Source organism: Gossypium raimondii, chromosome 2 (genome assembly GCF_025698545.1).
Source record: "Gossypium raimondii isolate GPD5lz chromosome 2, ASM2569854v1, whole genome shotgun sequence".
In the NCBI taxonomy this organism is placed as follows: Eukaryota; Viridiplantae; Streptophyta; class Magnoliopsida; order Malvales; family Malvaceae; genus Gossypium; species Gossypium raimondii.
The window spans coordinates 6,768,542-6,840,630 of NC_068566.1; the positions used below are offsets into that span (position 1 = coordinate 6,768,542).

Sequence of the window (72,089 nt, forward strand, 5' to 3'; positions counted from 1 at the left end):
GTATATATATATGTATAAGGTTTGAATTATTATATAAGTACATTTATATATAAACTCTTGGATTTGATTTGTGGTATATGTATGTTATAATTGTATATATATAGATTCGAATGAGTCTGCAGATATATGTGTTGTGTATTGAATTTAGATATGTCATATATATATGTATAAGTTTATGTTTTGAAATTGAGTATGAATTTATATATTTATATGGTATATTCGAATATGTATAAATGTACATGTATAATTTCTTGAATAGAAATTAGGTTTGGAATTATATATGTATACATGAAGTCAAATGTGAACGATATATGCAAATGTACAAGTTTTGTATTGAATAAATGGTATGAAATTATTAGCTTAGATTATTTTAATATGTTTGAATGTTAAAGACACATAGTATATTATAAGTTAAATCTTATGATATTAGTAGTAGAATCAAAAGTATGAGGTTATATATACAAATATGTTTTGGTTGAATTATTGAATTATCAAGTTAGATTTGGTGATGGAGATTTATATATCCATGTGTTTTAAAAATATAAGTAATGAATTTTGAGTGAATCTCTATACATGGATTTTATATACTATATATATAGTTTGAAAATAAGATGTTTGGACTTTACGTCTAGCGTGCTTGATGCTTGAATTATTTCAGACTTTACGTCTAGCAGGCTTGATGCCGGTGAATTATTTCAGACTTTACGTCTAGCAGGCTTGATGCCAGTGAATTACTTCAGACTTTATGTCTAGCAGGCTTAGTGCCGGTGAAATGTATCAGACCTTATGTCTAGCAGGCTTTGTGTCGGTGGAATGTATCGGGCTTTGTGCCTAGCAGGCTTTATGCCGGTGTTTTATACAAGTCTCTATGTTATAAAAATCTTATGTGAGTAATAGTAAAAGCTAAATTATTCAGGTATGTGTTAGCCATTTGCTTAATTAGTGTTAAGGTAAGTTGATTGTTATAATTTGATAATAGTTTCAAATGAAATATATAGTATGAGTTTACCATTTGAATATAAGCATGTTTTGACATAATGATTTATTGAATATTTGGCTTTGCTAAATATTTATGTGTATTTGGCCATATGGTTTGTTTATATGAAAATACAATGTGATTTTTTTTATTTATTATTATTTAAAGTGTTAGATGGTATGAAATATTAGGATATTTGGTTTATTTTATCTTAATGATGGAATAAGTATTATTATGCATTTATATATAAATGAATTTTTTGTATAACTTACTAAGCTTTAATAGCTTAATGTGTGTTTGTATTTGTTTACTCTTTTTATAGATTTTGGAGTCGCGTTACGAGCTCGGGGATCATCAAGATAGTCTATCACACTATCGATTGTCTTTGGTATTTTATAAATTTTGAATTGAACCTATGGCATGTATAGTCTAGTTTATATGTTTAATTTTGGGATGTGTGAATTTGAGCCATGCGAAAATGGCTTATTCATTTTGGTTAAGTTTGGTTTTATGGTTGTGATCTATTTGATATATATATATGATGTTTAAGCTTATGCAAAAATTTGGTTATTTATATGTTAGTGTGATGTGTTTAGCATATTTGTAAATAGTTTTATAAATTAGTATAGTTAAGCCTAATTTGAAAATAATATTTGTATTATATGTAGTATAGTTAGTAAATTGAAATGACATAAATGTTTGGATAATTGCTTGATTTATGATATTAAATTTTGATCGGTAATGCCTCGTAACTCTAATTCGTCGATGGACACGGGTCGGGGTGTTACATCCCCACTGCAAACTATTTGTGCAAGTAGATGGGACTTGGCTATACGGAAAATATACACAGATCCTACTTCTTGCAGTTGCTCAAGATGACAACAAGAACGTGCTCCCGATAGTATTTGTCATCGTAGATAAGAAGAACATGGAATCGTGAGAATTCTTTCTTACCAACCTGCGGAGGTATGTTATCAGCAACGATAATATTTGCATCATCTACAATAGAGGGAAATGATTAATTGCCGCCATTAGGCATTCCGGTGTGCCATGGAAATCTATTTACTGTATCTGGCACATCGCGACCAACTTCCATCGAGATTATAAGAATGCAAACTGGTAGAGACAAGTTGTGAAAATGGGTAATCTTTTTCATATAAGTTTTAATGTTTTAGGGCAATACTGTAACTTTTCTTTTCTTAATACATATACAGCGCACGAGTTAGAGCCATACATTTTCCGCCAAAGAATGACTTGACTTGAGAGTGACATGGAGGGTCAAACGAACAAATCTTTTCGACAGTGGTTGGGTACTATGGAGCCATGGCAATGGGCTCAAAGTTTTGACGAGGGCTTTCATTATGGTCAAATAACCACAAACTTAGTGGAGGGGATCAACGTTGTGTTGTTGAAAACACGACATATTATGATTTCATTTGTCTTCTCGACTACATTCTACAGGTTGGCTACCTTGATGCCAAGAATGGGTCAGTAACAAGTCAACCAGACGGAGGCGAGACACGTGTTTGTCGAAGATGTCAGGGATGCAATGGTTGCAAATCGTCGGATGGCGAGGTCGATGAATGTAGAAGTATATTCACAACATCTTGAAACATTTCGAGTTACGGAGACCATCAATCGTCGACCCGGTATACCACCTAGGTCCTTTGGAGTTGATATCTGAAGTAGACGGTGCGATTGCAGGAGGTTCTAAACACTTCATTATCCATGTGCACATGTCGTGGTAGTGTGTGCTAAAGTCTCGCTCAATGTTGAACAATTTGTCGATGATATGTACACATTAGAGCGCACGTTGCATGTCTGGGAGAATGAGTTCCCCGTCCTACCTGACCTGTCTACGTAGGAGGTGCCTCCGATGACTTTTGAGCTCGTCCTAGATAAAGGGTTCGTAGGAATCTGAAAGGTCATCCGCAATCATGCAAAATCCGTAATGAAATGGACATTAGGGAGAAATCCGATGGTAAGCGTTGTGGATTATGCAGATTAGCTGGTCATAATCGGAGTAAATGCCCGCAGCGAAACTACCATGTTGGATAATAGTCGCGATCGAGTAGGAATTGAGCTTATGTAATCCAATGTACCTAATTTATATTACAAATTTTGTTCCAATTTTTAATAATGTAATGTATTTAATTTATATAACAAAATTTATATTACAAAGTTTGTTCCAATTTTTAGTGTTGTAATGTATTTAATTTATATGATAAAATTTATATTACAAAGTTTGTTACAAGTTTTAGTGTTTTAATGTTGTAATGTTGCAATTAATCTAATTTATGACCATAAAGTTTGTTTCAAGTTTTAGTGTTATAATTAATCTAATTAAATAAATATAAAGATTGTCTTTTTCTTGATTTATATTTTTTAGAATAAAAAAAGCACAAACTTTGTAATATTAAAAATGCAAGAAACCCCTAAAATTGATGGTTTGATGGTGTGGTCTTAGGGGTATATTTCTGCGGGGGTTGATATTCACGTTGTGGGTGATCACGACGACCAACATCCTCTTCAGTCGCAGGTGGAGGTGTGCAAAACATGGAAGAAAAATCATATGCCCCGAACGCCATCGATGAACTTGAGCCGGGAGGAGTGTCGTACTGCGATAGATACAACCTAGGATGAGTGGAGTAATGCAGTAGATACAGGCCGAGAGGAGTGCTATACTACGGTGGGTACGACCCAAAGATATCAAACCCAAAATGATATTTGTGTCCTGACGAGCCCGAGAAATAGTCATTGACCGACAACTCCGAATATAAAAACTATCAGCCGAATGTGTATGCGATCGCTCAGGCTCGGGCTTGGGCTTTGGCTCTGGCTCGGCCTCTATATGAGACACTGGCTCGTATACCCCAGGTCGATGCATATACGAAGGGACTACAGTCGACTGCCGACCAAGTAAATATGGTTTTCCCGTACTAGAGTACCATTGTATGTACTCTAACGATGGTTGCAAATCAAAAGAAATATCCATCTGAGGTCTTCGCACCATTCGATTATCCCACATTGCAATATATTTCCGATGCACAACCACCAATTATTTCCATGTTTTCCTCTCTTGTTGATCAAGTGAATCTTCCCCAACTGTATTGGCGAATCCGGGATATACTGGATGCAACTAAATTGCCGGAGTACTCGATCTCTGTTATACCACTGAACTATCTAGAAATTGATAATTGGTGCGTTAATGCACCACAGGTGAGAACGAATGTGGGCTGACAAGGGAATAACAGTCGCAATTTCTAGTTTCCAATACGGTATCCAGATAAACTGTACGATTAATAACATGGTTAAAATTTAACACGGTTCGAGTAAGATATACAAAGTAATTACATGTCACGAATATTGGAATAACTTAACCCTTCCCCGGCTGTTGACAATCATCAGACGATATATCGAGACAGTGTACGACCTCCCGATATCCAGATAAAAACTCCATCTATGAAAACAAATTACATGTTAGAATAGTATCGTTAGAATAGTATCATTAAAAAAATGTCAATTAATAACAAGTTAAATTTTATCACCTGTTCACTAGTGGAAATATGTATGGTTGGTGCCTAACAGATGCCAAGAATGACATCTGATAAAGAGCCCATGATTGCAGCAATAGAAGGCATCCGCCTATGTCTACGGAATCAGGCTTTGTCGTCCGAAAAAGCTCACAATACAACATAGCCAGAACTGTGGAAACCCAACTATACGAGCGAACATTCTGCAAATCAGATAATAGGGGTAAATACATCAAATGAACCCTGTTGTTGTTTGCATCCAGCATCAGTAAACCCCCTATAATATGCATAATGTACGCTTGAGCTGCGCACATTACCTCATGCTCAGTGGCATTAATTGATAAATGTTCAAAATTAGCTTTCAGCCATGAAAATTTCAAACTCGTAAAATTGGACTCAGCATCAGCGTGAGAGACTTTTAGTAGGCTATAACAAAGGGCAACCGGCTCAGCTATCGCACTTATGCCCGTTACGGCACTTCCGTTGATTGGGAGCTCAAGTTGCAATGCAACATCCTCTAGAGTGACAGTGCACTCCCTACACGGCAAATGAAAAGTGTGGGTCTCCGAGCGCCAACGGTTGACTAATGTGGATATTAAATCGTACCACAAATCAAACGTTCGGACCAGTGCTATTGACCCGAATTCAGCTAACTCCAAGTATGGCATCAGTCGTTCATTCGAGGAATATCCTAAACCATTCACCCGACCCCTTAATGCGCGGTACGGGCCCTGACAGTATTAAATTACAAAAAATAGTTGTAATAACATAATTTATTTCTGTAAATTATATAGATCTTTTTTTAAGGGAACCCATGATTAACAAATAACAATATATTACCATATTATTAACTGTGTTTGATATGTGACCATCGTTCTTAATCAATGAATCCATTGCGATACCTGCAATTTTCAAAATAAATTTCGGTTATTAATTTCAAAGTTTGATGGATTTTAAATATTTATCAAAATATCTAAATTTTATAGATTGCTTTTAATTACAAAAAATACCAAACAATTTTGTCCACATCATATTTTTGCTATACTACATTAACAAAATAAATATATCTTATAAATTCCAACTCAAACTCCAACTCAATGGTCCCATTCACAAATTCCATCTCAATGGTTTAATATTTTACCTACATAAAAAAATATTAAAATAATAAAAATAACATGACAATAAAAAATATAACAAAAACATAACGTAAATGATACATAATAAATACAAATATCTTTATTATTATTTTAAAATGATAATAAGTAAAATGTATTGGTTTAAAATATAATATATATAATAACATGTCAACTTAATTATTGTCAAAAATATAAAAATTTTTTGCATAGAACTTCAAAAGAAATTTCATTTATAATATTTATAGAAAACATAAAATAAAATTTAAAAGCATAAACTCTTATTCTCAAATATAAAATCTTAAAAATTAGAACATATAAACTAATTCCTAATTTATCTCATAAATTCTAAATTCCATATCAATGGTCTCATCTTTTACCTACATAAAATATAAAAATATTAAAATAATCAAAATAACATGCCAAATAAATTTCATAAAAATAAATCTAATCAACCTAAAACACACATAATAAATAAATTACATAAAAAATAAAACATTCTTTGTACATAACATAAATAGGTTTTTTACTTCAATAAATATTAGAAATAAATTATGAATGAATAAAAATATAAAATAAATACAAACATACCTTAATAGCTTTTTTTAATCAAATAATACCTTACAAAAATAAAATTAAAAATTAAATCCGAATTAAATCAACAATAATAACAACAAAAACAAATTAAATTAACATTAATCCATTAATTTATAACAAAACAAATTACCTTTTCTTAAACACCTACGGTATGTTTGGTTGGGGGAATCGGTATGCATTCCCCCTTTTTCCCGGGCCCACCACCAAACGGGCGTTTGGTTGGGTGTAATGTTATTACACCCCGATTCCCTTCCGCCCCTATTACCCATATTGGCTGTAATAGCCATTCTGATGTTTAAGCACCGATTAGGATTCCCCCAATTCCGAATTTTCTTGTTCGTTTTCTGCCTTCATCCTCTCCAACGTTTCCCTTCCATATTGCAAGGTAATTTTTTCCCTTCCATCGATTTTTGCTTCTTCTTCTCGTACGCGTCTTTTCTTCTCACGTTTCTTTTCTTTTCTCCATTTTATCAACAACGAAAAATGCTCGCACTCTTTCCCTGTTTTTCTTTTCTTTTCTGTAAAATCGATTTTGATTTTGTTTTGCTTTTGCTTTTGCTTTTGCTCAAATCTGGAATATTTGTTTTTGTTCTTCTAATTTTGATTCGTTTCTAGCGTTTTCCATTCGGCTTTTTTTTGTATTGCACGTTCGATTGAACAGATGAAAATTTTTTCAATGTGGTTCTATTATTTGTTTATTCTATTGCATGTTTGTCTGATTCTATTGTTTTCCGAATGGCTTGTGATTTCAACTATTGTTCTGGGTCGAGAATTATACCTATATGTGCATTGATCTGCAACGTTGGATTGTATAAAACCTTGCTGGCATTCAAGGATCCAGTCTTGCAAACCAGGCCTGCTAATTTAAAATTTGTTTGCACAAAAGATGAAGCCTTTTACTTTTTTTGTTCTTTATTTTTTGGGTTTTAATGTATTTGGTCTTTGCCTTGTTGTGCTTTGCTATGAGAGTGAGTGAGTGTTTGTTGGTCAATCTGCAGAATGTGATTTTAATATAGGGGAAATACAGTGAACGTGTTCATCTTTGTCTTTCGAGTCTGAAACTAAAACAACACTCTCACGCTTTGAAGATAACATGATTAGTGTGTTTTTCCTCCATGAAATTTCCAATTTTTTTATGGCAAGAGATAAAACAGAGAAAAGAAGCCAATTTTTTGTAGAGGGAGATAGTGAGATATCTTGGGAATTTGAGTTGTTTTACATCTTTTGAGAGCCATGCTTGTCTCTTGAGAGTTGAAAAGTTTTTCTCTTTCTTGAGTTCTGAATCTCCCTTCTCTTTTTCTTCTCTTCTTCTTGTGATGTGAAAATTTTATTTCTTTGGTCCATTTCTTCCTGTTAGCTTGTAATTGTTTTTCCAACTTTTTGGTTCTTTATCACGCAAAGCAATGCTACGATGATACATAAAACTTTATGCTGAGAAATGTTAACTATGTTTTATAGTTTGATTTCCACCAGGATAAACAGGCGAGCATTCCAGTCCTGTTGACCAGCGACATTGCATGTAAGAAGGTCCTGCCTTTTCTCGTCCAAACTATAAAACACGGTAAGTTGTAATTCATATTATTATCTCATTTTATTTTTATTTTTTTTAAATTGAGATACCACACAAGAAGGTTGGATCCAATAGTATAAAATGAAATAAAAAAAAGTGTAACTTTGTACGCCCTGTATTGGATTCTGACTTTTTGTGTATGATTCATATATGCATGCACCAGGAATCTAAATTAACCAAAAAAGTTGCAAATAATATATTAAAACTATTAAATAAATAAGGTCTTGTGTTATAATGTTCATGTTTTGGTTTCTATTAAGTTCATGTTTTAGTTTCTGTTAAGTTCATGTTTTGGTTTATGTGTTATAATGTTCATGTTTCTGTTAAGTTCATGTTTTGGTTTTTGTTAAGTTCATGTTTTGGTTTCTGTTAAGTTCATGTTTAGGTTTATGTGTTATAATGTTCATGTTTTGGTTTATGTTTTGGTTTCTGTTCAGTTGATGTTTTTCTGTATTAAGTTGATGTTTTCCATTTCTGTTTATGGATTATCTCTATTGTTGGTTCATGTTTTGGTTTCTGTTAAGTTGATGTTTTTCTGTATTAAGTTGATGTTTTCCCATACCCTTGTTCGGATGTATGGCAAACATGGACAATTCACACACACAAAAAAAGATATGACTTAGAGCAACATAGGTATAAGAAATTGTGAGGGATTGTTAATCATACACATTCGTATTGAACAAGTTAATCTGCTTATCCCTTGTTTGTGAAAAAATTCAATAGGGTGTCCTGATTTGTGAATGAATATGAAAATTTAGTTATGAGTTGTGGTTTAGGGTGCCTACTGAATCTGCTCACCTTGTTCTTCTTTTTATATCATGAATCTGCTCACCTTGTGCCTAATATATGCTACTTGCCCTGTGTTTTATTTATTCACCATGAGCTATATTGTTCTCTTTATAATGTTAAATATGTATTTGCAAAATAGTAGTAAATTGTCTGATAAGCATTATTGGGGAATCAAACTTTTAGCAGATGATTAATTGGCGTTGACCAAGTTTTAAGAGTTGATTTCTACTGAGAACATGCGCAACTAGTGTTTCGACTAGCTTGTTTGTTTCATTTCTTGTCCGATTATTTGTTTAGTTGACTAAGGTGGTTGTAATAGTTAGTGCAAATCAGTTTTGAGTGACTATTGTAATAGTTAGTGCAAAACAATTTATTTTTATTATTTTTAATTTTAACTATTATTTTTCAATTATTATTCAAGTTTTAATTTTATTGTTATGGATTGGTTTTATGCAATTGGTTTTCAATTTACTAAATAATGCATTTGTTTATTTTTGTAATTCAAGTAAAGTTTGGATATTTTTATTTTTAATATTCTAATTTATTAAATAATGCATCTGTTAAAATAAAAATAATTAAATGCATAAAACTAATTAAATTATATATTTAAAAATTAATTAAATTAAATTAAATTATTATATTTTTAATATTTTTATTTTTAATATTCCAATTTATTAAATAATGCATCTGTTAAAATAAAAATAATTAAATGCATAAAACTAATTAAATTATATATTTACAAATTAATTAAATTAAATTAAATTAAAATTTTTATTTTTAGTATTTTTATTTTAATATTCCAATTTATTAAATAATGCATCTGTTAAAATAAAAATAATTAAATGCATAAAAATAATTAAATTATATATTTACAAATTAATTAAATTAAATTAAAATTTTTTATTTTAATATTTTTATTTTAATATTCCAATTTATTAAATAATGCATTTCTTAAAATAAAAATAATTAAATGCATAAAATAATTAAATTATGTATTAACAAATTAATTAAATTAAATTAAATTTTTATTTTTATATTTTTATTTTAATATTCCAATTTATTAAAATAAAAACAATTAAATTATATATTTAATTATTAAATGCCGTTTAATAATTATAAAGTCTTTAATTTTTTAATTAACAGAAGCTTGTACATAATTAACTGTAATGAATATTAAATGCTAGTGACAACAAAATTTCAAATAAATCTTAAAATTACATTAATTTTAATTTGATGTAGAATATGATTTAAAAGGTTATTTTGGTGCAATTGTATAAATATAATTTTAATTTTAATTCAATATATAGATGAAGTTTTAATTTTAGCTCAATTATACATATACCTACAAAGCATCAACATAATAACATGATCAAAGATTTTGAAGACGAAGAATTTATGCAAATTGCTTCCTCGCTATTTTCAAAATTTGTTCACCTCACAAGGATAGTCTACTTCTAGATAAGGTTTCGGTTAATAAACTAAGGCATGCCATCTGTGATTGTATTATCGAGGCCTAAAGTGCTTTTAGTTCATGACAACTAATTTGATAAAGAAATGATTTTCAAGTTGCAAAGATAATTTTAATTTCTATTTTTTGCTTCGTAAAGATTCTAAATTTGTATTGTTCATTTTTCTTTGATAGTGTGTTATTGCTTCCTATTGAAGCAGCTTGTTTGATTGCTTCCTCCACCCACAGTTGAGCATCTTGTATTCACACAATCACTGTGAGTTCTTTGGCAATTAATTATTTAATTTTATTTTACTGTTATTGAAATTATGATTGGAGAAATGTGACATTTTTACTACGATTTGAAAATATGGAACACTTAATATCTTGCAATAATGGTTTGTCTGCCTTTAATTACACAAAGTGTGAGGTGTAAAAGAATTAGTATTGCATTGACAATATGGTTGCAAATCTGTAGAATTGCGAGTTGGTTCTTACTTACATTGGGTGCCAGCCATAGCCTACATACTTATAGACCAAGGATTAGGTCCTATATTTTAGATTTTTATGCAAAACGGGATTATGTAAAAAGACTTATATATGTTAGTGACGAGACTTGTATTGAACAAGTTAGGATGAATAGATTTTCCTTTTTTAACTATGTGAGATGTTACAAACATTAGAGGGATTGAAGTCGTCAAGGAACATGCTTGTTGATGAGCAAGTGGCAATGTTTTTACATATCATTTCTCATCACCTTAAAAATCGAGTTATCAAGCATCACTTTAATAGGTCTGGGGAAACTGTTAGCAGATCATTTTATAGTATTTTAAATGATGTCATATGCTTACAAGATGTGTTATTTAAAAAGGCGGAGCCAATTACAGCTAATTCTTCAGACACAAGGTGGAAATGGTTTAAGGTATTGGATTGAGTTTTATATATAGCTTGTACATAATTTAGTTGATTTAGATTTAAATTTAGTATCCTAACTCAAGGTTTTATAACATGTGATATAGAATTGCTTAGGTGCTCTTGATGGAACCCACATCAAGATTAGGGTTCCAACAGTTGATAAACCTAGATATCGAACGCGAAAAGGTGATAGCAACAAATATGCTAGGTGTTTGTACACCTAATATGCAATTTGTTTATGTTCTTCCTGCTTGGGAAGTTTCTGTTGCTGATGGACGGGTTCTTCAAGATGCCATTAGTAGGAGACATGGACTAAAAGTTCCTCATAGTAAAGTGGATAGTTAGAGGACTTTGAATTATTCATTAAGATCAAACTTTTTTTGGGGAATTAATCATTTAAAATTTTTTTTATAGGTTGTTATTATCTAGTTGATGCTGGATACACAAATTGTGATGGATTTCTTGCACCTTTTAAAGGACAACAATATCATTTGAATGAGTGGCGTCAGAGTTATCAGCCAAGTACTTCGCAAGAATTTTTTAATATGAAACATGCCTCAGCACGTAATGTTATTGAAAGATGCTTTGAGTTATTAAAACTTAGATGGGGAATACTTAGGAATCCATCATTCTATCCTGTAAGAGTGCACAATAGAATCATTATTGCATGTTGTTTGCTCCATAATTTTATTCAAACCCATATGAGTATTGATCCTATTGAAGCTGAGGTGGGAGAAGGATTACCTAGTAATATGGTAGATGACGATGAATCGAGTATCATAAGTATTCATCCATCGGATGCATGGGCTACTTGAAGGATGGAACTAGCCAACCAAATGTTCGATGAATGGCAAGCATCTAGAAATTAGTTAGGTTTAGGGACAAAATGAGTTTGAGTTAATTTGTTTATGTGATTTTGTGTATCTAGTTTGTGAAACTTTGGTGGTGTTTGAATTGTTTTTTGTATTGTACTAAACTTGTTGAATTATAATTTAATTTCTTTTCATTCATCATGTGTTATAATTTTATACAGTGTTGAGCTTTTGATTCATGATATTGAACTTAATTTTAATTTTATAAAGTGTTCACCTTTTGATTCATGATATTAAACTTAATTTTAATTTGTTTTTTTCTTAAGATAATTATGTCAGGTGTTTCAGAATCAAATGTTTCTTCCCAAACTTCTCGAGGAACCAAAAAGAAATGGGTTCCAGAAGAAGATGCAGCTTTGGTTTCCTGTATGGTGGACTTGCACAATGTTGGAACCTTTAATGTTGATACGGGGTTCAAAGCCGGTTATTTAAACGAGTTGGAAAAAATGTTAGAAAAGGCTTTACCCAATGCAATGTTGAAGGCTAGACCTAATATTGAATCGAGGATTAGGTTACTAAAAAGGGATTGGTCAATTGTGTATGACATGCTTAATGACCAAAACAATAGCGGTTTTGGTTGGGATGAGCATAGGCAGCTCGTTGTTGCTGAAGATGTGGTTTGGAACTCTTATTTAAATGTAAGAATTATTTCAAGTCTTTATTATCTTATTTTTACCAAACTTATAACTAATATGATTTCTTCATTTTTATAGAGTCATAAAGAAGCTGGTCAATTCAGACATCGTAGTTTCTCTTACTACGATCAACTTACTGCCATATACGCAAGAGATCGAGCGACTGGGAAAGATGCTCAGACAGCCGCTGAGGTTATTGAAGAAATAAATGTTCAGGATGTACCTACTACAGATATTAATGAAGAAAGAAACGAATTCTATGACTGCGAAGCTGATGTCTCTTTGGATGACATAGATGTTTCTGCTACGGAACCGCAACTAGATATAAACCAAGGGGGTTCCACATCTTCAAAGAAGAAAAAAAAGAATTCTGATGCAAGTGATCATTTTTCTTCTTCATTTCATGATGCTGCGACTTTATTGCCAGAAAACATGCGGGCCATTGGCGAACAAATCAGTAGGAGTATTGCCTCCGATGTGGTAGTTCAATAAAAGTCAGAAGAATTCCAGATCATCCAAGAAAAAGCACAAAATTTATATCCAACCTTGTTGAAATAGAAGGTTTAACTGTGGCTGAGCGCTATCGAGCATTGAGCAAAATTCCAGATCATCCAACTCAAATGCTCGTTTTCTTTAGTTTACCTTCTGATGTGCGGTTGGAATGGGTCAGAAGATTTCTTGCTGACCATTAAAAATCATGGTTCTGTTGATGATATTTTCGTAACTTTTTTTGTTTATAATATTTGGGATGGTATGTCATTACAATGTTCTAACTTTTTGATGTTGTAAAACTATATAACTTATGGATTATGACATAGAATTTCATGAATTTCATGTAACCTTTTGTTAATATATGAATATTATGTTTATGCAAAATATAATTCTCAAGTTATTTATTACTTCTAATTTTTTATTGTAGAATAATTAAATTATTTGTTTCACTAATGATATTTTAGCACATTAAATATATATTGCGTTTAAAAATAATAAAGTAGATTATGAATTATATTTTATAGTATTATATATTATGATTTTAGTAAATTCATATAAGAATATTTAATATTAAAATTTTATTAAATTATATATTTTATTGAATTATAGTTAATAATTATTATTTTAGATTATATTTTATAGTATTATATTTATGATTATAGTAAATTCATATAAGAATATTTAATATTAAGAATGTTATTAAATTATATATTTTAATAAATTATATTTAATAATAATTATTTTAAATTATATTTTATAGCATTATATATTATGATTTTAGTAAATTCATATAAGAATATTTAATATTAAGAATTTTATTAAATTATATATTTTATTAAATTATATTTAAAATAATTAATTTAAATTATATTTTATAGTATTATATATTATGATTTTAGTAAATTCTAAGAATATTTAATATTAAGAATTTTATTAAATTATATATTTTGACTAAATTATATTTTTAATAATTATTATTTTAAATTATATTTTATAGTGTTATATATTATGATTTTAGTAAATTCATTTAAGAATATTTAATATTAAGAATTTTATTAAATTATATATATTTTTAAATTATATTTAAAATAATTATTTTAGATTATATTTTATAGTATTATATATTATGATTTTAGTAAATTATAAGAATATTTAATATTAAGAATTTTATTAAATTATATATTTTACTAAATTATATTTTTAATAATAATTATTTTAAATTATATTTTATAGTATTATATATTATGATTTTAGTAAATTCATTTAATAATATTTAATATTAATAATTTTATTAAATTATATAATTTTATTAAATTATATAATTTTATTAAATTATATTTAATAATAATTATTTTAAATTATATTTTATAGTATTATATATTATGATTTTATTAAATTCATATAAGAATATTTAATATTAAAATTTTATTAAATTATATATTTTATTAAATTATATTTAATAATAATTATGTTAAAATATGATTAAATTATTTATTATTTATATTAATAATCTTATTAAAATTTAATAACAATAACAATAATCATCTACCTAAAAAATTTTTTATGCTAAGGGTATTATAGTCATTTTAGTTTTTTTCCTTATGCTATTACAACATCATTCCATTCAACCAAATACAAGAATACTATTACGCCTCTATTCCATTACAGCTCTATTCCATTATAGCGAACCAAACGTGCCCCTAATCTTCCCTAAACAACAAAACAAACTCTCCTTTCCTTTTCTATTTATTTTTTTCCTTCTCTTTCTCCTTCCCTCTCTCTATTCTCCTTCTCTTTTTTTTTCTTTGTTTTTCCCTTCCCTTCCCTTCCCTTCCTGCCCTCTCCTTCTCTTTCTTCTTCTTCTCTTCTTTTCTTCTTCTTCTTATTCTTCTCTTTCTTCTCCTTCACTCACCGGCCAAAAATGAACCTTGGGGACCATTATAAGGTCCCCAAACACACAATAACAACAAATATCCTGCATGAGCCGTCCCATCGCTCAAGGCCACACCTGTGGTCTTGCCTCGCCAGAGGCATCACCAATCTTTGCTTGTCTGTCTCCTCCATCACTAGGTGCCGCCTTTTCCCTAGGCATGACCCAGTGTGCTATCCCATAGTGGCAGCGGGTCAATTTTTGGGTCTAGTTTTTACCGTATACGTCGCATTTGACCCGTATTTTACCTTGGGTGCTGCCTATCTACATGCCTCCACCATTATTATTTTTTTCATGTTGATTTGTGTCAGAAAATCAGGGTGGTGCCACCTATGCAGCACCCTCCACCCATTTAAATGTACCATTTTGGTACATAATTCTTGCAACAACCCATTTAGGTATTTTTTTTAAATATTATTTGGGTAAAAAACCCAGAATTTAAGCTATAAACACAAGTAGTTTACTCTTCAAAGGCACTCACAAATAAGTTCTTCAATAGACAATAAATTATTTTTTATGCTCTCGTACAAAACCTATACAAGTCTCACAATATATTGAAGTTTTTCGAGATTTGCTAACATACTAGTGATAAATTACAATCCAACCCTTAATAATAGTAGCTACAAAACAACAGAAGCAATATACTAATAAATACAAAAGTAAAGTGAACTATTAGAAATTCATTTTTCAAAGAAGTCTTCAATGCAACCCCAATTAGTTTTCCACTATCCAAGAGATTTAATTATTTGATTTGAGCCTATCCAATATCTAAGGATAACTTGTTTAAATTGATTGGTCTTTAAAGTTGAGTTTTCATATATCCACAATATCAACACAATTTAAAATTCAAATATTTTATTACAATAAATGTCAACTCCAAATTTGAAAAATTAATCAATTGTTCACCGAGACAATGGAAGTTGATACTTTCGATTGACACTTAACAGGCCACTTCAAAAACTTGCCTCAACAATTAGTATATGTTTTAAGCTAAACAATTTAATAATCAATAGTTTTAGAGAAAATATTTGATACATTATCAGTAGAGTTTTTAGACTCCACAAGCAGGGTCAAGGGTTAACAAGTGTCCTATAAGAGTATAATAAAAAATTTAAAAAATAAATGTTTAAAAAAGAGAGACACATGTCAATTCTTTAAGGTTGCTTGTGGAATAAAAAAGTACATTGCCAATGTACCAAATAATAGGGGTGAGGAAAAAACTGCCCAAATCGAAAATCGACCCAAACCAAGGTATTTGGATGATTTATGGAATGCAAGTTCAAAAATCATGGTTACTTAAAACCGAACTGAATTTTATTTTTATTTAATATATAATTAATTTTAATTTTAATGATGTAAAATAAATATTTTATTATCTAAAATATTGAAAATGATTTAAAAGTTGTTGAAATTTTATTAATTTTAGAAATATTTATGAAAAAAGCCTTAAAATTTTGTCAAATAATATTCAAAAGCCATAAAACAAAGCTCATTTTATAAAAATAAGTCTAAAAATATGGAAAAATAGAGAACCGAACCAAATATGATGAACGGTTCAAAAATCTAAAAATTTGATTGAACGAATGAATATCACCCCTACCAAATACTAACTCATAATTTTAATATTATAACATTAAAAGTTAATTCAATTATTAGTATATTAAAATAAAGAGATAATTTATTTAAAGGGTTAATATTTGGTATACTAGTAATATATTTTTATTTCACGAATAGCTTAAAAATTGTCATGTGTCTTTTTTTAAATATTTTATTATACTTTTCAACCTCTTAACTCGCTTGTGAGTCTAACAATTCTATCGATACTATACCAAATAATTTTCCTTATTTAAAATCAATTTTATATTTAACATATAAAAATTCTAGATAAAATAAATTTAAACAAAAGTCATGGAATAACTTTAAAAATTTAAAAAATAATAAGTAAAAGAGTAATTTACCTAACTGGAAACAAGTACTCCAAATGAAGTACTTGTAAAAAAGTTGTAATGTGAACATGAGTGTAAAGAATATTGTAATATATATATGGTGGTTTTTTACCCTTACGATGTACACGTTGATTATGTAAATTAATTTCAGATTTTAAAAATAATATATTATTATTTATAATATATATGGTGTGTATTATGAGGAAGACTCAACTATTGTAAAAAAAAATAGACATAGTTTACATTATTTTCTTAGAAACATTTTTTAAGAAATTTCGAAAAAAAAGGTAATAAGAAGAATGAGAATTATATACTCTTTCTTTAATTTAAAAAAATTAAACTTGTAACTAATAAAGATTATATATTATTAATAACGAGGTTGTTTGAGTAGATATTAATTTGGCATTTATGGAGATAATTTTAATGCTTTTAAATTTTCCAAGTTATTTCATAAAAGAAATATTTATAATTTTCACATTCTTAATTTTTTAAAACAAAGTTTGACCATTTTTGACCTTTTTAAATTAAGTAATATGAAATATTATAAATAATAATTTGCAATTAAAAATTCAAACCAATAATTGTGAATGTGTCAGAAGCTTTGTGCCACATGGTCAACAACCTAACTATTCATGAATATATAGTAGTCGCGAAAAGTTTTAATTTCATAATCCACATATATCCATGAACTAAATACCGAGGATAAATATTATAAAAAATAATTAGATTATGTAATAACTAAATAATTGCCGATCGAGGATAAACAGTAATGCAAAATGGGTAAACAATATTGAAAGCTGCAGAAGGTTTTTGTTGATTGCAGTGAGTCGAGCATTTCTTTTACAGAGCAGGGCAACCTATGTTCCCTGGACCCAAGATCAAGTGCCAGTGTAAGTATCATACACCATAATTGGAGCTACTGAGCTAATAAAGCTTACAATCTTTATTGAGTTGCCTTAGCTGTTTTGCAACATCAGTTATCATCGGTCGATTCTCGGGATTTTCTTGTGTACAACAAAGTGCAATCTTCGCCAAACTTACCAACTCATCACCATTGATACCTTTGCTCGAACTACTTTGATCCACAATTTCGGTTAGCTGGTTGGCTCTTTCATTTGTTTTGAATTCCAAAACTTCAGGTGCTATATACCCAACTACCCTAGAGGTTGTATCTTCTACGACATGGGATTTTCCCTTCGGAATGGCTACGGAGAGAGAGAAATCAGCAAAGCTTAGCAACATAATTGGTATCTACCACTAAAAAGCCTCGATTAATAACAGGTTTGGACAAAGCACGTTACAATTTAGTATAGTTAATCAAGTTGACAACTTAAGTTTCCTAGTCTAAAATTCACATATCTTTCAATCTTCCACTTTCCGTCTCTGCTCAGCTGCTACATTAAGTAAAACAATCCAAAAGTATCTTCTCCTATTTTTTACATCCGAACCTTTCAGTCACATTTAAGCACAGTCCAATCTTATTAATGTAATGCAATGAAAATTACAAATGGAATGTCATAAGTATAGTCAATTAGTTAGGTCTAAAAACATGAAGAGTTATCAAGCTCCAATTACTCAATGAGGGAAGGAGGCAAGTCTATATATAAACCTTTTTAGAATCTAATGCCTAAACAATGTGGGATTGCCTTTTTCTTTTGCATTACCAATAGTATGGAGATATGTTTTAGAGGGTCCATTTGGTAAGGTGAGCAGACGTTACAATTTAGTAAAACGAGTGGTCGTAAAGAGATGGCGGAGAGAAATATCAGAGCAAACTCTGAGTAATAAGTGTGATGGTGGTGGACGCGATAAGGGGCTGAGAATGATGAAAGCTACAATGGTTGTTGTGATTATATAAAAAAAAAAATTGCAGAGAGAATTTTAGAGAGCTAAGTTGGCAAAGTCCCAAAATGAGACATTCAAACCTCTATTTATAGGCATTGGAAAGGAAATTACCTCAAATAACGATTATAAAACAAGTGACATTTTTTATGGAACGTAGGAAAGATGTGGAGTAATTCATAAGAACGTGTTATGAATTATTGGATAATGAGAATGAATGATATCACATTCATGTTACTTGTAGTGGGTAATGGTAATGGGAGAGAAATTATGAAAATAGTGGATATAATAGTAGTTTAGTGAAAGATACACTCATGTAATTTATTTTAGCAAGAAGAGTGCTACTTACAAACTTATGTGCAAGTGCACAGTTTTATGGAACGTGGGAAAAATATGGATTAATTCAAAAGAACGTGTTATGAATTAATGGGTCATGAGAATGAATAAAATCACATTCATATTATTTGTAGTGGGTAATGGGGGAGAATTATGAAAATAATGGATGAATGATAGTTTAGTGGAAGTTACACTCGAGTAACTCATTTTAGTAAGGAGAGTGTTACTTGCAAACTTAAATGCAAATGCACAATTTGGTCCACGAAAAGAGGGAAAGACAAAGAAATGTTAAGAAACAAAATTCTTAACATTAATATTCGTATTTGAGCCTCCAAGCTATGCTCTCCAAGGCATCCCAACAGTGGAACAAACTTAAGAATTTTGCCAACCTTCTTATGTTTCGCTCCACAACCTTCTTAACATAGAGTGATTTTGCAAGGAACAATATTTCTTGACACTACTATAGGCAGGAGCATTAAAAACCAAAAATAAGTATCTACAGTATATAACTGGCTTAGCAATATCCATTACAATCTTTACTCTAGACATCCATGTTAATGGCTTAAGTTGCCCCTCACAAACATCAAACATTAATCTTTGGAGTTTTTTTCACCACCAAATTCATAAACAAGCATTGGACTTTGAGTCTCTAAGCAACATCCAATGAGTTTAGAACATTCTTGTGCACACTCATTTGTGAGCTAATTACTATATTTATGATAACCGTTTCAAGACATTTGTTATAGCTTTAGTGTCTTCTCACAAATATCTTGTGACCACACAAAAAACTTTTGTATAACATGAAATGAGTCTAACTCGAAATTTCCTGATTTAAACTTTTGTATAATATGAAATGAACGTACCTCAAAATTTTATGATGGTTTGGTTAAAAAAAAATAGATTTGGATTATCAAATCCAAATATTTTGTTTAGATGTCTAATAAATAAAATAAAATTTAAGCAAATTCAAATTTAATTTCATAAATGATAAATTTTGAATTTTAAACTTCAAAATTTCAAATTTCAATATTCATAAAAACAAGGGATTTTTTTTCTCTATTGATTCACTCCGCCTTCAAAACCGTATCAATGAGGGTATTGTCTTTGTCGTAGTACTGGTATGTACTGGTCCTAGTGTCTTTCAATGTATCATTTTAAAATTTTGACAAATATCAAGATAGTCTAGTTTTTAATAAATTATATATTATATATACATGCAAATAAGTCTCAATAACGTTATTATAAATATATTTATACGTAAATATAAATTTTAAATATTTATATGTAAATATAAATTTTAAAATTATTAATTAGATTTAATAAAATGTTTAATTTAAAATGTAATCCTAACAAAATTAAAATGTTTTAGATAATTTTTTTTAAAAGTTAGGTTTAAAATAACAAAATGTTTTATCAACCAATAATGTTTTTAAAACTGAACTGGTGGTCGAACCGGTTAGACCATTGGCTCTGAGGCGATTCAAAGAAAATAATTTATTAAAATTTTAAAAAATAAAAATATTTAAAAAATTATAAAACTAGTTAAACTGCCAATTCAATTGATTTTTTAGTCCGATTCAATCAGTCCATACCGATTCTCGAGTTAACCGATTTTATACCTCTCACCAGATCGGTACCTTGTCTGGTACCCAATCTACCAATTTGGTTCATACAACACTACCAACCAGTACAAACCGATATTGGTTGAAACAAGTTGAAACACATCAAAACGGTTGAAATGCAACAAAATCTTAATTATCATTTTTTGAAGGTATTTAAATTCAAATATAAAAGAATGTTTTTAAAATAATGTTTTTGAAGCAATTTAAGTAAAAAAAGATATATGTATGTATAATATTTCTAAAAAAAATGTTTTTAAAACTTAAAATTAGTTGAAACCTAAATTTAAATTTGAATTATACAAATTTGACTTGAATCGTAAATATTTTAATTCCCAACAAAAATTAAAAATTAAAAATTTGTAATAATAATTTTCAATTCTGAAACTCGACATCGTAACAGACATAAGGTGAGTTTGGATGGGTGGTGCGTTTACTTGCGGTTAGTGTAAAAATAACGGTGGCGGTGAGATTAGATACTGTAGCGTGAGACAAAAATAAGCTAAATAAACCGCACCGCACCGCATGCAATCGCACATCCAAACCCACCCATAATAACCTTTTGGTTGCTTCGCTCAACTCGTGGGCAAAGAAAGGAGGAATAGGATCACATTTACCATCAGATGAGGCAATGAGCTTTATTCACTGTTTGGTTCACATGGTTTTAGTCCAATTTAACCTCTTTTATCACACTGGACTTAATTATTTTCAGCTGAAGCTTTATTCTCCGCTCAACTTTCACCATTACTACTTCTTTTGTTTCTACCTTTTATACCTATCACCATTTCTCTTCTTTCTTTTTTTTCTATCTTCAGTGACTTTCATATTTAAAATATAATAAAAAATTTACTCACCCCATTATCAAAGAAATCCATCCTAACTCACCCTTCAGTTTTTTTATGGAAAAAATTTCCACACTATTTGGCTTCATTTTCTTGTTAATTTTGAATTTATTAAATGATTTTTATGCGTTTATAAATGAATATTTTATATTTAAAATTTATTCATATTTGATATTTGCAAATATTTTTATATACATATATTAAATATATTTTTGCTTATAATAAAAAAAGTATTTACCTCTTCCGTGCTAAGAAAGTTGTATTAAAATATTATGAAACAAACTAATTTTGAAGTTAAAAGCTTATAATCATATTAATAGTTACGCAATTGTCGTATGTTAATCTCTAATTTTATCATATGCAATTATCATGTGTGGATTTAATTCAAATTATTTAAATTCTTCATTTATGGATATTATATAATAATTTATTTTATTATGTAATTGTTCGCATATGTAAATTAATACGTAGAAGGTTACAAGATGAGCTGCCTTTTTTGGCAATATTATTATTAGTGGTGGTGGTGGCAAGCATTAATTCCTCGTGAAAATCCTGATTCCCTGCCAATGAGACTCCAAATTTGAAGTAATGATTGGTTCTTTCATCATCAGACTCTTCATATCTTTGAATGCCATCAATGTCAACTTTGACATTGAAAGTCCGACGTCATGGATCACATTGACTTTGAACCATCTCGGTGAACTATGAGATTGCCGGAGTAGACTTGAAGCATGTATCCCAAACGGAACAAAGGCAACATCAAGCAAATGTTTTCTTTGATTTTTATAGTATTTTCCGTTTTTGTTTCCGATTAGACCATATTAAAATGGTTGATTGATTCAATGTTAATTACACATCATCTTTCAATAAACCGTATTAAAGAGACAAGTTAAAATTATAAGAATTTTGTATTAATAAAATTAAATTAAATTGTTATTTTTCGGAGACAAATACATAAGTGAATTTTCATTAAGAAAATCTTGCTAATAATCCTACAAGTTAAAAAATTATATATGTATTTTTATATCAAATATTTTGCCCGTGAATCTGCAAGGGCTTCAAAATTTCTTTTATATAATTTTAATTATATTAAATAATAATGATTTATTTAGATTTTTGCTGAAAATTTGATATTTGTTTATTAAAATAATTATATTTTTAATATAAAATTAAATGATGTAAATGGTTTCTTTACTAATAAAAAAGTTAATTAAAACAGTTTTTAAGAAAAAAATCATTTTTTTATTAAATCGACTTAAATTCATAAGAAGTGGAAACTTAACGTAGAGATGAAAAAGGAAGATAGAAGTTAATTTGTTTATGAACATTGGTGGTTGTGTTTACAGTGGTTTGGGTATGAAAGGGAATTAAAGGAGTGTTAGATCCAATTCAGCAAAGTCTTGCCTTCTAACAATAATATTAATTTGGCAAATATGTGTGAAACAAAAGGACAAGTTTAGACAAATGATAAAAATGTGTAATCAATTATCGTAGAATGTTTTCAAGTGTCAAACAGTGTCTCACATCATTCTTCCATCTTTAGATATACTACATACTTACCTGTAGAATATTTTCCAAGAGAGAAAATTGATAAAAATGTAATCAATTATATTTAGATATACTACATATACTTATTCTTCATTTCGAAAACAATTTATTAATTTAATTTTAATTCTAAAAAAAACAAATTTGGCCTTTTAACATATATACATCTTGTCAATTTGTTGATATTCCAAAATATCATCTAAAAATTTAAAAAAAGGAATAAAATTTCTTTAAAAAAAAAAGATCAACCTAATGTTTCATGATAGCTTGAGCAAGATGCTTGTAATACTTGCCCAGCCCCTAAACTAATTATAAAAACAAAATTAAATGTCCAAACAAACAGGTCATGCGGCCCAATTACAAAATAAACTAAATACCCAAAATAAAAACAAGCCTAGCTAAACCCAAATACGTCAGACCCAACTAATTAGTTACGGGCCCAAATCCAATTTATCCCAAGCCCCAAATCTGCCAAAACCCTAGCAGTACCCAATTTCCAGCGCCGCATGACCACACGACTTTCAGCGCCACCTTCTGCGTTTCCCCCAGCCACGCACCCCTCCGTACGTGCCACGTTCGCACCTCCGTACACGCCACGTCCCTCGCCGTACGCCGTACCTGCAAATAGAGACAAACCGCGCAGCAGAAAAGAAAACAATTGTATTTTCAATGTTTGATTTTTTTTCCCTCGGCCTATAGAACAAGAGGCAAGAATTTTGTAAGTTTTTTACGGACATACATCAAAAAATCAATAGAAAAGATAATACAACAGCAAAAAAATCAAGGGTTTTTGGGAAGGTGATCTTTTTCTGTCTATTTCAGTCTTTTTTTATTACTGTTTTCTTTATTATTTTTTTAATCATGTACAAGGGGGTCTTACCTGGTAGCGCTTCCAGATCCGCATCAGGAGGAGCTAAAAAGCCCCTAGGGGTGCAGCTCCGACCGCCATTGACGGAGAAACCACGGCGAAGATCGGCGGAGTCTCGGACGGCGCTGAAGGCTAGGGTCGAAACCCTAGCAGAGGAAACAAGAGGATTTAAAAAAAAATAGACGACAAATGTTTTTTTTTTGTTAGAATTTTCAGTTTAAATAATAGTACTACATGACGCCGTTTTGGGCTAGGGTTCCTAGCATCCAAACGACGCCGTTTAGGCAACGACCCGAGGACCCGACCCAGTTGCGGCTAGATCCCCGCGTTTTGGTAGGGGAGGGATATTTGCGTGCCAAATCCTTCCCATTTTGCGATGTGTTTCAATTTGATCCTTTTAATTTATTTAATTTTTGGGCAGCACAATTTGTTGTTGTTTCCAATTTGGCCCAAGTTGAGCACTGCGTTTTGGAGGGACGGGATTATTCCCACTTGGTCCCCAAGTTATTCGCAGTTGCATTCGCCCTTCCTCTCGCTTTGTTTTATTTTCGCTTATCCCTTTTAATTCCGCTTTTATTTTAATTTAATCCATAATTTTAATTTATTCATTTTCTAAGAATTTTATTTCGATTTTGCTGTCTTTAGTAAATACATTTACTTACAAACCTAGTATTATTTTGATATTAAAGTTTTAATATAGTTTAAGTTTCATCATTAGAATTATTTAGTAACATAACATACTATTATTTTAAACTAGTACTAAATAAATCTAGCATATAAATACTATTATAAAACTTTCTTTTCATTTCGCACGAATGGTTTATTAAAATCAACATATGTTTTTGTTCCTTTTCATGAAATATTTACTTAAAAATTCATTTATATATTGTTATATTAATTTCTAACCTTTTGATACCTTTCAATGTTCATTTTGTTTTTTCAAAACTTGTCATATTTTATTATGTTATTTCGCTTAGCTCTTCTTTCAAAATAGATGATTAATTCGATTGATTATTGAATGTTGATATTTGCGTTCGCATGATGTGTGATGGATATAATTGCCCGTATATGTATTGTGTTATTTATTAGAGTTTGTTGTTTATGGATGATTGTTTGGCATATATTTTAGCTCATTAATTATAGTTTCGTATTGTATATTAATATCCCTTCATTTTAATCTAAAATATTTAGTTCCATTAAAGTATTAAAACCTTTTTACGAAAGTTTTCAAAAATAACGCAATACTCGACATTTGGGATTTTCGAAAGGATTGAGCCCTAACGTATTGGGTTCCAATTCTTCAATCGAAACGAAAACTTATTCTTGGAAATTTGATACGACGTGTCCTAATGTATTGGATACGGCATGTCATCGTCTCGAAATGAAGATTTAAAAAATAAGGGTTGTGTTCAATGCTAGGAATGTTGAGGAATTATGCCCTAACGTATTGGGTTGCAATTCTTCATCTGACTTCAAGCAATGGATTAGCCCCTTTTTAAACCTCAAGAATTTTGAAAAATCAAAGACAAGCTCGTTCTCGAGGACTAAAAATGTCGTGTCCTAATGTATTGGGTATGACATTTTATTACTTTGAGACGAGATGGTCTCTAATGTTTACCTCGATTTATCCTAGCATCTTTCGTAAAATTTGTAAATAAAAAGGAAGGATCGTATTTAAAAGTTTTTTTTCCAAAATTTCGATGTTAAGACTTTAAACAATCAATTTGGTATCAATTTTGGGCGTCACGAGGGTGCTAATCCTTCCTCGTGCGTAATCGACTCCCGAACCTGTTTTCTCCAAATTCACAGACCTAAAATTATTTTCAAGGTGATCCGATCACACCACAATAAAAGTTCTGTGGCGACTCCCATTTTCTTTTTTTAAAGTCGATCCCCGTTTTTATTTTTGAAAAAAATGGTTTCGACAGCTTGGCGACTCTACTGGGGAAGATTAGAGAGTCAGGCTATAAAATTGATTGTTTTCTGTCTTATTATCGAGATTTGATTTAAAAAATTTATGATCTTTTCTTTGCACTTGCTTGCATGATTATTGTAAATTGAGTTGTATATTTTGGCATCATATTGCATAAGACATTTTAGTCTTGTCCTCTTAAGTGGGAGTGAGAAACTAGTCCTTCGTGAGGTTTTCACCTCCGTGCAGGATAGTGGATCGCTTCCGGGATACATCTGTACCTATGTCTTTGTGATATTTTCATCTCCGTGCAGCCATAGGGAAATGTGTTCCCCTGAACCGAACTCAGTCCATATAAGCCTATAATGGGTGAGGATCGAGGAATCTGTTGGTTCGGGTACCTCGACTTTAGAACCAAGCTGCATGTAGAGAGACCTAGGAGCCCATCCTTGATTATACTGCGGAAACCCTAGTAAGTTAGAAAGCTTGGCATGGAGAACGGATTTCTTGATAAAGTAGAGGTCAATGCTGCTGTCCGTGTATGGTCAGAGAAAACACAATCAGAGAAAAGAGATAGTCTAGCCGGGGGGTATACGTCGGAGTTATGGGACTACACCCGTATCAGTGTGACGCAAAATAGCCTTTAGGAATTAAATGTAATATGGGACCATTGGAATGACGAAACCAGGTAATTGTTTAACTCAAGTTATGGAGATATACTGTATTTACTCGACATTAAAGTAGACGTGCATTTGTTCAGGGCCATCGCTCAGTTTTGGAACCTCGCGTATGATTGCTTTACCTTTGGTGGGGTTGATTTGGTACCCACTATAGAAGAATATACAGCTTTGCTACATTGTCCAAAGATCCAGGTTGATAAAATCTACTCTAGGGCTGTTAATGTTCCGACCTTTATAAAGAAGTTGATGAACATCACTAGAATGAGTGAGCAATGGGTCACGGCACGAATCAAGCAGAAGGGGGAAAGCAAATGTATCCCTTGGAAAAGCCTGCAAGAGTTGATTTTGGGGCACCCTGATACGAGGAAAAGGGTCGATACCTTTGCTCTGGCTTTTATGGGCTAGTAATTTTCCCTAAGGCACTACGGCACGTAGATGAGGAAACCTCCGATCTCTTTGACCGACTTGATAAGAGAGTTACTCCTGTTCCGGCAATTTTTGCAGAAACCTTCAGGTCTTTAAATGCGTGTCGAAGGGCAGGGGAAGACAGATTCATTGGGTGTGTGCAACTTCTACTGGCATGGTTCCATAGTCATTTTTGGAAAATTGATAAAGTTTTGTATCGTGTTTTTTCTGAAAATTATTCGCCGTTAAAGGAGATAGCAGCTACACCAAGGAGAGATGACATCTCGGAAGAGAAATGGCTGCCCATTCTTCAGAATCTTCGTGAGGAGGACGTCGAGCTGAGAGCCCCATGGTTGCTTCCGGATGAAATCTTGTACCGATGTGGTAACTTTGATTGGGTCCCGTTACTTGGAATTTAGGGAGCGGTTGGTTATGCTCCATTGTTGGTGCTAAGACAGTACAGGTCAATGCAGTTTACACCTGCAACCCAATGCTTAGCTGAGTTCAAATTCTCATATAGAGACAATGGATATAAAAAGAAGATTCAAGAGATAACCAATGCATGGGACCAGACTCGACGGATGAAGAGATTAGCCGTAGGCCTGACGACGACTCCTGAATATAATGATTGGTGGGTCAGAAGAATCAATGATAACATCCCAAGGCCAAGTCAGGGAGATAGTCAGTCAATAGAAGAACATTTGCGGGTTGTTCCCTCCGAGCTAGAAATTATGAAACACGATTTTGAGAAGAGGAATACGGAGCTTGAAAAAAGGATCGAGCAGTTGGAAGAAGAAAAGATGCACTTAGGATTAGACGTGGATGTTCAAAAGTTAGAGACAGAAAAGTTAAGAAAGGGAAAGAATAAGGCTGAGGAAGACTTGGATAGTTTGAAGACAGACTACAAGAAGTTGAGGCTATCAATAAGAACCGCTGGGCTAGGAAAAACCCCAGAGCAATAGAACCAAGAGATTTGGGAAGAAAAGATCAAGGCTGATGGATGGGAAAAGAAATTCCGAGAGGTTCGGACGCGAAATGGAGCTCTAGAAAGGAGTTTGTCAGAGAGACAAAAGGAAAAATGCGAATTAAAGGATAGAGTGGTTGAGTTGGAAAGATCTCTCCATCAGTATCGAAGTCAAAATTTCGTGATGGAATTAAGGGCGAGCTTGGGAAAAATCGAAGAAATGAAAGGAAGAATAGAAGAATTGGAATCGACATTGCGAAGTTGTGAGATCTGGACTGAGTACTTGGAAACCAATGAAAGTCGTCAGAATGAGCAACTTTACCATCTTCAGAATCATGTTGAAAATAGAGATCGTATCATGGGTGAAGCCGTGGTTCAGATTCGGGAGGTAGCTGATCACCTGCAGACTTTGGTGGTACAGGCCGATGCACTGAGCATCAAGTATGAGCTAGAATCAACTCGAGGACAGGAATTAGCTTCATTACTTAGGAAAATTAAAGCTCTGAGCATTAGGGCAAAAGCATATGTGTAACATGTTTTATGTAAAGAATTTTATTTTCTAGTGAAAGTTTTCTAAATGAAATTGAATCAGAATCAACGCCTCTTTGTATTCATGCATCGCATCATATGCATTAAGGTCCATTGAAAGACCCTAATTGATTAATCATTACAGTTAATCTAGAAACCAACAAAAACTCGTCAACCAAACACCGCTACAGTACCTGTGCAAAATAAAAAAATTATGGATCAACGATTGGAAAAGTTGGAGCGACTTCAAAAGGGAATGCAAGATCAGTTACAGATACAAATGAAAGAACAATTAGAAAAAATTCAACATGACATGATAGAAAAGATGCTGGAGACTCAAAAAGATATGATGACTGAGTTGACGCAATTATTAAAAGGATTAAATAAGGGGAAAGACCCAATGATCAATGATGAAGAAGAAGACAAGACTGAACCCATCTATCCTCCAGCCTTTACGCCCCCGCATGCGCAGGTTTTGACTGAGGTGCCATCGCGTAGATCCTCTGTTTCAATAAGACCTCAGCATTTTCAAGCCGATATCCCAATACCAATGAACTCCCAAGTTGGGTCAGGTTCCAACCCTGGTGAAAACCCAGTTAATCTTGCTGTCCCAGACTTCGATGAAGTAGCCGAGAAGGATAAAGAAAAAGAAGAATTACCAAAACAGTTTGAGGAGAAATGGAAGTGGATTGAGGAGAAGTTCAAGACGATAGAAAACACTGAAAGCTATCATGGAATAGATGCAAAAGATCTGAGTCTGGTCCCAGACTTGGTGCTTCCTTACAAATTTAAGATGCCGGAATTCGAGAAATATAGTGGGACCAGTTGCCCAGAGGCCCATATTACAATGTTTTGTAGGAGAATGACCAGGTACATTAACAATGATCAGTTGTTAATACATTGTTTTCAGGATAGCCTCATTGGGGAGGCGTCTAAATGGTATAATCAGTTAAGCCGGGCCAAAAGCAACACTTGGAGAGATTTGGCACAGGCTTTTATGAGACAGTACAATCATGTATCTGAAATAATGCCTGATAGAATTACTTTGCAGAACTTGAAAAAGAAATCAAACAAAAGTTTTGGACAGTATGCACAGAGGTGGCGAGAGATTGCAGTTCAAGTCCAGCCACCACTTTTGGAAAAAGAAATGACGATGCTTTTCATCAACACATTGAAGGCGCCATTTATCACGTACATGCTAGAAAGTGCCTCGAAGAGTTTCGCGGATATAATTATGAATGGTGAAATGATTGAACACGCCATTAAAAGTGGAAAAATAGATGGTGGGGAGAATAGTCGAAGGTCAGCTTCAAAGAAAATAGAAGGGGAAGTAAACAATGTGAACGCATATAGTAAATCAATTACAGTGAACCAACCAGAGAAGATGGTTGCTAACCAGCAAGGCTCATCGAAACCGGAATCGGGAACGAGGTAAAATACTGAGAAGCCTCAGTTCACTCCTATTCCAATGACAAATAAAGAGCTGTATCAGAAGTTATTTAATGCACATGTTGTTGCCCCTCGTTACCTGAGTCCTCTACAACCCCCGTATCTAAAATGGTATAACACGAATGCTCAGTGTGACTACCATGCGGGGATTTCAGGACACTCAATAGAAAATTGTACCGCTTTCAAGAAGGTTGTAGAAAGACTTATAAAATTGGGCGTGGTTAAATTTGATGATTCACCCAACACCGAGGGTCTATTGCCCAATCATGATGATAAATGAGTGAATATGTTAAGCGAGAGTACGGGGGAAGGAGTTAAGACTGACGTCGCTGAAGTAAGAACTCCATTGAAATGGGTATGGAAAGAGATGGCAAGAACTCCATTGAAATGGGTATGGAAAGAGATGGCAAAAAGAGGGTTAGTTATTTCAGATTTGGAGGAAGGGTATGGGATGGGAAATTATTTTGAATTCCACCGTAAAACAGGGCACGAAATTCAGGAATATGAAGGATTCAAGGTTTTGGTTCAAAGCATGATGGATAACAAGGAGATGAGGTTCTATGAGGATGCAGAAGAAAGGAGGAGCATATGCTCGACAGAGTCGAGAACAGGGACCCCGAAAATAAATCATCCTATAGTTATTATCTCACGCCCTAAGATTAATGAGGCTAGGGCTCAAGTAACACCAAAGATTGTAATCACGAAACCGTCATGTTTCATATATAAGGATGACAAAATGGTCCCATGGAATCACATTGCATGTCTCAGGAATGGAAGTTGAGGGCAATATGGTAAAAGAATACCAGGAAAGGGGTTCCTATACACGTAATGGAAAACGTTATGACACTCGAGCAGAACTGCCAAGAGAAGGGACTCCAATGGTGGAGTAGAGGAAATGGAAGGCAGTTGAATCTGAGCCATTGGTAAATGAACCAATAAAAGATGAGGAAGCAAAAGAGTTTTTGAAGTTTTTGAAACACAGTGAATACAGTGTTGTGGAGCAACTGCACAAACAACTGGCCCGCATTTCTGTATTAGCTTTGCTCTTAAGTTCAGAAGTACATCGAAATGCACTGATGAAAGTATTAAACGAAACATACGTGGCCGAGGACATCTCAGTCAATAAATTGGATCGTTTGGTCAACAATATAAGTGCTGACAATTTCATATTCTTCAATGATGACGAAATACAGTCTGGAGGTAGGGGTTCCACTAAGGCTCTACACATCACTGCCCGATGTCAGGGGGACACAATACCGGGGGTTTTGATTGATAATGAATCCGCATTGAACGTATTGCCTTTGTCCACTCTTAATCGATTACCTGTGGACAGTTCACATATGAAACCCTGCCAGAATATAGTAAGGGCATTTGATAGAACAGAAAGAAGAGTTGTAGGAAGAATTGAAACACCTTTAAGAATTGGCCCAATTACTTATGAGGTAGACTTTTTAGTAATGGATATTAAGCCTTCCTACAATTGTTTATTGGGGAGACCATTGATACACTCGGCTGGGGCAGTGCCTTCATCGTTACATCAGAAGGTGAAGTTAATATCAGAGGGTTGATTGGTGACAATAAATGCGGAGGAAGATATTATCGCAATGGTAACGGGTGATGCGCCTTATGTAGAGACCAATGATGATGCAGTGGAATGTTCTTTCCGGTCCTTAGAATTTGTGAACGCAATGTTTATGCTGAAGAAAATAGGATCCCGGTACCAAAGATATCCAAGACTACTGAAATGGGTTTGCAGTTGTTGGTAGGAAGAGGAGCTTCGCCAGGAAAAGGGTTGGGAAAGTACTTGCAAGGAAGGGTTAAAGCACCCACGCTGAAAGGGAAGTTCGATTGTTTTGGATTAGGTTACAAGCCAGATTTGAAACAAAGGAGAAAAAAAGTGGAGAAAAGGCAAGAGAGAAGAAGGGCACGACTAAGCGGAGAGGAAGTCAAGTGGGAGCCTTTGACCTTCCTTCACATATCTGAATCCTTTGTGTCAAGGGGATTTATTTATCCTGAGCAAGGGGTGTCCAGAAGTGAAGGCATTGAAGGAATGTTGGAGAAAGTTCATATCAATGCTATAGAGACAGCTGAAAGAAGGTCCTTGCTGGAGATCGGCCCATACGAACCTGGAAGTGAGCTAAACAATTGAACTACGGAAGAAATACTTGTAGTCTTTAGAGCACATGCAGAGTAATGTTCAAAACATTATTATTGTTTTTAGCCTAAGAATGACAAGAAATCCTTTGTGAAGTAGGCTTAAGTCTGAATATCTTTATCCTAATAAAATACATTTTTGCATTCATTTCGAGCAATTATTCTTTTATTCTTTCCAAGCAAGTAAATATCTTCCATTTGATTAATTGTTTTCCAAATATTTTTTTTATTTATAACCTAATCATACAAATAATTATTCATAAATTTATACTTTGCGTATGCTTTGGTGTATCCCTATAGGTCCTCAGATATCAATGACATGAGTGATGTTGTTTCAAACACGGAGTCTCTTTTTGAGCAAGACATGTGTTTGGAAGGATCTCATGACTTTGAAAATGATGAAGACTGTGGTGTATCTCCGGACTTGTTGAGAATGGTGGAGCAAGAGGATAAGCAGATCTTACCTCATAAGGAATCATTAGAAATTGTGAGCCTGGGGGAAGGGAAAGAGGTGAAAATCGAAACTGATATCACCGCGAAGATGAAATATGACCTCGTTGAGTTACTCCGAGAGTTCAAAGATGTTTTCGCATGGTCCTACTAGGGTATGCCGGGGCTAAATCTAGCATTGTGGTACATCGTTTACCTATAAAAGAGGATTGTAAACCAGTTCAGTAGAAGCTCAGAAGAATGAGCCTGATGTTGTGCTGAAAATAAAAGAGGAGGTCAAAAAGCAGTTTGATGCTGGGTTCTTACAGGAGGTTAAGTACTCAGAATGGGTAGCAAACATCATCTCTGTTCCTAAAAAGGATGTAAATGTATGGATGTGTGTGGATTACAGGGAATAAGGCGAGTTTAAAAGATAATTTTCCGCTGCCGCACATTGACACTTTGGTAGATAACACGGCTGGCTACTCATTATTTTCTTTCATGGATGGCTTTTCTAGATACAATCAAATAAAGATGCACCCGGAGGACATGAGGAAAACCACTTTCACTACCCTATAGGAAACATTTTGTTACAAAGTAATGCCCTTTGGATTGAAGAATGTAGGAGCAACGTATCAAAGGGCAATGGTCACCCTGTTTCATGACATGATGCACAAAGAAATTGAGATTTATGTTGATGATATGATTGAAAAATCTAGAACTGAAGAGGACCATCTCCGAGTCTTGAGGAAGTTGTTCTTAAGATTGAGAAAATTCCAGCTGAAACTCAACCCAGCAAAATGCATATTTGGAGCCAGATCAGGAAAGTTGTTAGGCTTCATAGTCAGTAAGAAATGGATTGAGATTGACCCGGATAAAGTCAAAGCAATACGAGATTTTCCTCCTCCAGGTACTCAGAAGGAGGTCCGAGGTTTCCTAGGAAGGTTGAACTACATTGCCCGGTTTATTTCGCAATTGACTGAGAAATACGATCCAGTGTTTCGCCTTCTGAAGACACATAATCCGAGAGAATGGGATGAGGAATGTCATAAAACTTTTGACAAAATAAAACAATACTTGGCTAATGCTCCAATACTATCACCGCTTAGTCCAGATAGACCATTGATATTATATCTAACGGTGTTTAACAATTCCACAGGATGCGTCTTGGGCCAACATGACGAAACAGGGAAGAAAGAGAGAGCAATATACTATCTCAGCAAGAAATTCACTGATTGTGAAATGAAGTACTCGTCCATTGAAAAGTTGTGTTGTGCTTTAATTTGGACAACTCGAAGATTAAGGCAATACATGTTGTATCGTACGACTTGGCTGATTTCAAAGTTAGATCCTTTAAAGTACATGATGGAATCAACTGATTTAAATGGGAGAATGGCTAGATGGCAAATTCTGCTTTCTGAATTTGACATAGTATATGTAAGTCAGAAGGCTAAAAAAGGAGGTGCAATAGCTGATTTTCTGAAGACTATGATCCTTTGAACTTTGATTTTCCAAATGAGGACTTATTGTATGTGGCAAACACTGAAGAAAACCCTCAAATAGACCACATCTGGAAGTTAAATTTCGATGGAGCTTCAAATGCTATAGGTAACGGAATTGGGGAAGTCTTGGTATCCCCAAATAGAGATCATTATCCTATCGCTAGCAAGTTGGACTTCGATTGCACAAATAACATGGCAGAATATGAAGCATGTATTATGGGTATTCGTGCGGCCATTGAACGTAAAATCAAAGTGCTTAAAGTGTATGGAGATTCCGCGTTGGTGATATACCAACTCAAAGGAGAGTGAGAAACCAAAGACCCTAAATTAATCAATTATAAAGAACTAGTTCTTGAATTGATTGACGAGTTTGATGACATCACCTTCAGTTATCTCCCACGAGAGGAAAACCAAATGGCTGATGCATTGGCTACTCTGGCTTCGATGATTCAGGTGAACAGACTTGAAGTAATGAAGCCTATTCAGATGAGTATCTATGAAACCCCAGCTCATTGCTACAATATTGAGGGGGAGGGAAAATACGATCACCATTGGTATCGGAGTATCCTACAGTATTTAAAGAATCGGGAGTACCCTAGCCAGGCAACAGAGAACGACAAAAGAACTTTGAGAAGAATAGCCATCGAATATGTCTTAGATGGAAAAGTGCTATACAAAAAAAGAAAAGATCAGGTACTGTTAACATGTGTGGATGCCATGGAAGCTAAGAAAATTCTGGAGGAAGTCTATAAGGGTATCTGGGGGACACATGCCAATGGCTTCACCATGGCCAGACAGATCATGAGATTTGGGTACTATTGGTCGACTATGGAAGGGGATTGCATTAATTACGCCAAGAAATGCCATAAATGTCAGATTTATGGAGGCAAGATGCATGCACCCCCTTCGCCACTTCATGTTATGACCTCACCATGGCCATTTTCCATGTGGGGTATGGATGTCATTGGGCCGATATCGCCGAAGGCTTCTAATGGGCATCGTTTCATCTTCGTAGTCATTGATTACTTTACCAAGTGGGTAGAATCTGCTTCTTACGCAAATGTCACGAAGTCAGCAGTTAGTAAATTCTTGAAAAAAGAGATTATTTGTCGATATGAAATGCTTGAGAGAATCATATCCGACAACGCGTTGAATTTGAACAATAACACAATAGCTGAGGTTTGCAGCCAATTTAAGATCAAACATCATAACTCATCACCATATCGTCCAAAAATGAATGGCGCAGTGGAGGTGGCCAATAAGAATATTAAAAGAATTGTAGGGAAAATGACTGAGACTTACAAAGATTGGCATGAGAAGTTATCATTTGCTCTCCTTGCCTATCGAACATCTGTTAGAACTTCTACTGGGGCAACACCTTTTTCTTTAGTTTACGGAATGGAGGCAGTATTACCCATCGAAGTTGAAATCCCCTCTCTACGGGTACTATCCGAACTCCAGTTGGACGAGGCCGAATGGGTCTAATCTCGTTATGATCAGCTGAACCTAATAGAGGAGAAAATGTTAAAAGCTATTCATCATGGGCAAATGTACCAGAAACGAATGATGCGAGCCTATAATAAAAAGGTTCGCCCCAGAGAATTTAGCGGAGGAGACTTGGTGCTAAAAAAAATTCTTCCTATGCAAAAGGACTTTAGAGGAAAATGGATGCCAAATTGGGAGGGTCCTTATGTCGTAAAGAAGGCCTTCACTGGTGGAGCTTTGATTCTAAGTGAGATAGATGGAAAAGACTTACCCAATCCCGTAAATTCAGACTCAGTCAAGAAATACTTCACTTGAAGAAAATGAACCAAAGTGAAAACCCGCAAAGGGCGCTTTGATCCAAAAAAAAGAGATGATAAAAATGGAGAGGCTAAGGGGAAAACCCGCAAAGGGCACCTTAGGCCAAAGGGGATTTGAGTTGAATACCCGAAAAGGGCGACTCAAATGTTTGGTCAGAATGGGGCATGAAGTGTTTAAGAGCAGCTTGTATCATGATCAGATCGGGGCGTGTGGCAATCTTGCTATGCCTGAATCAACAGGAAGGGATAGGCGACATCTTAGGGCATCGACAAAGCACTGAAGATCTCCTAAACACATGTCAAACTCAGAATGGCCTTTAGAAATTTTGTACAGAGAAGTTCAAGCTGCGATATCTGAGGAACTTAATTCTCCTATTATTGAATTTGTTAATTCTTGGAATATTTTTTTCTCTTTTCCAAGATATACATTCCCAATCAATTCCTTTACTATTTGTGATAACTTATGTGATAGCCCGAAATAGGGCCTAATCGGAATAGTGGTTTCGTAACCACAAATCCGAAGTGAAATAGTTTAATTTTATAAATTTTTATTAGTTACTGATTGATTGAAATATGGTGTGAAAATATGGATAGAAAATTTTAATGCTTTAGTGCTTAATTGAATTTTTAGGACTAAATTGAGAAAAATGCAAAGTGTGTCTAATTAGTGATTAAATGACTTAATTGAATTATTGCATGAAATTGGAAGTGTTTATGTGGCAATTAGACCATGAATTAGTGTTATGGACACAAAAGGGTATTTCTAGAAAATATCTAAGTAATGGGTCAAGGGCATTTTTGTCCAAATTGAATAAAAGACAAAATAAAGATGAAAACAAGTGTTCATCTTCTTAAAATCAGACGTTTGCTGCCAAAAAAATTCATGTCACCATAGCTAGGGTTCTTGAACTTCCTAAGCTCAATTGTAAGTGATTTCTTGCCCCGTTTTTGATTATTTTCGTATTTTTATGCTTATTGAAGCTTGAATTTCATGTTTCTACCATTTAATTTAAATGAAATTAAAGTTTAAAAATTGACCCATTCATGATATAATTGTAAATTGATTAGTGATGTTAGATAATGAATGTTTGAAGTGTTAATTACAAGTTTTACTAGATGAATTTTGATGAAAATGTTGAAAAGGGCTAAATTGTGAAAGATGGTAAAGTGTGCATAAAGTTGTGATTTTGTGAAATTGAGGGCTGTTATGAGCATGAAATATGATTTAGTGAAGTTTGAAATTTAAAATTTAGTGAATTTTATTTTTACGAGCTTAGGGACAAAAGTGGAATTTTTGAAAAGTTTCGGGGAAAAATGTAAATTTGCCAAAATGTTGTGTATGAATTGTATTTGAATGAAATGTTGATAAAATGTATTAAATTGTGTTAATATAGATCAAGAAAGAAGAAATAGTGGAAGTGATCGGGGAAAAGAGAAAGTTATCGACTAAATTACAAAAATAGTCGTTTTGCATCCGAGGTAAGTTATGTGTAAATAATAGTTATATTTTTATAAATTGTGAATCAATATTGAATGTGAAAGGAAAATTATTCATGAATTATTCAAGTGAAAAAGTGTTTAAAATAAAGTGTTAAGTGTAAATTCCGGTTGAACTTAGGAATAGAAGTGGATACAAGTGACATGTCACTAGAGACCGATGTTACAAGTTGTTACAATGAGTCCCGGTGCTGGGTGGTCTAGCATGTGTTGCGCACACCGACAGCTTGTGTGAGCAGGCCCGTGGACATTTCCAGTGTTATTGATCAGTGGTAGCTTCGGCTACATTTCAGTGGTAGCTTCGGCTACATTCGGTGGTAGCTTCGGCTACATATCAGTGGTAGCTTCGGCTACATATCAGTGTGGTACTTATGTGCTAAATCTCTACGTATCCGTGTATATTCCAAGTGTTCAACGGGATTAATAATGAATTAAAGTGAATATGAAATGAAGTGTGTATGCAGGTACAATTGAAAGAATGAGTATATGTGATAAAAGTGTGAAAATGTATATGCAAGTGATTTGGTAAGATTGTGCATTTGTAAGTGATTGAAATTGCTAAGAAATGTTTTGATTAGTTATATGTTAAAAGTGTTAATTGTTAAATGAGTACCTATTATTTACATGTAACTTACTAAGCTATTAGTAGCTTACACCTTTCTTCTTTTCCTTTGTTTTATAGTGATTTGAACTTGATCAAGTGGGGATCGTCGAGCTCGTATCACACTATCATAATCGCCTCGGTATTATGTGCTTTTCAAAACGTTTAAACTATGGCATGTATAGAGTCTTAATCATTTTGAGCATGTTCAAATGATATGGCTAATATTAGCTATTGAAGTAGCTAGTAAAAATTATGTTTTGGGTGTTATGTATGTTAAATAGTAACTAATTCAAAGAAGCAGTTTCTTTGACAGCAGCGGTGACGTGAATGTTAAAATTCACCATAAATAGTAGAAATGTAATTAGAGAGTGAATTATATATGGAATTAAAGATTATCAAGTCTATTTTTATATGAAAGAAATGGTGTAGGCAAAGGAATTCTGTATTTTGAGATGTTTGAATTTTAGTGAGATAGGTTCAGAATGGTTTTTGAAGTCCCCTGCTCTGACTTTGAAAAATCATTATAAATTGTACAGAAAGAATTATGGGTCATAATTTATATGTGTAGATTTCTTAGTGAGTCTATTTTCAAAAGAAACAAACGATAACCTTATATGAATTCTTTAAAATGAGATAATTTATTTTTAGTGCCAAGAGGTCAGATCTGTCGAGCTGTGAAACAGGGGATACTTTAATGAATAAACTGTACTAATTGGCCAAGTAAAAAATTCTAAAAATTTTATGATCAGTAGTAATATGAGTCTAGTTTCAGGGAAAATTTACGGATTTAAATTTTGATTCTCTTAGCTCGAGTTATAATTAAATTAGTGACAGTTGCACAGGTAGACAGTTTTGCTGTGAACAGTGAATTTAATTTTAAAAGCAAATTTTTATGCTCCGAATTGGTAAGTTAAATTGGATGACATCTCGTACTCGATTCCGGCAACGGTCTCGGGTAAGGGGTGTTACAACTTATTCAGAACCAAATTTATTCTTATTTATTGTTATTACCTTTTCTGCAAACATGTTGCATTAGAATAATGATTAATGGACTAATAAAACTTTCACAAAAGAAGTTTTGCATATTACTCTGAAAAGTTTCTAAATAATATAGGAGCCTGAAACAGGACTATTGTTTAGAACACACCCAAATTTAAAGATTGGAAATTTGAGAAAGAGGAGTCTAAATTTGGACTTTCTCTTTGGATTTTGTTGTCAAATGCATGACGAAGCTTAAGTAAACAAGCAAGCAATGATCACCAGGCAAGATGAAGAGGTTACTTCGAAAAAGTCTTCATCGACACATAAGTCCCTGGTGTGACACCTTGAAAATGGTGTAAGGAACCAGAACGTCTCAGATCCTATATCCTTGAATTGTGGGGATTGAGGAAAAAGCCACATATTTCTACCATTGGATTATAGTGGGAGAGTGGTGGTACAAGTTTTTTAGGGCCTCAACCGATTAAACTACAGGGTTCACCGTAGGGGCAATCTGACTAAGCGATGCTTTGAAGAAGCCAGTCAGGCGAGAAGGCGTTGTAGCACGTCGATGTCAAAGCCTTAATAAACTTCGAGTAATAACAACCTAAGCGGGATCATTTCCAAAAAATAAAATTCGGCATTCATGCAAACACCATTCACATGTCTAGTTAGGAGCATTTGATACATTTTGATCATGCCATCCTAATCATTAGGCATAATTAAGTTCATAAACGAATTATATAGGTCATGTTCCCCAGAGAACAAATCGATGAAATCCCAAGTCCTATGTCCTTGGGCAGTAGTGGAATAGGTTGGAAATTGCAGATCTTGTTTCCCTAAGCAGTAGCGGAGCAGATCTTAGACGGCAAATCTTATCTTCAAGATAGAGCAGATTGAAGCTAGAAATCTTATCTCCCTGAGATTACAGTGGAGCAGATTGAAGCTAGTAATCCTATCTCCCTGAGATTACAGTGGAACGGATTAAAATAAAGGATCTCATCTCTCTGAAGTTACAGTAGAGTAGATCACGTCAGATTGAAGCCAAAAATCTTATCTTCCTGAGATTACAGCGGAGCAGATTAAAGCTAGTAATCCTATCTCCCTGAGATTACAGTGGAGCGGACTAAAATAAAGGATCTTATCTCTCTGAAGTTACAGCAGAGTAGATCGCATCAGATTGAAGCCAGAAATCTTATCTCCCTGAGATTACAGCGAAGCAGATGGAAGCTAATAATCTTATCTCCCTGAGATTACAGTAGAGCGGATTAAAATAAAGAATCTTATCTCTCTGAAGTTACAGCAGAGTAGATCGCATCAGGTCTTATCTCCCTGAGATTACAGTGGAATAGACCGAAGAATTACACATCTTATTTCCCAGGCGATGTAGTGGAATAGATTGAAGCTTAGACAGCGAATCTTGCTTCCTCAACATCACGGTTAAACAAATTTAATAGGATGGAATGGAGCCACTTGAAGAAGAAGAGCACCAAGGTCCAAGCACGACCGGGCAAAATTGGTCCTCTTTAGTCTTTGCTCTATTCTCGTTACACGACAATAAGCAAAGAGGGGCAGCTTAATACCTATTTTTACCCAGCCCCTAAACTAATTATAAAAACAAAATTAAATGTCCAAACAAACAGTCCATGCGGCCCAATTACAAAATAAACTAAATACCCAAAATAAAAACAAGCCTAGCTAAACCCAAATACGTCAGACCCAACTAATTAATTACGGGCCCAAATCCAATTTATTCCAGGCCCCAAATCTGCCAAAACACTAGCAAGACCGGCCTCAGTAACAAGCATGACCACACGACTTCCAAATACCACCCTCTGCGTTTCCCCACCACGCACACCTCCGACGTGTGCACGTTCAAGACCTCCAGACACGCCACGTCCCTCGCCGTACGCCGTACCTGCAAATAGAGACAAACCGTGCAGTAGAAAAGAAAACAATTGTATTTTCAATGTTTGATTTTTTTCCCTCGGCCTATAAAACAAGAGGCGAGAATTTTGTAAGTTTTTTACGGACATACATCAAAAAATCAATAGAAAAGATAATACAACAACAAAAAAATCAAGGGTTTTTGGGAAGGTGATCTTTTTCTGTCTATTTCAGTCTTTTTTTATTACTGTTTTCTTTATTATTTTTTTAATCATGTACAAGGGGGTATTACCTGGTAGCGCTTCCAGATCCGCGTGAGGAGGAACTAAAAAGCCCCTAGGGGTGCAGCTCCGACTGCCATTGACGGAGAAACTACGGCGAAGATCGGCGGAGCCTCGGACGGCGCTGAAGGCTAGGGTCGAAACCCTGGCAGAGGAAACAAGAGGATTTAAAAAAAAATAGACGGCTAATGTTTTTTTTGTTAGAATTTTCAGTTTAAATAATAGTACCACATGACGCCGTTTTAGGCTAGGGTTCCTAGCATCCAAACGACGCTGTTTAGGCAACGACCCGAGGACCCGACCCAGTTGCGGCTGGATCCCCGCGTTTTGGTAGGGGAGGGATATTTGCGTGCCAAATCCTTCCCATTTTGCGATGTGTTTCAATTTGATCCTTTTAATTTATTTAATTTTTGGGCAGCACAATTTGTTGTTGTTTCCAATTTGGCCCAAGTTGAGCACTGCGTTTTGGAGGGACGGGGATTATTCCCCACTTGGTCCCCCAAGTTATTCGCAGGTTGCATTCGGCCCCTTCCCTCTGCTTTGTTTTATTTTCGTTTATCCCTTTTAATTCCGTTTTTATTTTAATTTAATCCATAATTTTAATTTATTCATTTTCTAAGAATTTTATTTCGATTTTGCTGTCTTTAGTAAATACATTTACTTACAAACCTAGTATTATTTTGATATTAAAGTTTTAATATAGTTTAAGTTTCATCATTAGAATTATTTAGTAACATAACATACTATTATTTTCAACTAGTACTAAATAAATCTAGCATATAAATACTATTATAAAACTTTCTTTTCATTTCGCATTTAATGGTTTATTAAAATCAACATATGTTTTTGTTCCTTTTCATGAAATATTTACTTAAAAATTCATTTATATATTGTTATATTAATTTCTAACCTTTTGATACCTTTCAATGTTCATTTTGTTTTTTCGAAAACTTGTCATATTTTATTATGTTATTTCGCTTAGCTCTTCTTTCAAAATAGATGATTAATTGATTGATTATTGAATGTTGATATTTGCGTTCGCATGTTGTGTGATGGATATAATTGCCCGTATATGTATTGTGTTATTTATTATAGTTTGTTGTTTATGGATGATTGTTTGGCATATATTTTAGCTCATTAATTATAGTTTCGTATTGTATATTAATATCCTTTCGTTTTAATCTAAAATATTTAGTTCCATTAAAGTATTAAAACCTTTTTACGAAAGTTTTCAAAAATAACGCAATACTCGACATTTGGGATTTTCAAAAGGATTGAGCCCTAACTTATTGGGTTCCAATTCTTCAATCGAAACAAAAACTCATTCTCGGGAATTTGATACGACGTGTCCTAATGTATTGGATACGACATGTCATCGTCTCGAAATGAAGATTTAAAAAATAAGGGTTGTGTTCAATGCTAGGAATGTTGAGGAATTATGCCCTAACGTATTGAGTTTGAATTCTTCATCTGACTTCAACCAATGGATTAGCCCCTTTTTAAACCTCAAGAATTTTGAAAAATCAAAGACAAGCTCGTTCTCTAGGACTAAAAATGTCATGTCCTAATGTATTGGGTATGACATTTTATTACTTTGAGACGAGATGGTCTCTAATGTTTACCTTGATTTATCCTAGCATCTTTCGTAAAATTTGTAAAAAAAAAGGAAGGATCGTATTTAAAAGTTTTTTTTCCAAAATTTCGATGTTAAGACATTAAACAATCAATTTGGTACCAATTTTGGACGTCACAAGGGTGCTAATCCTTCCTCGTGCGTAATCGACTCCCGAACCTGTTTTCTCCAAATTCGCAGACCTAAAATTATTTTCAAGGTGATCCGATCACACCATAATAAAAGATCGGTGGCGACTCCCATTTTCCTTTTTTAAAGTCGATCCCTATTTTTATTTTTGAAAAAAATGGTTTCGACAATGCTTACATAAAAACATGAAGCCATTCCTTAAGATCTAGGCAAAAAAATTAGACTAATGCCGAAAGAGTTCGAAGACATATGACTTCCTGCTCTTTGGGCACTTCTCGGAAGATAGTAGCCATATTTTGCGAGGATGCTTCATGGCTGTCTTTGCCTGGATATTAAGGAATGGCTTCATATAATTTATGTAGACCAAATCATTTTGCTATTGATACTGTCGATTAGGACATCCTTTTTGGAGTAATATGCTGGAATCTATGGTTGCGGAGGAATAATCTTGTCTTAAATGACAATTTTGTAGAAATAGTGTTTACTTGGCAGAAGTTTTAGGATGCGCTCTGAGATTATTTATACTTTGCAAATGTCTATGGCCTTTTGCAGTTCCAACATTGTTAGGGAATGGCGAACAGTATCCTAGTGTCACGGGCCACAGTTCAAAGCCCGTGACCATCGTACCAAATGCATCCAATTGGGGTCTATTACTCAGATGGGGATCATTTGACCCGCGAGAACTGTCCCGATTCAAAGAGATATTGGAGAAGCCTGTCAGATTGAAGCCTGGTTGGCCCGATAACGAAGAGATGACAACTTAGGCTAATATGGTAACTAATCTTAGAAGATAGAGGGAATCATATCTTGTAAAGATTAGATTAGATTAGATTTGATATGACATATCTTGTAAATCCGTAAAATAAAGGGATATGGTTAATCTTGTCCGTTGATTAATTGTATCTTGACTGTCGGTTTTAGGGGAGCTCAACTATAAATAGAGAGCCTCCCCCTCAGTTTTACTCACTCCATTCATTGTTTCATTATTCTTTGTGAATAAGAGAGTAGAGAGCATTTACTCAAACACTTTGCGAGCGTTTTTCTGTTGTTCTATGTTGTTCTTCTTTCGGCATAAATCGCTCCCGCTCTTCAATTTGGTGCCTTGGAGGAGTTCTTATGGAATCCTCACTTGAGTTAAGGTTGAATTAGGCGAGTTTGGATGAACGGATCGCCTAAGGCCGCACGGATCACAAGAGAAAACTCTAGCCCCGTGACACTAGAGGCCTCCACCAAATGATACTTGGAAAGTAAGCACTGATGGCGGTTTATCTACTTCAGGTAGTGCTATAAGAGATTTGACTGGCAGATGGCTAAGGTACCTTGGTTGTCGAAAGGTGATTTTAGAAATGGATAGCCAAGCTGCTAGGCAGCAAATCAATGGCTTGGATAATGCGTAAGAATCTTCTGCTATTGTTGGTGGTACTAAGGACCTGCTGAAAAAGAATTAGGATATGTGATTCACTTATAAGCGATCACCAATTCTTCTTTAATTGTAAATTAATTGTAGTAATCGTCTAACGAGTAATTCATACCAAAAGAATAATCCCAAAAAAAATATTTTCACAATTTAATTTGTCAGTTGCCTTGCGAATTAGAAGAACCCAACTCAAATAAGGGCTAAAAACAATACTATAAGATAATCCTATCTATCTTTCGAACCAGAGAAAAAACGAATATACAAATAAAAAGAATTAAATATGATTTCGGATCTCACAACTCAACATTAAGATTTAATCGACCTTTGGCTAGGATATAATTTAGTTAATCGTCATTGTAATACCAATTATTTGCCCTGCCCAATCAATAATAAAATACAATAGCAGGCCCAATAAAATTAAAACTCAATAGCCAATTTCAACCCTAGTCCAACAGAAAATGGCCCAAAACACCAGCAAGAAGCCTAGGCGCAGCAGCTCCCACACGCACGCCGCAACAGCGCTCGCACACCGTGTTTGTCGCTCCGCGCCCGTCGCGCGCACTCCACGGTCACCAAACCTGCGAAAAAGGGGGACACAAGCACAGCAAATAACAGAAAGAAGTGGGGTTTTTGATTTTTTTTCAGATTTTTAGTTTTAATCGGCTATATAAAGCCGATGAAAGTCTGTAACAAAGGGGGGGGAGACAGGAAAAAAGGGAGAAAAAGGAGATTGTATTGAAAAATATTAAGAAATACGAAAACAAGATTCAAGGAATCCCGAAGGTTTTGTTCATTTTTTGAGACTTCTTCTTTCTTTTTCTATTTCTATTTTATGTTTTTGTTCTTTTTAAAAATAATAATAAAGGAAGAAGGAGGAGTTGCTTACCTTTCGATCGGCGGTGTCATTGTACGGTGGGGAAAGCATGAAGGCGGCAGCATTGAGCAGTTTAGGCTTTTTGCTGATCTGTTTTAGGATAGGTTAAATGCTAATTTTTGGGGTTTTGGTGGTGTATTTGGAGGCTTGTAAACGGTGCCATATTGGTGACCCAATAGCCCGTGTGACCCGGCTCAAAAACCCGATCAAACCCGCATGTTTTATCCCAATGGGATATTTTCACTTTTGATCCTCTTGATTTGTTTTATTGCTTTAATTTGTTTCTAAAATTTTCTGAATTTGCCCCACTTTTTTCCATTTTAGTTCAATTGAGTCCATTTTTTTTCAGTTATTTTTATTATTATTTTTTATGCTATTATCATTGTACCATTATTTATTATTATTATATTATTTACTATCATTTTTATAATTATTTCTAAACGTATATACGCATTTTTATATAGTATATATACATATTTCTTTATATAAAATATATATGTTCATAAGCTTTAAAACATGCATGCATATATTTATTCGTGCGTTTTTTTATATGTTTTGTTTTTTTAACCTTCACATACATTATATTTTATACATACATACTTTTTATATTTTTTATTTTACTTTCTTAATTTTTATAGACTTTATACTTTATATATATATACATATACGTCGTATAACATGTACACGTTTTAATATATTTATGTACACGTTTAAAAATCATTTTAAACGTTTTTTATTTACATATTCTATTATTTTATATATATATTGTACATATATAAGTATTTAAATATATACATATACGTATTTACATGATTTTCCAATACATACATGTCTGCTTATACACTTTTTTATTTCGTAAATATAAACACATGCATATTTTATACTTTTATTTTTATTTTTACGATTTTTATATGCGATATACCTACATTCTTTTTAAGTTTGGTTTTACGTATTTCATTCTTTTGTGTGTACTAATATGTCTTGTTTATATAGGCGTATACATATGTGCAAATTTACTTGTATATTGTATTTGTATGTATATATTTGTAAATATTTATCCGTATATGTTTTAAATTAAAGTATTTGTATCATATTGTACATTAATTTTTTTAACATACCCTTTTTGAAAATATAATTTGGTTTTAACCATACATCAAAGTTATTTTCTTGATTCAAATGTTTTTTTTGAATAAAAGCAATATTCGAAGTTTGGGATTTTCGAGGGAAATTGAGCCCTAACGTATTGGGTTCTGATTTTCTTTGTCAATCTTAAATAGCCGAGAATATTCTTTATTCAAAATGCATGAGTATAAAAATCATTTTTGGGAACTTAACTTGTCGTGTCCTAACATATTGGGTGTGGCATGTTACTTTCTCAAAATGAAGATTTTCGCATAAAATAAAGTGATATTCAAAGTTCGGGGATTATGAGGAATTGTACCCTAATGTATTGGGACTCGATTTCTTTACATGACTTGAACGATTGACTATCTTTTTCAAATTTCATCATTTGAGTTGATTTTAAAATCTTTAAAACTTTCGACACTAAGACATCAAATAATCAATTTGGTACCGATTTTGGGCGATACGAGGGTGCTAACCCTTCCTCATACGTAACTGACTCCCGAACTCGTTTTCTCGAAAATTCGTAGACCAAAATAATTTTTAAGGTGAGCAGATCACACCTTAATAAAAGATCGGTGGCGACTTCAGTTTTTGTTTTTAAAGTCGACAACTAAAATTTTTGTTTATAAAAAACGGTTTCGACAGCTTGGCGACTCCGCTGGGGACCCTAGAGAGTCGAGCCATGAATTGATTATGTTTTGTCTTTGTGTCGAAAATAAAAAATTTTTAAAAAAAACTCATGAGTTCCCTTCGCACTTATTGATGTTTTATCATGGTATTTTGGCAAATTTGCATTTGCATTTTGCATTTCACCGTTTAAGTGGGAGCGAGAAACTAGTCCTTCATGAGGTTTTCACCTCCGTGCAGGGTAGTGGGCCGCTTCCGGGATACATCCGTACCTATGTCTTCGTGAGATTTTCATCTCCGTGCAGCCATAGGGAAATGTATCCCCCTGAACTGAACTCGATCCACATGAGCCTATAATGGGTGAGGATCGAGGAATCTGCTAGTTCGGGTACCCTTACTTTAGAAGCCAAACCGCATATAGTGAACCTTAGGAGCTTACCCTAGGTAGAATTACTCTAAACCTTAGTAGATACCTGACTAGGAGTTTTTATTATTTCTTGATTGTATTGGATTTAACGTTTATACCCGATACTAACCCGTTTTGTTTTGTTCTGGTTATGATTGCATTGCATTTGCATTGTAGAAAAGAAATGTTGATTCAAGTTTGATTACTAACTTAGAAAGCCTATCATAAGAAAGCGGGTTTCTTGATAAAATGGAAAATAGTACGGCAGCCTGAATATATTCCGAGAAATACAAGAAGGGCGATGGAAGAATTCGTGACTTTACTTTGGGGCCCGAGGATTCAAGATGATTTGTCTAAGAGCTTTCAACATTCCAAATTTCTTAAAGAAGCTAATGAGTATTGCGAGGATAGGCAGACAACGGATTGCGACCAGAATCAAGCAGAAGGAGCTAGCAGTGACATCCATTGGAAGTTCGCGAGGTTTATCTTAACATCCGGATGAAAAAGGAAAAGATGTTTTTGTTTCGAGTATGAGGGCAAAGCCGTATATATATTCGCTTTATGTAAAGAAATTTGTCCTCTAGTAAGGTTTTCTAAATGGAATTGAATCAGAATCAACGTCTCTTTATGCATTCATTTCATGCATTCGCATTTCATTACATCATATGCATCAAAGATTATTCAAAGATCCTAATTAACTAAAATCATTGCTCAGTTAACCTGGAAACCAACCAACCAACCCAACACTGATACGGCACTCAAGCAAAGATAAAAGACATGGATCAGAGATTAGAAAAGCTCGAACAGTACCAGAAGGAGATGCAAGACCAGCTTCAGCTACAAATGCAGGAGCGGTTAGACAAGATGAAGCAAGAAATGTCTGAGAAGATGCGAGAATCTCAAGAGGATATAGTGGCAAAGTTAACCCGACTGATAACAAAGGGAAGTGACAAAGGAAAGGGCCCCATGGCAGATGCCGATGAGGGAAATGATGATGAATCCTTCTATCCTCCAGGTTTCACCCCTCCACATGAGCGAGCTCAAGCTGAATACCCGCGCAAATCTACTGTTACCATCATGCCTCAGCAATTTCGAGCTGGTATTTCGAACCTCCAAACTGGGCCGGGTTTTAATCCCGAAAACAACCCTGTGAACCCTGCCATTCCGGACTTTGACGAAGTGGCTGAGAAAGAAAGAATAAAGGTGGAATTACCGAAACAGTTAGAGGATCGATGCAAGTGGCTCGAGGAGAAGTTCAAAGCGATGGAAGTCACTGAAAGTTATCGAGGCATTGACGCAAAAGAGCTGAGTTTAGTACCAGATTTAGTACTTCCTCATAAGTTTAAGATGCCTGAATTTGAAAAGTACAACGGGACAAGCTGCCCAGAAGCTCACATCACCATGTTCTGCAGGCGAATGGCAGGACATGTTAACAACGACCAACTCTTGATACATTGTTTCCAAGACAGCCTTGCAGGGGCAGCATCTAAGTGGTACAATCAGCTGAACCGTACCACGATTGGTTCATGGAGGGACTTGGCACAAACATTCATGAAACAGTATAGTCATGTGATGGACATAACTCATGATAGAATCACCCTTCAAAATATGGAGAAGAAGCCAAGTGAAAGCTTCAGGCAATATGCACAAAGATGGAGGGAAGTCGTAGTCCAAGTCCAGCCACCGCTCTTGGAGAAAGAAATGACCATGCTATTTATTAACACACTGAAGACACCGTTCATTATGCATATGTTAGGGAGCGCTACAAAAAGCTTTTCTGACATAGTTATGAACGGTGAAATGGTCGAAAATGCTATAAGGAGCTGGAAAATCGATGCAAAAGAGAGTAACAAGAGGTCAGTCCCAAGGAGAAGAGAAAATGAGGTGAGCAACATAGGTTATTCTAAATCAGTTGCTGTAAGTCATCCAAGAAAGGGGGTTGCTAGTCAACAAAGTTCAATGAGACAGGAATCTGGAGTGAAACCAGGTACTGAGAGGCCCCGATTCACGCCAATTCCAGTACCATATAGGAAACTGTATCAAAATCTGTTTGATGCCCATGTTTTTTCCCCTTTTCTTGTGAAGCCTCTACAACCTCCGTATCCCAAATGGTATGATGCGAACGCGCAATATGAATACCATGCGAGAATTACGGGACACTCGATTGAGAATTGCACTGCCTTCAAGAAGCAAGTTGAAAGACTCATCGACATGGGTGTTGTCAAGTTTGGTGACTCATCAAGTGCAGAAAATTCATTACCCAATCATGATTGATAATGGAGGGAATACAATGCTTTCTGGTCAGATATTCGCCTGGGAGGTGTTAAAAATAATGGGACTGCAGAGGAAACCCCTATATTATTTAGAGTCTGTTAGAGTAATGTTCAGAACACATTTGTTGCTTTTAGCCTAGAAGCAATAAGAACTCCTTTGTGAAATAGGCTCATGTCTGAACATTATTATTTTTAATGAATACATTATTGCAATCATCTTTGAGCAAATGTTCTTTCAGTCTTTACGTTTTCTTCATTCAGTTGGATTTCTCCTGCCAAATCATTCATTCGTTCATTCATATTATTCATACATTCATTTTTATATTTTTTGGTACCCACTATGGGTCCCCAAATATCAATGACATGAATGACACTGTTACAGATTTAGAATCTCCTTTTGAGTGAGACATGTGTTTAGAGGGATCTCACAACTTTGAAGATAACATGGATTGTAGCTTATTTATGGACTTATTAAGGATAGTAGAGCAGGAAGAAAATTTTACCTCATGAGGAGACAATAGAAACTGTGACCTTGAGGGAACATGCATGACCGAAAAAGTAATACGTTGTTGGGTTACTTCAAGCATTCAAAGATGCCTTCGCATGGTGATACCAGGGTGTACCCGGTTTAAGCGCCGTCATTGTAATCTGAACAACAGCACGATATCAGAAATTTGCAGTATGTTCAAGGTGAATATCATGAATGGTGCAATGAAAACTCTACCGGGGCAATGCCACTCTTTCCAGTTTATCACGTTTTTTTTTTAAGTTAAAATTCTTTCTCTTCGAGTTTTGGCTGAGCTGAAGTAGGATGAAGATCCAATCCCGATACGACTAGTTAAACCTAGTTGAAGAAAAAGGCTAGAAACTATTCATCAAGGTCAGATATACCAAGAAATGAATGATGCAAGCCTATAGCAAAATGTTTGTCCCAGAGAATTCCACGATGGCGACCTAATACTGAAGAAGCTCCTCACTCTACAAAAAATATAACGGATGCCAAATTGGGAAGAACCTTATGTTATAGAGAAGGTCTTTTCCAAAGGAGCTTTAATTTTGAGTAAGATGGATGATAAACCTGCAAAGTCCTATAAACTCAGATTCAGTCAGGAAATACTTTGCTTAAAGAAGGAGAGGACCAAGGTAAAGACCCGCAAATGGCAGTTTGAGTCCCCAAAAAAAAAGAGAAAAAAGAAAAAAGAAGTGATGAAAATGAAAATGAAAATGAAAAAGTAAAAATGGAGAGGTTAAGGTGAAAACTCGCAAAGGGCGCCTTAGACCAAAGGGGATTTGAGTTGAAAACCTGAAAAGGGCGGCTCAAATATTGATCAGAATGGGGCATGAAGTAATCAGAGCAGCTCAAATACTGATCAGAATGGGATATGCAGTGGTCTTGCTATACCAGAATCAGCAGGAAAGGGTATGCGACATCTTGGGGCATCGATAGAGTATGGTAGATCTCCTAAACACATGTCAAACCCAGAAAGGTCTTCAGCAAGTTTGTACAGAGAAGTTCAAGTTACGATATCTGGGGGCATCTAATCCTTATACCATTTTTGTTATTCTTGGAGCACTTCATTCATTTCCAAGATACACATTTCTAAATCCATTTCTTTGTCATTTATCTTTATTATCTTTGACAACTTATTCATTTCAAGCTATGCTCAGAACCAACTCTATTCTTATCCATAATCTTTTTTGCAAGCATGTTGCATTAGAATAATGATTAATGGACTAATAAAACTTTCACAAGGGAAGTTTTGCATATTACTCTAGAAGTTTCTGAATAATATAGGAACCTCAAACAGGACTATTGTTTAGAATGCACTAGGTTGGAAATCTGATAAAGAAGAGTCTAAATTAAGACTATCCCTTTGAATTTTCTTGTCCAACAAATGGCAAGATGTCGTGTTGGTGACAAAGCTTCAATGAACAAGCAAGCAATGATCACCGAATAATAAGAAGAAGTTGTTCTTGGAGAAGATTTCTTCATTTGTACATGAGCATTTGGTATAGCACCCTGGGAATGGTGTAAGAGACCAAAAAGTTTCACATCCTATATCCTCGAATTGTGATAGCAGAGGTTTGAAAAAGGTCAAATCTTTCTACTCTTGGGTTACAACGAGAGAAAAATGGTACAAATTTTTGCATCCCAGTAGATTAAACCTTAAAGGTTACAGTGGGGCAATCTGACTAAGTGTTTCTTTGGAGACACCAGCTGAACAAAAATGTGTTATAACACATTAAGCGATAAGACCTTAATAAACTTGGAGTAATGATAACTCAAGCGTTAAAATATCATTTTAATGACATTCTGCATTCATTCAAATGTCATTCATACATGCCTAGTTAGGAGCATTTGATTCATTTTGATCATGCCATCCTAATAATTAGATATAATTAAGTTCATTATACAGGTCATGTTCCCCAGAGAACAGATCAGTGATGATAACAGATTTTGCCTTCCTGCATCGACAGTGAAGCAGATCGAAGACACCAACCTCGCCTCCCTCGGAGACAGTGGAGCAGGTTGAATATAGCAGATCTTGCCTTCCTGCATAGACAGTAGAGCAGATCAAAGATGGCGAATTTTACCTCCCTGAGGTTGCAGTGGAGTACATTGAAGCCAGTAATTCTATCTCCCTGAGCAGCAGTGGAACAGATTGAAGCCACAACGGCGGACCTGATTTCCCTGATATTGCAATTAAAAAGATTGAAGCCACAACGGCAGATCTTAATTCCTTAGCAGTGCAGTGAAACAGATTGAAGCCATAACGGCGGACCTGATTTTCCTGATATTGCAATTAAAAAGATTGAAGCCACAACGGCGGATCTTACTTCCTTAGCAGTGCAGTGGAACAGATTGAAGCTACGATGGCGGATCTGGTTTCCCTGATATTGCAATTAAAAATATTGAAGCCACAACGGCGGATCTTACTTCCTTAGCAGTGCAGTGGAACAGATTGAAGCTACGACGGCGGATCTGGTTTCCCTGATATTGCAATTAAAAAGATTGAAGCCACAACGGCGGATCTTAATTCCTTAGCAGTGCAGTGGAACAGATTAAAGCTACGACGGCGGATCTAGTTTCCCTGATATTGTAATTAAAAAGATTGAAGCCACAATGGCGGATCTTACTTCCTTAGCAGTGCAGTGGAACAGATTGAAGCTACGACGGCGGATCTAGTTTCCCTGATATTACAATTAAAAAGATTGAAGCCACAACGGCGGATCTTACTTCCCTGACAATGCGGTGGAATAGATTGAAGCTACGACGGCGGATCTGGTTTCCCTGACATTTCAGTTGAACAAATTGAAGTTTACAGATCTTATCTCCCTAAACAGTAGTGGAGCAGATCGAAGATGGCGGATTTTACCTCCCTGAGGTTACAGTGGAGTACATAGAAGCCAGTAATTCTATCTCCCTGGGTAGCAGTGGAATAGATTGAAAATTACAGATCTTATCTCCCTAAGCAGTAGTGGAACAGATAGAAGATGGCAGATTTTACCTCCCTGAAGTTGCATTGGAGCAGATTAAAGTCAATAATCCTATCTCCTTGAAGTTGCAATGGAGTGGATTAAAACCACAGATCTCATCTCTTTGAAGTTGCAGCAGAGCAGATCGCATCAAATTTATTTTGTAGCAGAACAAGTTGAAGCTATAAGTCTTATCTTCTTGAAGTTGCAGTGGAGCAGATTAAAGATAGCAAATTTTGTTCTTGTGAGAAGCTACAATGTACGAATCCTATATCTCTGACATTGCAGTGGAGTAGATTGAAACACCAGTTCCTATACCTCTGAAGATGCAGTAGGAAGGAACGAGGCTACTAATGCTAAGGTCCATACGGCCAGGCAAAAATTGGTCTTTTTAAGTCTTTGCTCCATTCTCGTCACACGATAACGAGCAAAGAGGGGCAGCTGTAATACCAATTATTTGCCCTGCCCAATCAATAATAAAATACAATAGCAGGCCCAATAAAATTAAAACTCAATAGCCAATTTCAACCCTAGTCCAACAGAAAATGGCCCAAAACACCAGCAAGAAGCCTAGGCGCAGCAGCTCCCACACGCACGCCGCAACAGCGCCCGCACACCGTGTTTGTCGCTCCGCGCCCATCGCGCGCACTCCACGGTCACCAAACCTGCGAAAAAGGGGGACACAAGCACAACAAATAACAAAAAGAAGTGGGGTTTTTGATTTTTTTTTAGATTTTTAGTTTTAATCGGCTATATAAAGCCGATGAAAGTCTGTAACAAAGGGGGGGGAGACAGGAAAAAAGGGAGAAAAAGGAGATTGTATTGAAAAATATTAAGAAATATGAAAACAAGATTCAAGGAATCCCGAAGGTTTTGTTCATTTTTTGAGACTTCTTCTTTCTTTTTCTATTTCTATTTTATGTTTTTGTTCTTTTTAAAAATAATAATAAAAGAAGAAGGAGGAGCTGCTTACCTTTCGATCGGCGGTGTCATTGTACGGTGGGGAAAGCATGAAGGCGGCAGCATTGAGCAGTTTAGGCTTTTTGCTGATCTGTTTTAGGATAGGTTAAATGCTAATTTTTGGGGTTTTGGTGGTGTATTTGGAGGCTTGTAAACGGTGTCATATTGGTGACCCAATAGCCCGTGTGACCCGGCTTAAAAACCCGATCAAACCCGCATGTTTTATCCCAATGGGATATTTTCAATTTTGATCCTCTTGATTTGTTTTATTGCTTTAATTTGTTTCTAAAATTTTCTGAATTTGCCCCACTTTTTTCCGTTTTAGTTCAATTGAGTCCATTTTTTTTTCAGTTATTATTATTATTATTTTTATGCTATTATCATTGTACCATTATTTATTATTATCATATTATTTACTATCATTTTTTATAATTATTTCTAAACTTATATACGCATTTTTATATAGTATATATACATATTTCTTTATATAAAATATATATGTTCATAAGCTTTAAAACATGCATGCATATATTTATTCGTATGCTTTTTTTATATGTTTTGTTTTTTTAACCTTCACATACATTATATTTTATACATACATACTTTTTATATTTTTATTTTACTTTCTTAATTTTATAGACTTTATACTTTATATATATATACATATACGTCATATAACATGTACACGTTTTAATATATTTATGTACACGTTTAAAAATCATTTTAAACGTTTTTTATTTACATATTCTATTATTTTATATATATATTGTACATATATAAGTATTTAAATATATACATATACGTATTTACACGATTTTCCAATACATACATGTCTGCTTATACACTTTTTTATTTCGTAAATATAAACACATGCATATTTTATACTTTTATTTTTATTTTTACGATTTTTATATGCAGATATACCTACATTCTTTTTAAGTTTGGTTTTACGTATTTCATTCTTTTGTGTGTACTAATATGTCTTGTTTATATAGGCGCATACATATGTGCAAATTTACTTGTATATTGTATTTGTATGTATATATTTGTAAATATTTATCCGTATATGTTTTAAATTAAAGAATTTGTATCATATTGTACATTAATTTTTTTAACATACCCTTTTTGAAAATATAATTTGGTTTTAACCATACATCAAAGTTATTTTCTTGATTCAAAGGTTTTTTTTGAATAAAAGCAATATTCAAAGTTTGGGATTTTCGAGGGAAATTGAGCCCTAACGTATTGGGTTCTGATTTTCTTTGTCAATCTTAAATAGCCGAGAATATTCTTTATTCAAAATGCATGAGTATAAAAATCATTTTTGGGAACTTAACTTGTCGTGTCCTAACGTATTGGGTGTGGCATGTTACTTTCTCAAAATGAAGATTTTCGCATAAAATAAAGTGATATTCAAAGTTCGGGGATTATGAGGAATTGTACCCTAACGTATTGGGACTCGATTTCTTTACATGACTTGAACGATTGACTATCTTTTTCAAATTTCATCATTTGTGTTGATTTTAAAATCTTTAAAACTTTCGACACTAAGACATCAAATAATCAATTTGGTACCGATTTTGGGCGATACGAGGGTGCTAACCCTTCCTCGTGCGTAACTGACTCCCGAACTCGTTTTCTCGAAAATTCGTAGACCAAAATAATTTTTAAGGTGAGCCGATCACACCTTAATAAAAGATCGGTGGCGACTCCAGTTTTTGTTTTTAAAGTCGACAACTAAAATTTTTGTTTGCAAAAAACGGTTTCGATAGTCATAATTAACTAAACAAAGAAATAATAAAAATAAAATTTAATTAAACAAAAAGAATAGAAACAGAGAGAGGCACAAAATCCAAATCAAAAAAGAAAGAAAGAAAAGCTATTATCTTACAGAAAGATGTACCCGGCTCTTCTAATTCTCAGTTTTAAGCTAAAAATTAATACTTAGTATTTTATTCCTACATAAATTCTTATAAATAAAACTAAATATTTATCTAAATAAAATATAAAAATAAAACTTAATCTCAATTAAACTCCTAAAATATCTTTATAAATAATATTTTAATAAAAGTAAAATAATCCTAAAAATCTAAAAAACCTTGTACGCTGAATTGCTACTCCCATGCCCAAATTTTTCATATGACTCCATATTTTTACTTATTCTCTATATTTTGAATTCGTATTGCACTTACATAGAAATTAGGCAATAAACACTAAAATTAGTAGTATCGTGCCCAAAAATTTACAAAATAAAACACATAAATATGTCAATTTGACACAATATCAATCTTCATCCAGTAATGGTAAAAGTGATAATTAAGTTACTTCCTTCTCATGAAACATTGAATGTAACAAAACAACAACCATTAAAGTTGTGAATTTAGTTTATGTTTTCTAATTGGATTGTTCTTAGTCTCTGTATTTTTTTTGAAGCCCAAACTACAATTGTTAAACCCATTAAATTATTATTACAAGTACAGTCAACCTTCTCTACAATAGTCCCATTTGTCTACTTAAATTTTGTCTGTTTTAGAGAAGTTGTTGTTATAGAGAAACAACTGTTGTGAACTTACTGTAGAATTCATATAATGTATTTCTATAAAATAAAGAAAGTGAGAATTATGTTTAAAAAACAAAAAGAAAGCGAAAATCAAATCAACAAATTTAAAATGTATAGCAGTGCATGTATTATTGCTTTTATGCATATTTATTTTACATTTTTTCACATGATTAATTATAAAGTTTATAAATCTAACAAGTTCAATTAACCAATATGAGTTCTCAAATTAATTAATCTATCATGAGTAATTAAATTCAAGTAATCAATTTATAAGTTTATGATGTTCTAAATTCATGGTAGAATATTTAATTAAGGAACTTAATAGTTTTATTGAATTGATGTCTTTAATTCCATTTATGGAAGATTATTTCTATTGAATAAAATATGATTAGTAGATTTTCTACATGAAATTTAGTCATTTTGTTGAAATAATATTTTAATTAATATAATTTCCATTTAATAAATGATAATTAATAGACTTGCTTATATGAAATAACTATAATTTTACTTAAAAGTTTAGACAATGTGATGGTATAACGAACTATTTTAATAAAGATTGAACTTCATAATTATGGATATTGCTATCATAAGCGAAAATGTGTTATAGATGTTAAAATAAAACATAAAGATTCGGTTGTCCAAGAAACTTGACCATTATAGTGAAATGTTGTAATATGTAAAATAACAAGTTAACATGACATTACATATATAATAATATGTTTGTCGTATAAGATCTTAAAAATAGCATAGTTAATTCAATAACTACCGTTAGGTCGGAATTAAAATTTTAAAATCTAAAAATACATAAATTAAAAATATCAAATTAAAGTATAAAGATTAAATCCGGATTGCTGCATAACTTAACCTTTCCTTTTTGCTTGGAAGTTTCAGGAGTCCTGTTTCCTTTTAGCATAATTTAATCTATAGCAAAATGGGTAAACAATATTGAAAGCTGCAGAAGGTGGTTGTTGATTGCAGTGAGTTCAGTATTGTATTACAGAGTAAGGCAACCTATGTTCCCTGGACTCAAGATCAAGTGCCAGTACAAGTATCATACACCATAATTGGAGCTACTGAGCTAACAAAGCTTACAATCTTTATTGAGTTGCCTAAGCTGTTTTGCAACATCAGTTATCATCGGTCGATTCTCGGGATTTTCTTGTGTACAACAAAGTGCAATCTTCGCCAAACTTACCAACTCATTACCATTGCTTCTTTCACTCAAAATACTTTGATCCACAATTTCGGTTAACCGATTGCTTTCGACATAATTCGACACAAATGCTCTAAAGGGTGCTTCCTCCACACTATGATCCCCAGATTTTCTTCTAGTTAAAAGCTCAAGTAACAGTATGCCAAAACTATAAACATCAGCCTTTTCATTTATTTTGCATTCCAAAACCTCAGGTGCTATATACCCAACTACCCCGGAGATGGCATCTTCTACGGCATGCGATTTTCCTTTCGGAATTGCCACGGAGAGCGAGAAATCAGCAAGCTTAGCAACATAATTCGTATCTATTACTATCGATATCAACGAAAGCCCTCGATTAATAACAGGCCTGGACAAGGCAGTATGGAGATATGCGACTGCATTAGCAATATCCATTGCAATCTTTATTCTAGACTTCCATGTTAATGGCTCAAGTTGCCCATCACTAACATCAAACATTAATCTTTGGAGATTCTTTTCACCACCATATTCATAAACAAGCACTGGATTTTGAGTCTCTAAGCAGCATCCAATGAGTTTTAGAACATTCTTGTGCACACTCATTTGTGAGCTAATTACTATATCTGTGATAGCTGTTTCAAGGCATTTGTTATAGCTTCCGTACCGTTTCACAGATAGCTCCCGACCACGCAGAAAGCCTTTGTATAACACGAAATGAACGTACCTCGAAATTTCCTGACCGACATCGTAACCTTTCGTTGCTTCGCTCAGCTCCTCGGCGGAGAAAGTACAAATAGGATTACATTTACCATCAGATGAGGCAATAAGCTTTTCTAATAACATACTCCCATTCTTCAACAATGGTCCCTCATCCTTGCCTTGCCTTTTTATTCTGAAACATGATCCCATCTCCCCTTCCTTCAACATACAATAAATACCTGCAAAGATGCTAAATTAGAGACTAATACATCGGGAAAATAGCAAAAAAAGACAATTTTCTTCTAATTGATTGCATTTGACAATACTTTAATTATTATACAGATTAAAAAGAGAGTAAAATAGCAGAAGAGGCAAGCACCTAAAATGGCAGAAAAAAGGGGGAGAAAGTGAAACCCGCAGGAAGATGATAAAAGTCAGACCAGGCATTAGAGTCGATCTCAGGAAGCTTACATTAAGACCAATAAAAAGGCAGGCAGCTTTCTCTGACTTTCTCTTTTCAAGAATTGATAAGGTACAATCCATTGGATCACCACTTAGCCCATTGCTCACAAATTTGGGTCCAAATTCACTGTTTCAATTTCATCTCAGTGTTACTTCAATCTCAGAACTAGGTTTTGGCAGGCGTATCATTGATGGTGAGATCCATGGCCCAGTGTAATAATAAACACAAGTAGTAGCTTTGCATATTTAGGAAACTCACCCAAAATAAATTTGATAGAGAACCCACATATGATATTTTTACTCATGATGAGACTTAAAGCTCGTAACAAAACCACCTCAATCTTACTTGACTAGCAATAAAGAAATACTAAATGTGTTGTATGATTAATTTGCTTGGTAGAGTAGAAAGAAAATTGAAAAAGAAGAAGAAGAAAGTTTAAAGAAGTAGAAAACTAGAAAGAAAATATACATCGATATACTTGGTAGGAAAGATTAAAAATTGAAAGAAAATATTAATTTATTTTCCTTAATTGCTTAGAAGAGTTTAAAGACGAAAGGATGAAAATGAAAATGTTAAAAATACATTCTTTTATTTTCTCAATCTAAAATGATTTGTTTTAAGCATAGATAAAAACCTCTCACTTTTCTTTTCAACTAAATACACTTAAAATTTATTTTATTCATATTATAATAAATTATGTTTGATCTCCTTTTAACTTCACATTCTTTTATAAAATCGTAATTTGGTAGAATAAATTTAATAAAATTTTAGTTTAAATCTCACTAATTTTATTAACTTAACATATCTATCACCTTTTAATCAATTAAATAGCTACATTTATATATCAATATTTTCATTATATTCATAACATTAAAACACTCATTATAATATTAAATACAAATTTTGCATTTTACTTTTTTAATGTAACCTTGTGTTTTTGTAATACAAAATCATTTTTATATTTTTTAATCATCTTACTTAATACTATCCACATTTCAATAATAAAACTTTAATTTATAGAAAAAAAATTACTTATATAATTTTTAAAATTGAATTCTTTTATTCTATATGAAAATTTTAAATATTATTCGCAATATTTATACCATAAATAATATTTAAATTAAATTGTTTAATTTTAAATTAAGTTAAGCTCGAATAGTAAAAGATTTCTTTAATAATATTAAATTATGATAAATGGTTGAAATTTCTTTCCATTAAAAGTGCTATATTACATAATAGAAAGAGCAAAACATTATTTTAAGCAAACCCAATGAGATGGCCTGATGGTCAAGCGTGTTCACCGTTTCAGGTTGGTTGTTTGAGCTTTGTCTTGTTATTGTAATTCACAAAAAAAAAAAAAAGAAACATTATTTCAAACCAAAGTTAATGATAACTTCGTTGTCTTAGGAAACTATTGTAAATTATGTGTGAGTTTTTTAATTAGATATGATTTTATTTATTGAGGCTGTTATAAATTGTGTAACTCGAATCCCGTCACTTGTAAAAGAAATAAATATAGTGGCAAAATAAGGGGATTTGTGAGGGCGAAAGGCCTAGGGCCGTACATTAAGCACAAAATTGGACTGGGGTTGTGACCAACGGTGCATGGGCGGAGCCCCTGCGATACGGACCATACAGCACAAGTTGAATTCATATAGAACTATTCTTCTTCTATTTGACTTTGATTAGAACAAGGTTTTTCAACCCTTAAATAGATATAATCGAAACCCCTCTTGTTTCATTCGTTTTTCAATATTAGTGAATTTCTCCTCTTTTGCCCGTAGTTTTTTCTCGAAAGAGTTTTCATGTAAAATCTGTGTGTTCTCATTTTTCTTTTCTTCTTGCTTTGCGATCGTTCTACCACCATTATCAACGTACAGAGGTACTCTAAGACACCCACTCACTCTCATTCAATTAAATTATTTAAGATTTCGATAAATTAAAAAATAAAATTTCAATTGAAGACATTATCTGACTTATGTTCCTCTCAAGAATTCATATATATAACAAAACTAAGGCTTATCAACAACTTTTGTTGAGTTTGTAAAATATGTTTTTTTAATTACATATAATATTATATTAAAATAGATTGATATATTAATATCACGAATTGATTGGACATCAGTAATTAACAAATTTACTTAAAACCCTTTGATATTAATAGTCATACTAAATTTAAAGATATTAAATTACACTTTTAAATTCCCTCTGTCGTAATGGCAGTTCTTTTCTAATTCGGTTTACTAAAGTTGAAGGAGCTGTTAAGACTCTTGTTTCTAGTTAATTAGGGATTGGATATTGGGTGTTTTTGGCGTAGAACTCTACTTAATTGAGTATAGGAGCGTTTAGTTTGTTTTTTACCGAATCATTATGATAGAAGATAGTTTAGCAAATTTGAGGATTCATGTTGTGGAGGAGGAAATCTGGGCGGTGGATGAGGATGTAGAAGAGGAAGTGGAATAAGAATTTTGTTTGCTAGGGTGTTTCATGACAACGAGAATGGTAAACTTTCAAGCCATGAAAAATACGTTGGCTAATGTTTGGCACCCAATTGGTGGCGTAGTTATCTCAGATCTGGGGGAGAAGAGATTTTTATTTAAATTTTTTTATGATGTGGACATTGAAAAAGTGATAAAAGGGGCACCATGGACCTTTAATAACCATCTGCTAGTTTTTCACAGGCTATTGGAGGATGAGGACCCGATGGAGGTGCCATTGACTTATTCTTTTTTTTGGGGTACAGATTCATGATCTGTTACCAAGAATAATGTCGAAGATGGTTGCTAAGCAATTTGGTGACTTTATTGGGTCTTTTATTGAATATGATGCAAGGCAGATAGGGAAGGGATACTAGAGTTATATGAGAATACGAGATTGGTGGATGTGAGGGGTCCATTGAAGAGGAGGAAGAAATTAGTGACACCGAGTGGAAAATAGTTTTATGCGAGATTCCAATATGAAAAGTTGACTTTGTTTTGTTTTTTATGTGGTTGATTGGGCCATAGGGATGGTTTCTGTCCACTACGAGTTAAAAGCCAAGGTGCATGACCTAGAATTAGATTAAGATACATTTTTGAGGGTGCAAAAAAACAGATCAAATTTTCTCATAAGCGTATGACTTAAGGAGGATGTAACATCCCTAACCTGTATCCATTGCCAGAACAGGGTTACGAAGCATTACCGGAATACACAATTCATATCATTTAACATTCATGTCAGTTATTATTCATAAAGTCCCTTCTATAAGTCCACGAGGCTCAAAACATACATCAGAAATAAGTCGGGACTAAACCTGGTACTTAGAGAATTTTCCACGAAATTTAAAATTTTTTTTCTTGGTGCAGAGGACATACGCCTGTATCTCAGGCCACGTGGGCATTCGAAATAAGGGTATGGATACACAGCCAAGACACACGCCCATGTGCTAGGCCATGTGTCACACGCCCATGTCTTTGCCCATATAAACGAAATAAGGGCATTTCCAAGCCATATTTCTCACCCAATCTTGGCTTTCACCTACATAAACACTTAAATATATTATCAAGCCAATACAAGACATTCAAAACCAATCAAGATCAAGTCTTTTACATGATATAATATCTTATATAACCAAGTGTACAAACTTACCAAAACAACCATACATACATATAGGCATATTCTACCAAACTTATACTATCTCAAACCAATCCTCAATATGCCTATATGATTTCTATCATTTATCCATTTCAGACACACATCAACACATTAAGGCCACTTTTTACATATCAAAATATACCAATTACAAGCCATACTAATGGCTAATTTCAACCAAAGACATACATGTCATTCTTAACCACTTTTAGCCTATACATGTCATTATAACCCTAAATTTAATTTACTATTTATACCAAAACGAGCTGATGGATAGTGTGAGGTATCTCCATCAAGCTTCCAACCCAATGAGCTTTCGAAATACTATAAAATAGAGGAAATAAAATAAAGTAAACATTTAATGCTTAATAAGTTCGTATAACAGGAAATAAACTTACCATTCATTTACATTAAGGTAAGCACACAAAAATGCATCCAAACAATTTGGCTAATAACCTAAACACATATATCCTCATCAAGAATGTTAGTCACAAAACTCAAATGAATATCAAGAAACATGTATTATCTCATCAATATTTAATTTCCGCATATAAGTATTTATCATTTCAAGTATCCATGAACATGTACATATCATATCTTTGTATTTCAAGTACTTCTTATAGTAATTCATCTTCAATTCATATCATCTCATATCAGAACTTTACCCATTGAATCATTTAAAATATCAATGGATACAAGGGTAGTACACATGAAGTGTACGAATTGTAATTCACCAATTCATATTCGGGAGTACTCCTTAAAGCACATAATCGGGAAGCCCTCTTTCGAGCCATATAACGGGAAGCTCGTGTGAGCCATGTAACGGGAAACTTATCCAATTTATATAACAGAAAGATCATAAGAGTCATAATCGGAAAGCTCATGCAAGCCAATAATGGGTAGCTCCGAAGAGCCATTAACGAGAAGCTCCAGATAGCCATATATCGGGAAGTTCAAGTGAGCCATATCGAGAAGCTCTGAAAAGCCATTAATCAGGAAGCTCACAAAGAGCCTCTAATCAGAAATCTCATAAAGAGCCATATAATGGAACGCTCATAAGAGCTGCAGTATGCCCACAACCCATGTAGGATCACAACCGATCGAGATGCTCTAAAGAGCTATTAACAAGAAGCTCACAAGAACCATATAACGGGAAACTCAAGAGGGCCAATAACAGGACATTATTTCGAGCTATGGTGTGTCCGCAACATATGCAGGACTACAACCAATACGGAAAATCCTGTATCCATCGAATTTTATTTATCAAACGGGATTTGACATTTATCGAGTTTTGTCGGATATACGATTAATTTCATATATATATAACATTTATGCAATTCAGATATACAACATTTAATTCAAACATATAAATATACACAATTTAGTTACACGAACTTACCTTGACAATTGTTCGTATCATGCAAAATCCTACTAATCGACACTTTTTTCCTCGATCTATCTTCGTATTTAAGTTATCCAAATTTATACGAATGAATTTAACATCAATTTAATACAATTCACATTCAATTCAATCAAATTCACATCTTAGGCAAAATTACTATTTTACCCCTATATTTTAATTAATTACAATTTCATCCTTAGGCTCGAAAATAAAATTCATGTAATTTAATCCTTATTCCAAGCCTAACTAATTTTTACATGAAACATTTGTATCCCATTAAATTCATAATATTCAAAATTTTTTCGTAAATTTTACATCTTTACAATTTAGTCCCTAAATCACAATTTCGTCAAAATTCACTTTACAAAAGTTGTTTATCTATCAATAACCTTTCATTTTCTACCATAAATTTCATAATTCATGTATATTCATCCATGGCAAAATCCTAGTACTTTGATAACTTTGCAAATTAATCCCTAGATAGATAGATTAAGTTATTACGATCTCAAAAATATAAAAATTACTAAAAACGAGACAAGATTACTTACCCAATTAAGCCAAGTAAGCTTGCTTGAGTTCTTTTCTCTTAGCTAAGGTTTTGATAAAAAAATTTGGAAAAGATGATGAAAAGATGATATTTTCATTATTTACTTATCATCTTTTATTATTTTTACTTTCCAATTTAGTCCTTTTCTTTTCTTAAATTTCCATGGATGAATCATCATACTTATCTACTAACTCTTCTTAATGGTCTATTTGCCATGTAAGGAAATCTAATTTTGAATTTCATAGTTATTTGATACTTATAGCTACTAGAACTCAAATTTTACATTTTATGCAATTTGGTCATTTTATCAATTAAACATGTAATTGGTAAAATTTTCTTAACAAAATTTTCATACGACTTTCCTATCATAATGCAAACCATGTGATAATATTAAAATAATTTTCCTTCTGAACTCAGATTTGTAGTCTCGAAACCACTGTTCTGATTTTACTAAAAACGGGATATTACAGAGGACATAGGTAATAGGTTGAAAGGAAGCAAGTTTGGAAAGATGGAGCAAAATGATGGAAGAAGGGAAGGTGAGTAGATGAATCCAAAAATTGAGGGGGGGAAGACAAGTGAATCTAATTCTAGGTTTTAATTTAGAAGGATGAACAAAAGGGGTGTTGGGGGGAGATGATCAGTTTATAGGAGATCTAAAGGAAATATTGAGAACACAATTGGAAAAATATAGTCTATTAGTAGAGCTGGAGGGTAAGAAGAGACAAAGAGTGGGACGTCCAAATTTAGAGGATGAAATAGATACAATTGAATGCTCAAGGGGTCAAGGGTCAGTCAATCAAACAAAAAGATCGGCAACCGCTATGAGGTTGACTGACCGACAGTAATGAAAATCTTATGTTGAAATGTCCAAGGATTGGGGCATCCTTGGGCTTGTAGGAGGTTTCAGCATGTGTTGAAAGCCGGTCGTCCCCACATGGTCTTTTTGATAGAGACCAAACTTGATAGCAGAAGAATGGAGTGTGTCAAGAAAAGATATGATTACTACAATGGGATTGACGTATCGATAGAATGTATAAGAGGAGGATTGAATTTAGGATGGGTGTAAGGAAGTAAAGTTAGTTAAATAGTTTTTTTGAAAAATCACATTGATGAGGAGGTGGAAGATGAGTTCGTTGGTAGGCAATGGAGTTTTATAGGCTTTTATGAGTTTCCTGACTTTAGATTCAAGGAAACGACTTGAAATTTATTAAAATCATTAGGGCAGAATTCGAGGCACCCATAGATAGTGGGTGGTGATTTTAATGAAATTTTATACTCTTTTGAGAAGAAAAGAGGTGTGGTAAGAGATGGAGAACAAATGAGAGAAATCAAGGAAACGTTGGATCAATGTTAATTGGAGGATGTAGGGTTTACTGGTCATTGGTATACTTGGGAGAGGGGTAATTTTAAGAACAATAATGTAATGAGAGGTCTGATTGCTTTATGGCTAATATGGAATGGTGAGAGTTATTTCCTAAGTACAGGGTCAAGTATTTGGAACATTCTTTTTCGGATCATTGGCCTTCGTTATTGAAAATAGAGCTTGATAATCAGAGACCCCAAATACAATATTTTTTATTTGAACAGTGGTAGTTACTTGAGGAATCATGTGAAAAAGAGATAGAAGAGTTATAGGAGGGTAGTAATTTGAGTGTTCCGAAGCGTCTTAAGATGGTGGGGAAGGGCTTAATAAAATGGGCGAGTAAGTTGAGAAGGAAGAAAGTTGGAAAGATAAAGGACCTAGAGGAAAGAATGAAGGAGTTCAAGAAAGAGGATCGAATGGACACTATTCTTGGTGATCTTATTGAAACAAAATTAGAACTCAACATGGAAATTGACAAGATGGAATTATATTGGGAATAAAGGGCAAAGATGAATTGGAGAATGAGAACCTAAATACAACTTTTTTTCATAGGTTTACCTTATAGAGATGAAGAACAAATAATATAAAGGAACTTAAAAGAGAGGATAGCACGTTTGCAACCAATACGGAGGAGATGGTCGAAGTAGCGAAGGAGTATTTCTCAGATCTATTCATATTAGATGGAAGGGGAGAAGTGATGCGAGGTCTTGAAGGAGTTGAGAAGAGTATAATGGGAGAAATGAATAAGATGTTAATAGCGTAATACACTATTGAGGAAATCATATCAGCATTAAAATAGATGGCCCCACTTAAGGAAGTAGGGGGCAATGGATTCCTTGTTCTATCTTTTCAAAAATTTTGGCATATCAGTGGTAAAGAAGTGGAGGAGTTCTGTCTTAACATTCTCAACGAAGATGAGTCTTTGGAAGATATTAACTCTATGCTAATTATGTTAATTCTGAAAACTTCTAGACCAGGTAATTTAAGAGATTTTAGACCTATTAGCCTTTGTTCTATTTTGTACAAAATTATCTCAAAAGTGGTGGCTAATCAATTTCGAAAAGTGCTTGATGTATGTATTGATAAAGCATAAAGTGCGTTTGTACCAAGAAGAATGATTATTGATAATGTTTTCCTTACTTATGAGATTTCGCATATGCTCAAGCAGAAGAGAGTAGGGAATGCAGGTTTGTTTTCGCTTAAGCTCGATATGAGCAAGGTGGAATGAGGATTTATACAATAAATGATGGTAAAAATAGGATTTAATGTAAGGTGGATTAATTTCATAATGAGATGTATTAATTTCGTTTCTTATTTGGTTTTTTTAAATGGAGAAATAGGGGAGAAGTTCAAATTGAATAGAGGCTAAGACAAGGCAACCTTCTTAGCCCCTATTTATTTTTAATCTGTGGGGAGGGACTCTCAATGTTAATGAGAATGGCTAGTAAGGGAAGAAAAATAATAGGAGTGAAGGTAAGTAAAAAGGTCCCGGAGATAACCTATCTACTTTTTATGGATGATTGGATTTTGTTCGAAGAGGTTACAATGCGAGGGGTAAACGAGTTGAAAGGTATTTTTGAGAACTACGAGTGCAAGTTGAGGCAAAAGGTTAATTTGGACAAATCTGCTTTATTTTTTAGTTCCAATAGTCCGAGACGATAGAGAGAATTAATTTCATGAGCCTTGCTGGTAAGATGTTTGGAGGAACTAGAAAAGTATCTGGGTTTGTCGAATGTGGTAGAAAAATAGAAGAGTTTTTAGGGTTTAAAGGACAAGAAGGCAGAACGTGTTAATAACGGGTGCGTTAAGGCACTGTCACAGTGTGGGAGAAAGGTATTTATTAAAAGTGTGTTATAAGCAATCCCAATCTATACTATGTCGTGCTTTCTTTTACCAAATTCTTTATGCTGAGAAATGGAATAGATTATGTATAAGTTTTGGTAGCAAAAACGGAAGAGGAAGCAAGGAATGCATTGGTGCAATTAGAGTAAATTATGCGTGTTAAAGGAGGATAGTGGGATGGGCTTCCGAGTTTAATGTGGCCCTTCTCGCAAAACAAGGCTGACGATTATTGGAGTATCTCGATTCGTTATTAGCAAAGACATTTAAGGCTAAATATTATCTTAATACAGACTTTATGCAAGTAGAGTTAAGAAACTGCCTTTCATATACCTGGCGAAGCATTTGGGCAATAAGGAAAGTCTTGCAATATAGTATGGCCTAGAGAGTTGGTAATGGTGATAACATCTCAATTTGGCAAGATGTCTGGGTTCTTGGATTGGAAAACCAAAGAGTTCAAGAGTCAGTCAATGATCATAGTGTAACAAAAGTGGTAAACTTGATTTATTTAAATTTAAGATAGTGGAAAGAGAAAGTAATTACCAGAATTTTTAGTAACAAAGAGGCAAAGGCGATCCTGTACATTCCTTTGGCAAAACACCCACTGGAGGATAGAAGGGTTTGGAGTGGAGTACTTACGAGGGAATACACAGTAATGAGTGGTTACAGAAACTTATTGACGAAAAATACAAACCCAGAAATGGCTAACAATGATGACTCATGCAAAGAATATTATAGTAATCTTTGACATACAACAAACTGGAAAATATACAACTATATCCCTACATTTAGAAACCTATACAATAGAAGAATCAGTAACTCGGTGCTGTGTCCAAGATGCAGGAAGGGAACAAAGACTTTGGAGCATGCATTTATGGACTGTCATGCAATAAAAGAGTATGGTCAAAACTTGAGTTCGGATGCTGGGAACAACTTCAAATGAGACTTTATAGGAATTGATAAAGGGGTCAACTTACTAAAAGTAGTGGCAAGCAGAAACAACTCTTATTTGCTACCATATGGGTGATTTGGATAGGAGGAAATAGAATGTTGCATGACAAAATACAACAATCAACCACAAAGATAGTATGCTTTATAAGGAAATATATAGAGGAATGGTCAATAGTAAAGAATAACATACGAAGGAGGATCAATAACAGTGAACACTGGAAACCACTAGACCAAAGTATAACCAAAATAAACTTTGGTGGGACCTACAATAAACAAAGGAAGCAGTCAGAAACATGTATAATATGTAGGAACTCAAAAAGAGAAAACTTGGGTGCCAAAATGATAGTTAATGAGAGAGTATTTACACCTTTCACGACAGAGGCAATAGCCTGTCTACAGGCAGTTTAGGCGGGGTTAGAAATGGGCCTCCGATGGGTAGTCATTGAAGGAGGTGCAGTCAATGTTATTTGATGAGTAAAGGCATTAAAAGAGGATCGATCAGTACTATGTTCGTACATACAGGATATACAAATATTAAGCAGAGGATTTGAAGAGTGTCGTTTTCAGAAATATCTAGATTTGGTAACAAGGTTGTTCATGAACTTGCAAGATGAGCAATTGAAGGTCTAAGGATTACTAACTTGGGACATCAACTACCGAGGAAGGCCATGTTAACACTAGAGAAAGATGTGAGGAGTCTGACAGCATCAAAAGGAGACAAGAGGATTGACAAACATGGGGAACAGTTGAGAAAATGAAGCAAGAAGTTGAAGGAAATTTTTGTAGATACGGGCAAAAATAGGAGTAAGGGGGAACATGGCATATGAAAAGACAGAAGAGGGGTCTAGCAGAAAGTTTATGGAAACAGTGCAAGTAATCAATGGGAGAGCCTCGGAAATAATAAAAGGTATTTAAGATGTTGAAAATAGTGGAGGCTACCTCAAATAACAATACTAGGAATTGGGGGTATCGAAATAGGGGCCTGGTGGGCTTAGGAAAATTTAGGTTTGGGCTAGGTATAGGCATATGTTTTAGTAGGAATAGTGAGTCCGGTTTTGTAGGTTTAGGTTTTCTTTTCTTATTTTGCTTTTGTAATGAACTTCAGGCCATGACCCATTTTTAATGCAAAGTCCCAAATTTTATTCAAATTTTTTTTAAAGATATTGTAAAATAATTTTAATATTCAAATTGTCATCAATTTGGTTTCCAGTATTCTTTTGGTATTTATTATTATCCAACATCCTGGCAATCTCACCCTAATCCCAAATTATAAAAAAACATTCTAAAAGATGACTTCAAAATTCATATATTTAAATGATGATAATTAATGTATTAAATTTTAATGAATAAAAATAATGGATATCTAGTTATTTATAATATAAATGATTTCTTAATTAAATGATATTTGAAAAGAAAACAAAATGTTAAGAAGAATTTAAAATATTAATTAAAATAGTTATATAAAAATACATTTTTAATAGAGGTCTACTTTGATAGCATAAAATCGTTTGCTAATTCAGTAAGGAAATTTCTAAGGTTTTTCTTTGTCAATTACGATTCTGCTTACTTTCATTACAAATTAATTGATTACAAGCCAAGATTAAAAGAAGTCTGATCGTAGTTGTTTTATAATTAAGTCGGTGTCAAGAGAGTAGTAGGCACACTAAGAACGATTGATCGATGGAGAAAGACATGGCAGATCTATGCCTTGAAGATGAGGAAGAAGAAGTCTTGCAATTCGGGGAAAAGATTATTCTACAAAAATCAGGCTATGATCTTTGTCTGGTGGGCTGTTGTCTTACGGAAAACGTGGTTCACTTTCCTGCTTTGAAAAATACCATTGCAAATTTGTGGTATTCTTTAGGGGGAATTCAAATATCAAACCTAGGAGATAAACAGTTTTTGCTTTGATTTTTCCATGAAGTTGATATGGAGTGTGTTATAAGTGGCACATTATAAAATTTTAATAACCATCTTGTTTTGCATCAGCTGAAGGAAGGGGAAGACCCAAATTTAGTTCATTTGGTTTTTACGGATTTTCGGGTACAAGTGCATGATCTCCTATTGGATTTTTTCTTAGATAATGTGGTAAGACAGCTTGGTAATTTTATGGGCAAATTCCTGTAATATGATACAAATAAATCAATTAGAAATTTAAAAATTTCATGCACATTAGGGTTCAGTTGGATGTCCGAAAACCATTAAGGAGGAGGAAAAAAAATTATGGCTTTGCAATTAAGTTTTGTTTATGTAAATTTGGAATATAAAAAATTGTCTTTATTTTGCTTCTGTGTGGTTGTCTAGGGCATGGGGATAGATTTTTTCGAAAAATATTAGATATTGGAATGCAAGAAGTAGTGGGTGGATGGGATCTGTCGTTGAAAGCACAACAAATGAGAGAAATGATCACTTCGAGTGTATGGTTGAGGGAGGATAATTATGGGGGTAATTTTGGGGAGCCTAAGGAAAGCTAAATCACTGAACGAAAAGGAAGGTCGATTGGAATCTTTGACTTACGTTGCCAACACAATTTTATAGGATCTATTTTAAGGTTCAATCTGGATGGAAGATTTCTTTAGATAAAATGAAGGAAATTGATTTGTCAATAGGAACGAGAAGTGTAGATATGGAGGATGATAGTGAAGAGCTTCATTTGATTAATAGTGAAGGGAAGAAAAGACCTAAACGAAATAAACAAATTTCGGGGAAAACTATTGGAGCTTTCATGGCTGAAGTGACTGAGAAAATTGAGGAAATTCACAGAAAAAGATATCGACGACTGCCAATAGGCAAGCAGATCGGACAATGAAAATCATAAATTGGAATGTTCGTGGTTTGGGGAATCCACGAGGCGTTAGAAGGCTTTGGCATACGTTGAAGCAGCATAATCCCTCAATTGTCTTCTTGTTTGAGACAAAGTTGGATCACAAGAGAACGGAAGGAGGGCGACGACGATGTGGGTTTTAAAGTGGGATTGATGTGTCAACTTTGGGCACAAGGGGAGGATTAGGTTGAGGATGGAAGGGAGATTTAATTGTCAACTTAAGAATTTTTTCTATTAACCATATTGATATTTATATTGAAGAAGATGAAGGAGGAGTAACGTGGCAAATAACAGGTTTTTATAGGGCCCTAGAAGCACAGGGAAGGAATGGAGCATGAGACCTTTTAAGAAGATTAAGAAGAAAACAAAATACCTCATGGTTGGTTTGTGGGAATTTTAATGAAATTCTTTACTCGTTTGAAAAATAGGGAGGTCTACTAAGGGGAGAAAGACGTATGGAAGAATTTAAGGAAGCACTTAATGATTGCCATCTTGAAGATATGAGATCTATAGGGCGTTGGTTTACACGAGAAAGGGACAACCTTTTGGAGACAAATATTAAATAGCGCATTGACAGAAGGATGGAAAATTTGGAGTGGATTAGTTTATTTCCTAAATATACAGTCAGATATTTATCACATTCTTTTTCCGATCACTGCCCTCTCTTGCTTCAAACAAAACCTGAAAAGGAAAATTTTTTATTTATTTGTAATTTAGGCTTACAATTATATACTTTTATCATTTTAGTCACTCA

General features: G+C 33.7%; 5 protein-coding genes and 1 pseudogene across 8 annotated transcripts; 3 read left to right on the top strand and 3 right to left on the bottom strand.

Annotated features, from left to right (window-relative positions):
- Positions 1 to 4,333: 4,333 nt before the first annotated feature.
- Positions 4,334 to 5,403, bottom strand: LOC105789495 (protein MAINTENANCE OF MERISTEMS-like). The gene is made up of 4 exons (XM_012616865.1): positions 5,350 to 5,403; positions 4,827 to 5,240; positions 4,525 to 4,712; positions 4,334 to 4,436 (listed from the first exon to the last, which is right to left on the bottom strand). Exons 1-4 carry the CDS (start codon positions 5,401 to 5,403, stop codon positions 4,334 to 4,336), a joined length of 759 nt encoding a protein of 252 aa, XP_012472319.1.
- A 1,150-nt stretch (positions 5,404 to 6,553) lies between these two features.
- Positions 6,554 to 13,348, top strand: LOC105787894 (uncharacterized protein At2g29880-like). Of its 4 annotated transcripts, none has more exons than XM_052625371.1 (5): positions 6,554 to 6,624; positions 7,698 to 7,800; positions 10,241 to 10,322; positions 12,099 to 12,470; positions 12,546 to 13,348. In XM_052625371.1, exons 4-5 carry the CDS (start codon positions 12,105 to 12,107, stop codon positions 12,957 to 12,959), a joined length of 780 nt encoding a protein of 259 aa, XP_052481331.1. In that variant the 5' UTR covers positions 6,554 to 6,624; positions 7,698 to 7,800; positions 10,241 to 10,322; positions 12,099 to 12,104; the 3' UTR covers positions 12,960 to 13,348. The 4 variants fall into 4 exon arrangements, with proteins under 4 accessions (XP_052481331.1, XP_052481329.1, XP_052481337.1 ...); XM_052625369.1 differs by having other exon boundaries at positions 7,713 to 7,800; XM_052625377.1 differs by lacking the exon at positions 10,241 to 10,322.
- Positions 10,329 to 11,368, top strand: LOC128035544 (uncharacterized). Its single transcript, XM_052625380.1, has 2 exons — positions 10,329 to 10,967; positions 11,075 to 11,368. Exons 1-2 carry the CDS (start codon positions 10,713 to 10,715, stop codon positions 11,303 to 11,305), a joined length of 486 nt encoding a protein of 161 aa, XP_052481340.1. The 5' UTR covers positions 10,329 to 10,712; the 3' UTR covers positions 11,306 to 11,368.
- Positions 13,349 to 17,759: 4,411 nt separating the features above from the next.
- Positions 17,760 to 24,257, bottom strand: LOC128033753 (serine/threonine-protein kinase ZRK7-like; annotated as a pseudogene).
- Positions 24,258 to 33,110: 8,853 nt separating this feature from the next.
- On the top strand, positions 33,111 to 35,710 carry LOC128033757 (uncharacterized). Its single transcript, XM_052621815.1, has 5 exons — positions 33,111 to 33,681; positions 34,017 to 34,215; positions 34,300 to 34,664; positions 35,301 to 35,353; positions 35,468 to 35,710. Exons 1-5 carry the CDS (start codon positions 33,111 to 33,113, stop codon positions 35,708 to 35,710), a joined length of 1,431 nt encoding a protein of 476 aa, XP_052477775.1.
- A 21,683-nt stretch (positions 35,711 to 57,393) lies between these two features.
- LOC105787895 (non-functional pseudokinase ZED1) lies at positions 57,394 to 58,851 on the bottom strand. Its single transcript, XM_012614497.2, has 2 exons — positions 58,693 to 58,851; positions 57,394 to 58,552 (listed from the first exon to the last, which is right to left on the bottom strand). Exon 2 carries the CDS (start codon positions 58,539 to 58,541, stop codon positions 57,519 to 57,521), a length of 1,023 nt encoding a protein of 340 aa, XP_012469951.1. The 5' UTR covers positions 58,542 to 58,552; positions 58,693 to 58,851; the 3' UTR covers positions 57,394 to 57,518.
- Between the last annotated feature and the right edge of the window lie 13,238 nt (positions 58,852 to 72,089).

Bases quoted from the DNA above. Each gene is read 5' to 3' on its own strand.
- LOC105789495 (XM_012616865.1), bottom strand. From the start codon at position 5,403: ATGGATTCATTGATTAAGAACGATGGTCACATATCAAACACAGTTAAT. The intron at 5,241-5,349 runs GTAATATATTGT...TAATACTGTCAG, and splicing joins CAAACACAGTTAATAATATG to GGCCCGTACCGCGCATTAAG. The intron at 4,437-4,524 runs GTGATAAAATTT...TTGTTTTCATAG, and splicing joins ATATTTCCACTAGTGAACAG to ATGGAGTTTTTATCTGGATA.
- LOC128035544 (XM_052625380.1), top strand. From the start codon at position 10,713: ATGTTACAAACATTAGAGGGATTGAAGTCGTCAAGGAACATGCTTGTT. The intron at 10,968-11,074 runs GTATTGGATTGA...AGAATTGCTTAG, and splicing joins CAAGGTGGAAATGGTTTAAG to GTGCTCTTGATGGAACCCAC.
- LOC105787894 (XM_052625371.1), top strand. From the start codon at position 12,105: ATGTCAGGTGTTTCAGAATCAAATGTTTCTTCCCAAACTTCTCGAGGA. The intron at 12,471-12,545 runs GTAAGAATTATT...TCATTTTTATAG, and splicing joins TTTGGAACTCTTATTTAAAT to AGTCATAAAGAAGCTGGTCA.
- LOC128033757 (XM_052621815.1), top strand. From the start codon at position 33,111: ATGATTGAAAAATCTAGAACTGAAGAGGACCATCTCCGAGTCTTGAGG. The intron at 34,665-35,300 runs GTATCTGGGGGA...CTTTTTCTTTAG, and splicing joins TCTGGAGGAAGTCTATAAGG to TTTACGGAATGGAGGCAGTA. The intron at 35,354-35,467 runs GTACTATCCGAA...CAAATGTACCAG, and splicing joins TTGAAATCCCCTCTCTACGG to AAACGAATGATGCGAGCCTA.
- LOC105787895 (XM_012614497.2), bottom strand. From the start codon at position 58,541: ATGTTGAAGGAAGGGGAGATGGGATCATGTTTCAGAATAAAAAGGCAA.